We start from the raw sequence: 72,089 nt of genomic DNA on the forward strand, positions 1-72,089 counted from the left end.
GGAACTTTTATCACAACAGTTGAGTAACCATGAGAATACCTGCTGTCAGAAAACAATATAAACAGGGCAATCACATTAGAAAGACCCACACCTTCTGTAAAAGAGCTTTGGCGACGCTTTTGTGCTTTTCTCATATTCTACCAAGGTTTACTCTTCCCCCTTTCTGGGGCTTAGTATTAGGGGTTTTTGAGACATGCAAATGTTGATGAATGAGCAAGGCTGGCTCTGCGCACATGAGTGAGCCTGCATCCTCATGTCCCCTCTGTCCAGATCCATCAGAGTTTTGTCTTGTCTCAGACTGGTGACTTTTCTAGGGAACACGCGTGAGTGTCATTCTTTCAAGCAAGGGGGGAATAGATGTGCAGATGATATCCCACAGTGTTTTGATTCAAAGGATGGTGAAGGGAAGAAGGAGTATGCTTTACCAATCAGGAGGATATCCTCCTCCTGAAAGCCATCAATAATGACTTGTCATATATTCACATGTCAAAACATTTTCAGAAATTTGCCCTCCAAGGTCTTGGAAAATAGCATTTGGGGTCCTAGTTCACTCAGGTGATGGTGAACATTTTACTCCATGCCTATGTGCCTCTCACCCTAGTAAAGGTTGTCTTGTCTATGTCCAAATGGCGTGTTAAGCTTGGAGCCGAGAGCGTCCTCAGGGAAGAATTTGTTTATTTCCCACATTTCAAGCCTGCAAACAAGGCTGTTAGAGCGACTGGGGACTTCTGAAAGCTCTGTATGTGACAACACACCATGTTCTGGGCACTGAGCACACCAGCAGGCTCTGATTGCCCCAACAAGCCCCATCCACATTCTCCAGCCATGCTGCCTCCACCTATTGGCCCAGCAGCTGTATATAAACCCAAGCCCCTGCCCTACCTGGGTTGTGGGTATGCTGTGCCTGGTTTTGAACCTGGTATTATCTTATTGACTTGATATTTGAGCATGATCTTGGACCTGCCTCCTCAGTGGACATCTGTCACTGCATGGTTGGCCAGCCTGGTTACAGTCACCAAACCAGCTCCACTCTTCTTCATTAAGTGCTGTGCAACTTGCTTATGAGGTTGCTGCGTTTGTGTAACCTTGTGTAACCTCTGGCTCCCAGCTTGCCTTTCCTTGCAGAGCTACCCTCTCTTGCTGAACCCCAAAAATAAGCTCAGGGAAAGGGCAAGGACCTGAGTTTAAATATATCTCCTGGGTCAATGAGCAGTAGATGTCTAGGTAGGCAGAGGCTCTGGAAGACTATGGTCATGGCAGCAAGAGCCTCCTGGTGTACTCAGGGGTCTGGTACTGCATATGGTATCACAGAATGGTTTCGTTTGGAAGGGACCTTTAAAGATCATCTAATCCAATCCCCCTGCCATAAGCAGGGACATCTTTCATGAGATCAGGTTGCTCAAAGCCAAGTCCAACCTGGTCTTGAACACTTCCAGTGATGCATCCAATAGGCATCCGCAACTTCTCTGGGCAACAGGTTCCAGTGCATCACCACCCTTAATGTAAAGAATGTCTTCCTGATATCTGATATCCAACCTAAAACTACACTCTTTCAGTTTAAAACTCTTTCCCCTTGTCCTTTCAGTACAGGCCCTAGTAAAAAGTCTCTCTCCCTCTCTCTTATAAGCCCCCTTTATATACTGAAAGGCTGCAATAAGGTCTCCCTGGAGCCTTCTCTTCTCTAGACTGAACAACCACAATTGTCTCAGCCTTTCCTTGTAGGGGAGGTGTCCCAGCCTTTGATCATTTGTGTGGCCCTCCTCTGGACCCACTCTAACAGGTCCATGTCTTTCCTGCGCTGGGGATCCCAGAACTGGACTCAGTACTCCAGGTGAGGGTCTCATAAGAGCTGAGTAGAGGGGCAGAATCACTTCCCTCAACCTGCTGGACACGCTTCTTTTTATGCAGCCCAGGATGTGATTGGTTTTCTGGGTTACAAACACACATTGTCATCTCATATCCAATTATTCATCCACCCATATACCAAAGTCATTCTCTGCAGGGCTATTCTCAATCCTTTCATCACCCAGTCTGTACTGATAGTGGGATTGGCTCAGCCTTCATGAGGTTCTCATATGTTTATGTGCTACTGCACATGCTCTCATACCAGCCCAGATGCCTGTGAGGTAGCCAAGTGGCTGTAAAGCTCTTTTACCTCCTTTGTCTCACTTGAACTGTGAGTGAGGGTGGAGGGGGTTGGGAGACATCCTCAGCTTCCTCCTCGGTAGAGCAGAGCTTTGGTAAATGGGACGTGTCTTCTCCAATTCCTATTCCTGCTATCTTTTTTCTTTTTCAGCCCTGAAGAATAATCTAAAATGATTGTGCAGTTGTATTTTTCCATAGTGTGAGCACATTTCCACATTGTAGGGGACACAGTTCTGTGGGTCAGAATTCTGACAAGGACGTTCAAAGGAAATATTACCATTTCAGAGTAATTTAGTCCTTTGACAGCAGTAAGGAGCCTATCTACTTAACTTCTTCCATAACAATCCAATTATCTGCATCTGCTGAACAGAAATTTACACAATCTTCTCTGTCTCCCTGTTACCTACACATGCAGTGGCTCCTACTATGTATCAAAAATGATTGGCATGTCATTAAAGAACTTGGTGCTGGAAATGTGCAGTAAGGGATAGAAGGGAAAAAATTACCCAGAAGGTTAACCTTTTTGTTTCATTTTGGGATGGCATGACGAAATATTAATTCACCTGGGGTTTAGGATCTCTCAATCACTTTCTGTTAGCCAACACTTCAAAGACAGTGCTTTAAGACTTCATTGCAACATACCCACTTTCTCCTTCCACATGAGAATGATGTGGATGGAAAAACCTCTGAAGGATTATCCTCAGAAGTGAATAAGCCTTTTGAAGTGTTTCAGTTGTCTAGAGTTTCTAGCACAGACAAGCAATATTTAGAATGGTTCTGTCTTTCATGTAAAGATTATTTTATGCATTTTGAAATTCTTTTTTTTTTTTCTGCACTCTGGAATTTAGTTTATTCTCTATAATCTTTTGATTCCTGCAAAGAGTCAATACCTTGAAATTAAAAGATGAAAGGATTCATCAGCAGAATACTACATGATTAGCTTAACTGGTTCTGAATTTTCCTGTTGAAAGTAATTTCTACCATGCATTTAGTAGCAGGCACATGGACCCTATTTTCCATGCCTTTATATTAGGATTTAAACACTCAGAAAGTTGCTCCATGGAGAAGCACTAGCCTAATTCATCTCAATTAAAGTCTTCATCTGGAAGAAATAATGTAACTTTTCCAAACCTGAAGTTTGCAAAAATAGTAACAAAATTCTTAAGCTTTTTCATTCAAGTATAATATGGAGTTTTATGCATTAGTTGAAAATGAACAGAAGGTGTAAGTATGATTTATCATAAATTATATACTTCAAGGTGTTGAGTCAATAACAGAAAAGGTGGGGAAAAAAACTGGAATTTTGCTTGATTTCATGCAGATATGAAAATAGAAAGATTTGTAAATTGTAACCATTTATATAGAATAAAGCAGTACATATTCTACTATCCATTCTGCCAAATGCTAGGAGAAAGAAAAACTACCAAATTAATATTTGTGCATATAAGAAAAATATCATGCCATTTATCACCAGCAATCATAATTTGCAAGTATTCATCTTCACTCCATCTGTGTGTGAGCCAAAGACAGTACCTGGGACAATTCTTTGGTTGAAACTTTTCTGGATGGAGGGGGTTTGGATAGGTTTTTTTGTCTTTTTGTTTACAAACTGCCTTTTGTACTTAGACAGTGGATGGCATCATTTGTTTAATTCCCTTTCAAAATTGAGTGCCCCTCTGTAGCTTTCAGCTCCTCTGACTGAAAACGTTGGAACTATTCCCATGTGTCAAGGTTGGTAGATACAAGGTCTACAATATTTGTTATTTTCCGAAAACTTCTTCACTGTGTTGCTTGCTGCAGCTGTACACGTGGATTCAGACATGACGATCACTGCTTCTCATCACGCTGCAGATTCCCTGATTTTGTTATTAGTTCCCTTTATTTCTTTTTTTTTTAATATTATGCTATAATCTAAAAAATGTGTGCACATATACATGTATGATTAGAGCAATACCGTTTTTTCATAGTTTGTTCATTCTTTTTCTCACAGATGTAAGTTAAGTCAAGTCCCAGTTTAAGCAGGCAATAAGAGAGCATTAACATTCTTCTGGTCTGCTGATTTAAGACACCCACATAGAGGTAATCTCCCAAGCTTTCAAGCGGCGTAATGTACACACTGAGTAAGAGAACAGCCTGACAAAGCAATTTGGAAGAAACCACAGCTTTGTATCTCAGAAAGATTTTAACAGGCAGGGCAAGCATCCCTCTGTAGTGCCTGCGTCCAGACACATCCTCAGGCACTTCTGGTACGTGAACAGCCCTGAACTTCCAGAGCAGGAAGCAGGGCAGGAGACCAAAGGCTGTTTTATGTCACTTTTAATGTATCCATTGATGAGCCTAGCTGATTGAGTGTTTGTGTTGAGTTCGATTCAAACACTAAAACAGTTTTTGTGCCTTTTCAGGAGATGCACAGATACTTTGTTCTATTGCAGCTGGAGTTCCTGGAGCACTGCTCAGGTAATGATGTTTTACGCTAAAATTTATCAACTATTTTTAGTTCCACTATTTCAGTTTGAAGTCGATGCACTTAATATTGAACATCTCACAGCTCATGTTTCCCTTTCAGTGCTGTGCAAACTTGCCTCTAACATGATCCTTAATTTCTTTTTCTTTTTATTGAATAAACATTTTCCAACTAAATTTCCACTGGCTAAAGCCTTTTGCTGGTTTAAAATTTGGAATGGAAAAAACCCAACCACCTAGCAATAGCTTGGTAATGACCATGGAAAATAAGGCCACTTCTTTTGAAAAAAAAAAAATTACATAGATGTAGAGACCAGTTTCTGTAGTAAAACTGACTTCAGAGCAATGTGTACATTCATAGAGGATGAGCAAAATAACATCCATGTGCAAAGCAAGAATATTTGACTCTGGATGTACAAAAAGGCTATTGATGTTACAACTATGCACTCTGATTATTTAAACAAAAAAAAATAAAGGAAAGTGAATCAGCAGATTAAGAATGCAAATTTACATAGTCTCCTTTCATAAAGTCTCATAAACCTCTTTCCTCCTGGTTTTCACAATTAGTGAACAGTAATTTTGTTACTGTCCCTCCATGACACTAGATGGCACTTCAGAGTAGTGGTGGGATCAGAAAGCCTTTTGTAATCTTTTCAATATTTTGCGTATGATATTATAGAGGCATTAAATTAATGCTAGCATCAAACAAAAACAATTTATCAGATTTATGCTAAATTGTATATATGAGTATGAAGTAGATAATAGTATCTGTTTAAAAGAAGTAGCAAACACAAACAGAAAGAGATTATAACAAAGTAGTTAACTGATAGGTCAAAAAAGTCAGGTTCCGGGCCAAAGAGATGTTTCTAGAGGATTTGAGAAGCAGCCTGAGAAGGGAACTGAAAAAAATGTATAGACTTGGAAATCAGAGCAACATGTTGTTGCCAGAGATTTAAGAGATGATTCTTTCCTGGAAGTTAATAGAGATTTATTGTATTTATGATACACCAATCAGGTATATGACAACTGTTCATAACCTGGTGCACTTTAGGAAAAACCATACAGCTCCCTTCTGGCCTTAAAAGACAAGCATATATGAAAGGACTAATTGATTTGTAGTCAAGTTTTGAAAAATAACATTCTTAAGCAATACATGGTTTTCCTAAGAAAAAGTTGTGTATGCACTTTTCGGAAAGCCTAAACCTGAGGGATATCACATTAATTTAAAAAAAAAGGGGGGGGGGGGGCGGGAATATACTACAAAAGCAAAAAGATAAGTTTATAGCAATGCCATCAAATTGCAATAAAATCTTAAAGAAGCATCACCTCTTCAAGGCATCATTTTTGTTTCTAACTCATTTAGTTAATTCAGCAGAAGATAGGAGGGGCTATTTTCTTTAGTTAAAAACCCCTTACATGGATTTTAACTAACACTCTAAGAAGATTCATGAATAGGGGAAAAAGGGTACGTTTAGATATCAAAAAAAATAGCAGAAAATATTGGCCATAATTCTGCAAAGCTCTTTAAATAAGAAAAAGGAAAGTTCATTTACTCAGTGATATTCCTAAGCAGTGTGATGGATAGTAGGTATTATTAATTTAAGATGGCAGAAAATATATTTTTGTCTCCAATTTTATTATTCTGTCTTCTTTATCATAAAAAGATAGACTTTTTAAAATATTATTAGAAAATTGGTTTTAAAAGCAAGCAAGTGCTATTATTGTGGTTTGGATTTGTTATAATTTTATATTCAGTGGAAGAAATGATAAGCCTCTGTACACCAGTTAAATCATTCTTGCAGTTGAGGATCTGTAGCTGCACTTTTTTTATTCTCGTATCTCGTTTTCATCAGCCCAAATTTTCAGATTATTGGCGTATGTTTTGTTTTAGGCTCCCTAGGAGAGTCTTCATACCTTATGGAGGGATTGGAGATGCACTGTTGGGCCTAAAGGCTTTCAGCTTTAGCTCTCTTATTTCTTTCCACCCAACTATTATAGTTTGTTTGTGTTTGTTCTTTTTTTCTTTCTTTCATAAAACCATAGAATCATAGAATAGTTTTGTTTGGAAGAGGACCTTAAAGATCATCTAGTTCCAAATCCCCTGCCATGGGCAGGGACACCTCCCACTAGACCAGGCTGCTCAAAGCCCCATCCAGCCTGGCCTGGAACGTCACCAGGCATGGGGCATCTACAACTTCTCTGGGCAAGCTGGTCTGGTGTCTCACCACCTCAGAGTTAAAAATTTCTTCCTAATGTCTAATCTAAATCCACCCTCTTTCAGTTTAAAATCGTTACTCCTCATCCTATGGCTACACTCCCTGTTAAAGGGTCCCTCCCCATGTTTCTTGTAGGCCCTCTTTCTTTCCTTTATTTTTGTTTTGGTTTGGTTTGGTTTTAAGTGGAAGAGCCATCTGTTCTGTATTTATATGAAAAGCAGTTTTAAAAGTATTGGGTTTCCTGCTGCTTTGAAGTCTTTGCAGATGCTGTGCGTCTGTATTGGACTTAGGACAGAGTCCTATCAGTCAGAAACTGTAGGTATGGTTGCACAATTTATGGAAAACCAACAGCCTGTTTACCTTTTGAATTTGTCGTAGTCTTGCTGAGGATGTTATAGGGTTTGCTTATTCTTTTTTATTGCGCAGGACTGGGAATCAGGAAAGTCCTGTTATCTTTGTAGCCCTTGGTTGTTAGCAGGGAATGTATTTTATGAGGAATAGCTTGTGCTTTAGCACAGAGGGCAGCAAGCTTGGTATGGGACATAACATAGGTATTACAGAGGCGGACCAGGCTCAGGTATTTTCTTCTGAACTTAAACTGCTTCTGGTTTGTAAGGAAAGCCTTAGCATGGAGAGATTTTAAAGCCAAATTTTAAAGGAGGGACAAATATGAACCCTGTGTATACATTTATATGAAGTTTTATGTAATAAGTAATTGTTATTGTTTATTGTATAAATCTCTTCCTGTGAGTTGTATCTGTATCTGCTAATTTGAACCAGGTACATAAAAACCCTGTGGAGTTCTCCAAGCTAAGACAATGCCTTTGTTCTCGATTGAAATGCCAGTGCTTAGCTTTCTGCACAAAGTCTATCTCTGAATTATAGCAGATATTCAACCAAGAACCAAAAGGAAAAAATCTAACTGCTCATTTTCTGGAAGGATATAAGGTACTGTTATTTTTATTTAAAAATAACACTCAGAAAATGTGAAACCCAGAAGTAAGAACAGATGCAAATGGGGGTAATCATTGGCTACTATATGAAGAAGATTGCTAACAAGAGTGCACATACACTCTTTCTGTGTAATGGCTTTAGAGGTTCATAATAATTTCCAATTATTTGCTACCTGAATAAATTACAAATATAAAGAGAACATATTCATTTCCTAGAAAAAATACCTATGAGTGTTAGGCATGAAAAAGTTTCTCGAGGCAAGAGAATTTCACACAACTTACTCTTACTTTAGCTGTCACCATGCCTAAGATGTTCAATTTTCAAGACTTAATCATAATTAAAGTTCTGACACACTATGTAATGCCATCAAAACAGAAAATAAAGACAAACACCTTGGAGTTTGCCTGTATTACATTATTCTTTAATATAAATGACATATAAGTTTTACAAATTAGAGAGATTGACCTTGGAGTATTAAGAGGCTGCAGAAGATTCTTTTAAGGTGACATTTTTATCGAGTATATGTTTAGCTTTGTAGATTGACAGTAGAAATGTGCAGCCTACCTTTGATGTGCTTGCTACCCACTGGTATGGGTTGAAGAATCCAATTTGCATAGGGCTTCAAATCACTCTAAGAAGGTACTTCTACAAATGATGTCCCAGCAATGTCCAGCTAGGCCTTGCAGTTATTTCACTTCATATTTTGCTATACTTCTAATTTTGCTTATAACCTAAATGCCACAAATTCATCAGATGGGGAGCCTGCATATCTCTACTTAACGATTAAAAACTTTGTTTAAAAAACAAAAACAGTAAAGGATGCTGACAAATGTACAATGCAGAACAAGTGAACAGTGAACTGCTATTATTTTTGGTTTAGATATATACATGGATTGATACCAATGACTAAACCCTAATACCATACTCTGCAAGGCAGTCTCACTGAAGTTATTAAAACTGCTCTTCTGACTAAGGTGAGAGAGATTTGCCCTAGAGAAATTTAGCCATTGAGCTCCAGACATAGGTTACAGGTTTCGTACTGCAGACTACTCATTATTTTGTTCAATAGGATTATGTTAGGCTAATCCTGAATAGCATTGCTCTAGAAGAATGGCAAACTTAAAAGAACTATGTGTACAATATGAAATTCTTTTATTTTTCCCAAAATAATGACATTAGCAACAACTTTATTTGCCTCTGCTAAATAGATACATTCAGAATTAGCTTAGTGTTATAGTGGATATTTTTAAACCTCCAGGGCTTGAAATAAATTTAAAGGAGGTAACTCTCACCTTCTCAAGTCTTAAGATGATTTGAGAGTCCTTTTTCCCTCTACTATTTTTTCGTGTGTGTGTGGCTATAAAAATAACCTCAATCACTATCTTTTTTTTTTTTTTATATCATAGCTTGACAAATATTTACTCCGAATCTCATATACAGTGGAATCTTAAAACCTGTAGCATTCAGAAAACTGAAAAATACCACAGAAAGCATGCTGGAAAAGAAGGCTGAAATAAGTCAGTTAAAAGCACAGTTGGCAATTCTTTTCATGGTATGCTTGATCTTGTACATCTGTAATCATTCATTTATTCTACATCAATGGACCATCTCCACTTTAAAGTGAAGTTTCTGGTATTTGGCATTAATTGTTAGCAACAATTTTTTGAACAGGCCTATTACAACAGGTACTTTAGCTGAAACACAACCGAACCCCTTCTTTAGACATCTATTTGTAATTTCCAATCTGTACTGCAGAGCGTTCATGGATACATCGGAAAGCAGAGGGCTGGATTTCCCAGTACTGCACGGGGTTGCTGAAGAGGCTCACACCAGAATAGCTAGCCTTTTTGGTGTTGTAGCCAAGAGGGCAAAAGTCGTTGATACCAATTGAAGCAATTTTGTTGTTATGAAGATAGACCACCTGAAAAGCATAGAAGTACAAAAGTGAGAAATAGAGCTACCGTGGCAAATAAGATTAATGATTTGATGTCAAATACTTGGTGTGTACCGTGCAATGTTATACAGGGTAACAATATATCCTTTCTTCCAAACAAATGCTTGATTCTGCTTACCTTTTGAAACACCTAGAATATATCCAATTAGAAATAATTTCTAAAGAAAGAGCAGAAACTATGCAAGGCAATCTAATAACATTGCTATCATTTGATAATAGTAACAAAAAAAGGATTCAAAGATGTGGAATTATTCAGTGCTGTGGTTCAGAGGCATGTGCTGAATATAAAGAATATATTTGGTGCTAACTGGTTTCTCTCCAGCTCTAACGCTTTCACTCTCATGAGTGCAACTGTGCAGGACTCAGAGCCAAAGTAATCACTAATGATGATTTAAAATAGCTGATGAATATTACTTTGCTCCAAAGTTACCATTTCTGATTATTTTTCCCAAGCTACACGCAAGTGGTGATTTACATTTGGGAGTCTTCATTCTTTGGGAGCTTTCATTCCTGTAAAATCTTAGTCCAAGTGAAGACAGATTTTAATTGGCTCGAAGAGGCCATGTTTCTAGATATCCAGCCGCACAAACCTCAAAAATACTGCTGATGTGAAATGCATATTGCCTCTCTTTGCCCTCCTGAAGGTACAGCTTTGCAAGATACCACAGGGAAGGTTCTTGTGGAAGGCTGCAAAATGTCACTGAGTAGAATTGAAAAAATTCAACAGAAGACATGTTCTTTGAAAGCATTTTTTTAGTAAAAAGGAAATCAAAGTACACAAATAATCCCATATTTGTTGTAAACCCTCAGACACACAGCGATACGAATGCACACTGCCAGATCTACACACTTCCATAGCCACACCCACACAAAAATCAGAGTACGTCTTCTGTTTGCAACTTTTCCATGCCTATTCAACAGTTTACGAAACTTTCATTGCGTTACCTTCTGCACAAATACTGTCTATGTTTCTGTTCAAGACTGAATAACCACACAAATACCACTCAGAATCTTTCAACAGTTGCTCTCTGAGGCAGCGTGATAAACTTTACCTGAATATATTTGTGTTCACCCAGCCCACCAGGTACTCTGACAAGTTCATTGTTGTTCAAATGGAGCTCTCTCAGATGAGGTACATTGTTAAGAGACCCATTTTCAACTGAAGAAATACTGTTGAAGCTGAGACCCAATCTGAAAAAAAAAAACAAGCAACAACAAACAAACCCAAAAATATGTTAAATTTGTTCCCACAACCGTCTTTCTTAGGTTGGTTACTTCCACATACTACTGTTGTAGAACAGACCACAGTAATTTTCAGAATTATGCATGAGGTACAAAGCCACTATGGAGAAACAGTTTAGATAAACATATTTAAATAAGTTTGACATCTGATGTCATCATGGTAGCATTTAACTTGTGTCCATGGTACTGTATACTTCTATTATATGACTAATCCCACTGTAGATAGGTACTGTGTACCTCCATAGGCACCAGTCTTTCTTCAAAAGCCGAATAAGAGTTTCTTGAATGACTTTAGGAGTACTGACTGCAACTTTCTTTGTCAAACTACATAACGCAGGGTGACCAGAACTCTAAGTTTAAATCTTCACCACATCCTTCTAAGATACTTATGTAGTTAGAGCCATGTTACAGACTGGAAACAGGAGCTGAGTCATACATAATGATCTGTTCAGGAGGACACAGAAGTGGGACATACACATTTCTTCTGGGTTTACTAGAACAATTTATGTTCAATTTGGAAAAATTCTGGTCCTATCTGTGTGTTTCTGTGTTAATACTATTTCGGTTTGCACCTACCAAACTACAGAATTTTTTCAAGAGACTCTCATAAGTTACAATGCTCTGTGTTGAGGCAGGGAATTCAGTGGTAATTCTGCAGGAGTTGTCATCAACAGTGTTGTCCTTTGAGAAAATTATTTCTATAAAGGCTAAACCTACTTCATCTAGTTTGCTTTATCTTTTTTCTTTAAGCGATCTTTTTTTTTTTAATTTTGAGGGAAAAAATGCTCTGAGATTTATTAACTGACTCAATTTAGAATTTAATACAGGTAATCAGAATCCTTGTGACAAAATAATTTGCTATGGATGAGTATTTTTAAAGAAAGTCTCATTCACAGTAATCTACTTCTGTAATTCTTTGTGGCTTGTGCCAGCTTCAAAAGTCAAAATCTGCACCTGGTGTAAAATAACAGAACTAAAAATTCTTGTTTGATCTTTATGGCAGAGATTTTTCCCGAAATAATGCTGTCCAAGAATGGAAGGACATTTTAGAATTTTCATTTTAAAAAATAAACAGTCAAAGAAAGGTCTTGCTAACTAGTATTATATATATTACAAATAGCCACAATCATATTCATTTAAACATTGCAAGGTTGTCAAAGTATTAAATGACAAAGGAGAGTCCAATGAGATCTCCCACTGACATCAACAGGGATTTATTTCACTCAGAAATCAGTTCACAGTATCGCGTATCTTTGCTAGGATTTGATCAGGAAGAATTTTCATTTAAAAGTTATTAGAACAAAATTCCTTCTGAGTAGAGTATATCAAGATTTAGTTAAACTTGGGGGATTTGATCCTACAGAGCAATTTGGTCTGAAGATCTACAGAATGTCTATTAAGGACTTCAGTAAAGGGTGCTTATAGTGAATGTCTTTAAAAGGATTGGGGAAAAGAAACACATTTTGGCAGAAGGCTATAAATTCTTGGTTGACATATATCTAAATATATGCTACTACATAAGCAGGTCTATAAGCAGATGTGTCACACGTAGGGAGACCAGCATGAAAAAAGCAATTAAGACTTTCATATTGGTCTGTTGAAGCAAAAGTAACCCCTTTACACACCATAAGGATGGACAAGATCCAACTCAGGATTAGCTCATGAAGCTAATGTTTTAGGGAAAGTAAAATTGGAGGAGTCTGTAGAAAAGTGGATCTAACTCCCACAGGCAGTGAAATTATATGTAATTACATCTCATCTAAATGTGCTACAAACAAACTCCTAGTCACTTAGGGCTGTGTTTACAAATGAAATAAGACAATATTAGTGTGTAAAACACAGGGTGATTAAGAGTGTTAGGGAAGAATATGGTCTTCATCTCTCTTCTTTTTCCCATGAGAACAAAAAGGGAAGAATTTGAAAAATCACTCTTTCTTACTATATTGACGTACTATTTCCTTTTATGTTAGTGAAGATGTAACATATTTCCAGTGTTTTAGCTGACCTAGTCACAGTGTTCTAAATCATTGAAGAGCAACATCAAAGACATATCTAAACACTTAAGAAATTCTCAAATGTTTTTTCACCTTCTGTTGCCCTCAACATCCCTGCTTGCCCATTCCCACTTTTTTGTTATGTGCACTTTAACAGGCTTCAAGCTGCTCAACATCATTATTCAGGGCTTGATGCAACTTCCACTGTATGGAGCTAGACCTTTTCAGTAAACTTTAACAGGCTATAGACTTTAGTAACATCAGCTGTATTTCCTCCTGTGGATTTCATTCCTGCATGAAACCAGCAAAGTCTTTGCTGGGTTTACATTACGGAGATTATTTTTTTTTCCCAACTGTAGCACTATATGAAGACTTTTGGAATACTTAAGAGTAATTTTACAAGGAAAACAAACAAACAAACAAAAAGGATAAATACTGGTGATCTGCTAGAACTCAAGAATTCAAAAAAAAATGAACACTAGATCTACACTGAGCTCTTTTACAGTTCAAAACACCTTAACACAGTCAGAAAAGTGACCTGCTTCTCAAAGCCCAACTGTACTTTAGGGCAACTATTAGACTGTTGAGCATGCGTTGACGTGATCCAGGAGAGTGGTCTGGCCCCATACTAATGTTCTCGAAGTCTTAGATGTATAAATAAAAGCTATTTTTGGTAGCTTGTTTCTGCCCCATAATGGGCATGTTGCCCCTTAGATTTATCCCATATGCTGTCCTAGAGCTCTCCTGTAGCTCACTCCATTCTTCATCTGTCTGCTCTGTTATGTTCAATGCCCTCCCTTTTCATCAAATCTGTATTCTGCCTTACTTTTCAACTTTGCAAAAGAGGATTTCTGACTACGCTTAAGTTGCCTGCTCAAGCACAGGCCAGAGAGCAGTTAGGACTTGGTTCCTGCTCTGAGCAGCTCCACATTTCCACACCACAATCAACAGAGTATCTGGTTTCTCCGCACAGTAGAGCCACCATGGAAGCAGCCCAAGGTTAGATATTTTTAGCAGTCCATCAGCACTTGCTGCTTAAAACTTCATGTCTTAAGAAGGGCTTCCAACAATATTGTTCATGTGATGTTGCCTGTATTGTTTTCCAAGTGTGAATGTGAAAATTGGCTCATCTGCAGGACAACTGACTCATCCACACCTCCCTCCTCCAGTAAAGTGAATTACTCTCTACCTGAGCAGTTACAATTTTATTTTGGTTTTGGAAGTTTTCTTCATCATTTCTCTGGAGGATGTTACATTTTATACTAAGCTTCTATCATTAACAAGAACTTCTTCGTAGTCCCCTAGCCTATAATTATGGTATATATAATTTTTCATTAAAATCCACGAGCAGACTTTTTTTGAGTGGTGATCAATCTGTGATCAAATATGAACATTAAACATGAATTGAAATGCCTTATTTTACAAGCTCTAGAAAGCTGTTCTAAGCCTGTCCTGGTTCCGGTGGGGATAGGGTTAACTTTTCCTGGTATTCCATGCCATGTGAGCCATGCCCACCCTGAGCTGCCGGGGGAGGGGGCAGGAAGTTGCTGCGGGGAGCGGCGGTTCCGTAATCACGTTTGTATATTCCCCTGTCCGTGTTGTTGTTGTTGTTTGCCTGTTCCCTTTGCTGTTCTGTTAAACTGCCTTTGTCCCAACCCAAGAGTCTTGCCTTTTCTTACGATCCTTCCTGTATTAGGAAGGCACGTGCGAGCGGCACGTGGTTCTTTGTTGCCATCTGAGGCTAAACCACGACAAAGCCTTACCACCTGGAATTGACAGATTTAAAATACACGTTAAATTACTACATACTTCATTGCACTGAATTGCTATCCAATCTACTATAAGTAGTGGTAAATTTAACTCCTGTTGCTCAGTGAAGTTTCTTTTATTTCTGTTTTCTTCCTTGATTGTGACAAGAAGAATGATTAAGATTATTAAACTGAATGATTAAGGTGAAGACCCAGGAATTAGATACAATAATCTGATTAATGGTCTTATAGATCAATTACACTTCTATTTTCATAGAACAATCTTAAAATAGTATAGCATAGTATTAAAATACCCTGTATTAAAAGGCCCATTTTACTATTTTAGCACGTTATCTAATATGAACTAATTCACCAATAATTCTGTATGTCTATAACTGTTCTTTGGGAATTTTTCTTACATTTTCCTACAGTTAGATAAACATATTCAACAATATATTCACAGATTAGCAAGGTACAATCACCCTGAAAAAAATGATACTTTTTTATTTATATAGTGTGATTAATTTTTTGTCACTTTCTTGGACTCATTGCAGATTTGCTTTTCTTAAGAAACAAAAGAAACTGTTTCAAGCAGGTTTGGTTCCCATGTGTTTTTTTCCTCAGTTTGCAGAGGAAATTGCATGAGCAATGCAGTGTTCCAATAAAACTGCATAAACCAAAGATGGAAATACAATGAGAGAAGCATGACATAGTTAAAAAATCTAATTGCTTTCTTTATCCTTTTTTTCTTTTTTTTTTTTAAATCAAAGAAACAATTGTCCTGGGCATACTTCACTCATAATTAAAAACAACTGGAAAGTGATGTTAGAAAAAAACAATTGTTTTGTTCTCTTAAGTCAGTACACAAGTCCTTAGAAGCTTTCCCTGATACGTTATGTGCTGCTTCAATGATGATAACACTCATGAAGCCCAGAATGATGTTTTTTGTGGTTACAATTTCAACTAATATTTTATGTGAAAAGAAGAAATGAATTCTTACTTTGCCAAGTTGGTCAGTCCAGACAGACTTTCAGCATCAATTTTGCTGATTTTGTTGCCATCAAGGTGAAGTTCAGTAAGGGATGGGGGAAGGCCTGAAAGAGAAAACACCATCAAAGCACTTTTAATAAAACTGGATAATCTTTTTGTAAAGGACTCGTGTTACACTGAGACTCTTTTACAGTAAGAAAAAAGATTTTTACTAGACATGGCCAAGAACAATTCATTGAATGAAACAAGGAACTTTCACAATGAGGGAAACTGAAAACAGCTAGTAACAGTTCTAGTAAACATTTATTTGGCATGAAATAAGATCATGCTCGTAAGGTCATCATAGAACAGTTAAAAACTAACAATTCTTCTCAGATATGAATTCTAGCCTTCATTATTATGTAAATGGGACATATATGATAGTGTAAGAGAAAGAGCCTTCTTTTTATCCACACTATGCACATACATAAATCTACAAACATTTGGCACCTAGATATTTAACAAATAACAGCAGCAGAAAATGAGATTATAAAGTTTAAGTAAAATAATTTTAATGTTATTTTAGGTAGGGCACATACTAGTTTGCAAATTCTGTTTATCAGGAAAAAAAAATTGGAACCAAATATATTAACTATGTGAGGTCCCTCAAAGGAACATCCAAAACAGGAAATGTGGTAAGAAAGAAAAAACAACTTGCATTAACTTTCAAAAATTTTTCAGCTATTTCAAAACAATCTGCTGGCTAAAGTATGAATAAATTCAATATAATTTCCTCTGGATTGGAACCATTCTGGTTTGTTTTGTTTTGTGTGTGTGTTTGTGTTTTTTTAATAGGTTATATTGATGTTGTTCTTATTTTTTAGCAATTTGCAATTAATTACTTTTAAAACCATCAAATCTTTCTGTTTTGTATAGGAATAGTATTTTTGGCTTCAAACCCGCAGATTTGTGGAGGGCTGATTTTATGCTTATAGAACTTCTGTTAATTCTACATGAGTTTACATCTGTATAACGTTGATCAGGCTCACAAAACAGGGCTGGAGGATGAAAACACTCTTCCTCTTTGTATTTAAGCTATGAGATAAGGAAAGAAAAATAATATAAAATGTCTTGGTTTTGACAGTGAACCTCTTGTGGAGCTTCTCATAATAGAAAAACAAAATTTTCCAAACCAATAAAGGACAACAGAACAAAAATTGAAGTAGTCAAGTAATGGATACTCTAAGGACTGACTTAAAAGACTTCCATAATTTTTTTTTTTTTCCAGCTGACTAAAAGTCACTATATTATACCTGTGAAAATCTCTGAAATATTCATTGAATTTCTTACCTTTTGGGATGCTAGTAATGTTGGTGTCTGCAATACGGATGTAGGAGAGCCTCTTCATCCCCTGAAAAGCTCCATTTTCAATGCCTGAACTCTTGATAGGATTGGTGCCTAGTTCTGCCAACAAAACATGGTCATGAGCTGTGCTGCAATGTAGGTACCTATTCCTTCAGGTCAAAGCTAATTTGGAGGTACAATTTATTGGAACATTTCTTGGCTTTTTACATAAAATCACTGATTGAACTAAAAACATCTTGAAAAAACACTGAGATGATTTTGTTATAATTTCTCATGCTCGTACCTAAGACAATCACTTGATTCAGTCCGTTAAAGACGGCTTTCCTCAACTTGGAGATATCATTCTCATGAGCCCGGATCTCCTGAAGAGACTTCGGCATGTTTTCTGGGAGTTCCTTCAGGTTGTTCTTGGACAGGTAAAGTCTTTCCAGTTTCTTCAGAGGAGCAAAAGCTAATGGGCTTATTTTGCTGATTTTGTTGTTAACAAGGATCAATGCCTGTGGAGTAATAATGTAGAAGATCTCAGGTGACCACTAGAGAAGTTATTTTAAGGAATGAAACATTAAAAAGTTATTATTCTTTTCTAGTGTCTTTTGATATCTTTTGACGGCCAATCTAGCAAGCTGAATAAAATGCAATGCAGTACTAAAACAAATAGATTAAGAACTTCTGAAAGCAGTGAAAGATAAACAAGGCCTACATAACACATAAAAGTATTATTTCATTGCTGAGGTATATGCAGCTTCTGTTAACATACATAATTTATATCCAAGTCCAACCCTTCCACTTGAAAGCTGTGAAGAACAAGTAATTCACATAAATCCAACATTATCAGGTTTATTTGCACTTGTTGTTTTTCTGGTTTCATTTATTCTGAGGATACTTTTATACCTTACACATCATCACACAATCATCCTAACCAGTTTTTCCTGAACAGAAAATTCTATGACTCAATACAGTGAAGGCACAGCCTAACTTAATAAAAATATGTATATCATCACCTCTTTGCTGTTAGTCTTACAGACTGCACTTACTAGATTTCTGACTGATAATACCCTCATTTTTTGCAGAGATATAAGCTGAGTTTTTTTGGTAAGTATAACTTGGTATGGAAGGGGAGCAATTTGAAGCATCATACTGTAAGTCCTGCAGTTAGGGATCATGGACCATATTCATTCTGCCTCCTATGTAGGTACCTAATCTAGTTCTCACAATTGTGATATCTAGACTCAGGGTAACTCTAAGCAAATTAGCTTTCTACACTGTCAGGAAAGAAAGGCCTCCATAAAATCTCTGTTACCTGTTATAGGTGGTCTCTGTATTCCTCTGAAATTTTACATTATTGCTAACTCTCTTTTAGATTAACCAACCATGACATAAAAAGGGAGAATAAAGTCCCATTACTGTCAGAAGAGTAATGCAGCTAACAGAAAAGATTTTAGATATGATACATATGAGAATGAATCTTATCATTCCTTCTGTTTGCTACCTACTCATCAGACTTACAGCGCTGCATGTTTGTGCAGTGAACTAGGTAGAATGGGTTGCATCAATAGCTATTCATATTTATTACTAGAGAATAGCTATAGAATATCTTTGTTCACTAACTCCGCTATGCTATTTTCAGAAACAGAAGACAAAGTTGCTGCTAAACCACATTTTCTGTATTGCATATACCATAGTTAACATTCACTGCTTTTTAATACACTTTAAGTATTTTCAGAATTACACTTCAGCCTGTTTCTTGGAGGAAAATTGAGCATTCAGCTCTTTCCACAATCAGTTCAGTATTAAAACAGTGCCAAGAAGTGTACCACTATCAATGACAACACCTCTCTATCATGAAAACTAAAAAAGAGGTGAGAATATAGTTTAAAATGGTATTGGATGTGTGGTTTTGTCCTTAATAGACTCCTGTTGCAGATCATCCTGAGCAAAGCAAGCAGTGTGTTCTTTACATGGTTTCAATGAGTACTCATAAAGCTGAACATATCTGGTTTTAATTTTGTATGCTAGCTAGCAATAACACATTTGCAAGAGGAGGTAGAAAAGGTCACTCACAGTTCAGCAGAGTATTTCTCTAACAATAAGCCTCTCCCAAAATAAATATATTGGTCAGTGGAAGCCATGGCCTCAACTCTCTTTTATTTGAGCCTGAGCTATAAGAACTGCCATGAGAACACATGGGGTACACACAGGGTACACACGGGGTGGGGTTTCCTGAGTCATCATTGCCAGAGTTGTGGTACTGATGTAGATTCTGCCCGTAGTGCAATACAACTGGCTGCACAATATTAGGACATGGGAAACAAGCCATTTATTCTGAGGGGAACAGCTTGAATTATGCAGATGAGTCTCTTTCATTGTTTTTATCATAATAACTCAATAACTGAATGTACTATTGCTAATTACATGATTTCATTTTCTTTCTTTTTTCTTTATTTTACCATGGATTTCTTTTCCATAGATCTTTAAGTCAACATTCAATGAGTTTAGACTCATTTTATCAGCCCTTGACATTTTTATCCTGCATCCTGCTTTGAACTCCTTGGTCATTTATCTTGGTCTGCCTTATCTTTTTTTTCTATTTTATTTGGGGTTTTTTTTAACTTTGTTGCCTTTTTGATAAAAAATGTTCGGGCTATGATTATCACAGTTGATGATCTGATGTGAAATATTTCCTGCTGGAAATATATAGGTATACATCAGCTAGGCTCTGCAATGTAAATATTCTCTGAATAGTTGATGTTAAGAGGGTTGTTACAGCTCTTGAGAGCAGAACTGATAGTCCAAAAATTATCTAGATATCTAGGATTAATCTGTTCTGCTTCGCCCTTGCATATCATCCTGAATATGATCATGTCATCTTAGGAAAACACACAAAACTGTTGTTTTATTCAAACATTCAGAAAGTCTCTCAGTTAGAATCAATGGTATCTATCAAAGGTAGGCTTAAAAATACCGATTTCACAGTGGGAATGTATGTATGGTGGTATAAAGTGGGAAGGTATTACAACCCCATAGTTTTCAACTGTTTTGTACCAGAGTATGATTTCCCACTCACATCTCACTCTGCAAGTCCCTGCTCCCGGTTTTTTAAACCTGGACTATTTTTCCACACTGTTGTGCAGCTGTAAAGAAATAAAAATAAACCTACACATCAGAATTTGCAAGATAAGTTTTACTGTCTCCCAGAGCAACAGCAAATGATGAGGATAACACACCAGCATAGCACCTGGCAAGCCATACCCCTGGGTTCCTTTCCCGCTTCACAATAACTCTATTATATGCAAGACTTAAAGAACGAAGTTATTAGCCTTGGAGCACTGCTGTTTACTTTCCTCAGAATGTGCCCCGTATGGTTTGCATGTAACGAAAGTTAAAACAAGACAAAACAAAATAAAATGAAATACACAGGGGGATTTAGAGGTCAGTGAAAACAGGAACTGGAGGAGAAAAACCTAGGGAAAACATCTGCAGGCAGTGCTATTGAGGAAGGGATGTTAGGCAAAAACATGCCACATGGACTAACTATCCTGAATAAAGCCCAGATGGCATGATGGGGCATTATATTCACCTTGTCAAAGGACATATAAAAATTGTGTACAGAGAGTACTTGGAGGGGAAAATAAGGGTCGACCTCAAAGTGCTGGAAGTGGTGGGGCCCCTTGGCTACAGACAGCACTTGAGATGCTGCTAGTATGAAATGATTTGGCAGATTGAAGAAACGTGACAGCCTAGAACAGAGCTAGAGGAATCGGCACTTTTATTCAAAAATCTATCTTCTTCCACACTCCCATTTTTGGTGGAGAAAAGGATATTTCTCTTAAAATAAATGTACCCCCAAAGAAAAAAAAAAAAAAGCGAAACGTGTCACCAAGTCCTGATACAAAATGCTGAGCACACCAATGCACAACTTTCAGCATGACTTGGTATGGGTGCTAAGATATTTAGCCATAGGTAAGAAAAGAGGCAAGAAAGCAAGGGAAAACAAACAGGCACAAATACATCGAGCATTAGTCATCGCTTAGTCAGGCTTCGAGGGCTCATAGCAATTTTCTATGGATAAGAGAAAATTTAGCTTCTATCCTCATTTGCTTGAGATAAAGTCATTTTACCTTGTCATATATAGCATGTGAACATTGCACTGTAAACCTTGACTCTGTTATAATATGTCACTGTGGTAATACCTATAGACCACCTTATCATGACCAGCAGTTTAAGCAGTGCTCAGAGAAGAAAAAAAATCCAGGTTTTGCTCCGAAGATTGTTTACTTTTTACTGAAACACCTCTGATATTAGAGTAGTAAGAAAAAAAAATAAAAGTCACTGTATGACAGGAATAGATGTTGGCTCAGTTGAAGTCAGTGGGAGTCTGGCCATTTAGCTCCCTCTGGCCTGGTTTCTACCTCAAATATTTATTCCCAAAACAAAAAGGAGGATTCACAATTCAGGAAAATTTTGGAACACTTGTTGGCAGGCTTTTGTCAAAATACACCCTGACAAACTGCAGAGGGAGCGTGTGGCAATCATGTAGGAACTAACGTAGGGTTGTTCTTCTTGGGGGTTAGCAAAACTTACAGTTTTTGCCCTGTCTGGGGGTGGGCAGCAGGGGATTGCATTTTTTTGTGTAAAACTCCATTATGTGAGAATGTCAGGGGATTGTTCTGAGTGGTTTTCATCCCTACTTCTGGTCTTCTTAGTTTAGAATATGTTGAAGGGAGAGCCTTGCCAAAATCAGAATTGAACTGTAAAATGATCAGCAAATTGTTGTCAGACGTAATACATGGTGATACATCTGTTTTGCCAGCTGGGGATGGTACTCTTACCTAACATCAAATCTTTAATGATGCATGTGTCCTTCAGGGTTTAAACTGAAAAGTCAATCTGCTGACCCGATGGAATTTCTTTAATTTCCTGGGTTATGTATTGCATTATTACCTGTTTTTTATTACAGTTCTGCTAGGAACGGTAATGCCTGAAGAACTGTAAGCTCAGGAGTCAGGCTTCCAAATAAAAATAATAATAAATTTGGCTTTTCTTGTTTGCCTTATGGTTTTAGTTGTTAAGTCATACTCATAACCTGGACATATAGTCCAGCTTTTCTGCCAAATTATTAGGAGTGGATGTACACTTAGGAAAAGGGAAAAAAAAACAAAACAAAACAAAACAAAGAACACCAAAAATATAAAAGAGAACTTGACATTCTTCACTAATTGCGTCATACCAGGAGACAGAATTCTACAAAATAAGCATTAATTTTTAAATTAATTTAAAACATCATAAACATTCATAAACTTGAAGGCACCAAGAGCCCCTGAATCCAAGGAGGTCTCTGAACAGAATTTCAGATGTTATGTCTCTTGAAGGTCCCCTGATCTACAGTTATGGCAGGAAAAGGGTAAAGGTATAAAAAAACAGGATGGTGCAATTATTCTTTATTTGTTGTTACTTAAAGTCTTTGGTAGGGTTTGGTAGTAACCCTACCAGACCTAGGATCAAGTGGACATAGCTAAGAAGGGCAAGGAAAAAGGGATGACATAGAAACAAGAGGGAAGAGATGAATGAACTGTGAGGGAAGGAGGTGTCAAGGCATTGAAACAACAGCCCCCAGTATAAATGAAAGACGACTGTGGAAAGCTGTTTGATCACATCGACAGCACCTTGTTGAATAATCTCGCAAAGCCAAGAAGCCTGATGCAGATCCAGTTCGCGTGAGTTTGAGCTCTCACTGATAAGTATTGTGTTACATGACTTGCACACGTGACCAGGGAACAGCTGGCTCTGCTTTTTCCTGCTCCAACAAAAAATAGTCCTAATGCTCTAGACTTCTACAGAATCTTTCAACCCTGTCCTTGTCTACCGAGGCAAGCATTTTAGTTATTCATTATTCATTTTATCACAATTTGCTTGTGTACTTTATTGTTGTACTCTTTAAAATTTCCTTTTTTCATTAGCTTAGTACGCTGATTCCAGAATTTTAAGGACCTAAAAGCATTTTCTTCTGTTGTTTTCCTTGCATGAAAAGATCTTTACCCTCTGCACAATAAAAATATTTTGCACGTGTGTTGTGTATTGCACTTCGCTTGTTTCAGTGGAAAATTTCATTGTGTGTTGAGCACAATGTAAAAGAGAGTCTGAGGAAATGAGAGCTCTCTAAGGGAGTGCTGCATTTCAGAAAGGTTATTTTTTTTCTTCTCAGAATATTTGTTAGAAACCTACAGCTGCACCAAGTGGAAACAAAAAATTTAAAAAATGGTATTCCCCAGTCCTGTTAAGAATGTCTGCCATTGATGATAGTGGGAGTTGAGTTCAGAGTTAAAAACTGGAGAGATATCTGTCTTTGGTTTTTTACAGTATCTTGATGGTTACTGACTCTTCATTCTGCAATTTGCACAGCATTATGTTTACTTAACATCTCTTTTAATTATGCCTGGGAAAAGGGAGCTGAAGCTGTAATGAGTCATCAGAAGACTGTGTTCTTTCATTGATATTGTTTGATCTGTTAGGAGCTTTTCTGTATCCCTGGAAGATGTTCTTAGACTTTTCTTCAGTTAATCTGGGCTCCTGTCCTTCCATAGGGAGCCTCCTTTTGATTTAAAAAAAAAAAAAAGAGTGCACGAAACTTTTCGAATGTAATACATTATTTTTCCAGTGTTTCAGTTTATTTGCCCGTACATTTAGTGTTGATAATCCCTTAGTGTGGATATATCATAACCTTAGGTCCCAAGTTTAAATATTTTATCTCTTTCGTGCAGGGCTTTTCTTTCGGTATAAATACAACTGGTTTTAGCACTGTTGTATGCACCATCATGGCTTTGCATAGTTCTGCCAGCTTAGATGAAGCAATGTTCCATTTGATTTCAGGCCAATAGTGCATTTGTCTTCTTTTGCTGCACTGACACTGTGCCATTGAAAAATTCCCGTTGGAAAAGCAGGCAGTTGCTATTTTGTTTGTGCTGTTCATATAGTGATCTAGTACACAGTAGTTTCTTTTACCTCTTTTTCCAAGTGCCAGGCGTTATGCTGGTTTGCTTTGGCTTTGCCACACAGCATGCAACTCCTTGTGCTGTTTTTGTAGACTCCTCCTTCACTCTGCATGAGGGCTTACTCATGTAGTATTTTGGATTCTTTATTGTGTCCATGGGGTCAAAGTACTGTACTCTATCCAGAAGTGTCAGTCTGCCTGGAAAATCCTCATGGTTTCATAGAAGATTTTTTTCCTGGCTTTTCCAACAGCACCTCGCTGATTGTTTTGCCACAGGTCTAAATCACAAGCAATTTTTTTACATAATAGCAGACAGTTCTCTGAAACCGCAAAACTCAGTCCTCAGCCCTAAAAAAAGCCTGTCTTGATTTTTTTCCCTATTTTCCCAAGTCCTCCAGTAAAAAAATATATCTTATCTTTCATTTTTAAATAGTGTGAAGTGTCACTGAGTTTTTATAGTACAACTTTAGACACTTTTTCCTGGATGAATTTAAAACTATAAAAATATCAAGTGCACCAAAACTGTTGACTCTGGTGTTTTCTGGCAGGCATCTATTATTTGCAGATAAATATTCCCTTAGTTGCGTCCTTTTCCAATTGCTTGCCATATTTCCACAGCTGCAAATTTTAACTTCTCTTTTACCTACTCAGGAAAATTTTCTGATACAAAGAATATTTTTTTTTAAGTACAAATTACTACCCTTTTGTTTCTTTTTCAGAGCATAAGCAGATACTTTTGTGCTGAAAGAGAAGCCGGGGGAAATTATAGGTAGATCCTTTCTTTTCTCCTTACTTCATCTGGTTTTCAGTACAAGTTGAAATTTAGGTTCAGCTCAACTTGTTCATGAAAATCCCTTCTAAAACTATTACTTATGGGGTTGGTGATGTCTATAGAAATTAGGAAGGAATTTAAAAGGCATATTCAAAAGGAATAAACTGAATATACTGTTCATTTTTTTCAAGAGCTATGAAAATTGGGATTTAAGGAATTTTTCCCTTAAGTGATAAATTCATGCAAGAGGTTAATTTTAGATTTTGAAACAGTAATTATTTATGTAAACCTTGCTGTTTTAGTAGAGTATAAGAAGGTTTAGTAAAGTCTAAGAAGCCTAGAAACTCTTGAACATCACACTGTCAAGTGTAACGCTAACACAAGCCATGTTTATCAGGGAATATGATTAAAAGCATATACATTATATATATATTTTTATACATATGTCTCACACACACACATATATCTCCTTAAAACAAAAGTGACAATGGAGCTCCGTCAACAACAAAGCGTTTGAGTTATATTTATCTAAAAACAATATTCCCCTTTCACTATGACTCTGAAGAATATTTAATTGCAAAGTTGGGAATGGGAATCATTCCCAGATATTACAAAAGAATAAGAATGATGCCTGCTGAGAGTAAAGATGGTGCCTAGTTACATAAATGTACTGCATGACTAAAATATTATTTTGGGGAGGAGATGAGAGGATGGGGGTTTGTTCCTGAGTAAATCCAGGAAAACTGTATTGTTTTGAAAGTAATTTGTTAAAACGGATGTTACTGTTGTCACTCTTCTGTATGATTTCCACTGGCCCCTAAGCATGTACTGGGTACTTCTGGGAGTTAGACAAACAAATTATCTCTTCCCTGAAGAGTTACCTATTTAATTCACTATTAAATTATATCTACTGCAATAAAAGAAATAAAGTAAATCCTAAGAGTTAACCTCAATGAGATAACATCGTTCACAGCAGCTTAATTCACAGCAGGATGTATAACAGAGACCCAGACTGAGTTCCAAGTATGCAGAAGTCCTTGAGGTCAGTGCTTTTCATCTGCAATACCATGGTCTGACTCATTTCATGCAGTGTCATGAAGAAGGATTGCAAAAAGATTAATTTCACTGACAAGTCTTTTCTCTTTTTTAGCACTTTGCAGATGATCTTCACTGAAGACACAGGACTTCTCTCCAAGGTGGAAGAAAACCAAAACAAGTGGGGCAGGAATAAGGGTGTCCAATCTGTTCAGCAGCCAAGCAGAGGAATTGAAAAAAAAAAATTCTGGGACACAAGTCATCCCATTCTGAAACAAGTCAGATGAAATGTGATGTAGAAATACCTACTTCTCTGAGTTGACTGTAGAGGTTATCTATGTAACTAGCTTAACTGTAGACATCTATGCTAAAATTAGATAACATGAACTTCATCATGATTTACTCATGCAGGTCCCTCTACTATGGACAGTCTGGCATTGTGCCTATTTCTAGAATTTTTTAAAAAATTTTCTTTTCAATGTTGCATTAAAAGAAAAATTTAAGAGGGAATTTGGAAGTAATTAAGGAAATAAATGTTTATAGGATTTTTTTTCCAACAATGAGTGGCTGAATGGAGATTATTTTTTGAAACAGTGCTTGTTTGGATGATGGCATTGGCATCATGAACGGATAAAAAGTGGGAGTTGGCTTCTTAGTTATGAATGAAAACAATAGAATAGAAAGAGGCTATAAGGACCCAGGAAAGCAAAGCCAAGTAGTTTATATTGGTTATAATCAAAAAGGAACAAATGGAATAATACACAGAATAAATTGAGTTGGTGAAACGCTAGAAAAATAATATTTCAGAAATATGCCTGAGTTGGGGTATTACTTTCAAAGGCAGAGAAGTAATAACCTTTTTCTGATCTGGAAAGAAAGAGATATTTCAACAAAATTGAGGCAAGGCTATGAGGTATAAATTTTAAGATGTTGATGAAAAGTATAGAAATAAGGGAGGAGGACCTCAGACAGAGAAACAAAAATTTGGAAACAGAGGAAGGTAGTTGTCTGATGGAAACTTGGAAAAGAAGAGGTGAACCAGAAAAAAGGGCAGTCACGGAAACCAGGGAAGGAAAATATTTCAGCAAAGAGGAAAACAGACAGCGGTGTTGGAAGAGACTGACAGGTAAAGGAGGATGAGAATGGAGTTTTGCTAGGAGAAGGTTACTGCAAGAACACAATTTCATTGTAGTGCAGGGGGCAGAAGATCGATTTGAAAAGATTTTTAAACTAAAATTACTACAGAAAAACTGCTAACAAACATGGTATATACAAAAATCTGTGAGCTCAGAGGTGGGAGGGGAAGGAATACAGTAATAAGTGAGTGAGGTGGCAGGGTTGAGATGGATCTGCTTTTTAAATAGAAATAACCTAGTCACTGTGCCAAAGGGACCAAAAACATACATAAATAGGTGAGAGAAGTTATAATGGAGATCAGGAGACCGAACGAACAGGAGACAGGTATGAAGAGCTGAAAAGAGATGAGAAACTTCTGTGGTATGAGAAGAGAGTTTGAAGGAGAGGAATGGGAAAGGAAATAAACACACTGGGCTGGTGGAGGAAGATCAGAGAGTATTTCATCAGTTTTCCTTAAAAAACTGAGTACTAGGCCAAAACCACATTTGTCCCCATTTATTTTTTTTGGGGGGAAATGGTAGTTCATTTATACACTTACATGAAGATTCTTCAAGTTCTTGAAATCTCCTTCTTTAATTTCAGTGATTTTGTTGTTCTGTAAATCCAGCAGAGTTGTGTCAGGAGGAAGGTCTTTTGGCACTTTTTCCAAACCTAGGGACAGTGAAAGGAATAAATAATTGGCTTTGAAAGAAACTTTAAATAGGAGTTAGTACTTTCCTTAGCAGCATTTACCTTTCAGTAAACACCATTTCTAGAACTCATTTCCTGAAGAAGCTTAAGAAGACTTATCTTAAAGTATTTCTGTCTCCAGCCAGTCAAAGGGAGTTTTATTTTGCTATGACAAATCAAAATTTATTTAGTCACATTTCCATTATGCCCTTTTCTGAGAATATATGTGAGTTATAGCTTGAAGCGAAGGATTGAGTTTGGGAAAATTATTTCCAACACATTTAATTCCACTGAATTGTGTGAATAAAAATTGCTTTCAGAAAGAGGTATGGTATTTATTAATTTCACTGTGTGTTAGCTTTTGTGGACAGAGAACATTTCCTGCTATTTAAAAGGTAGTGGGCTTTTTTGAAAGAAGTACGATAGTTAATTATAATCATTTCCAGAAAAAATACTGTTTGTTTGACAGTAACTGAATAACTTGCAGTAAAGTCCACCTTAAAAAAAACCAGTCCACCTCCCCCCTTTTCTTTCATCTGAAACTATGTCCAAGTTTTCTGGAGAACAAATCTCTTGGTTTCCCTACAACTGCCAAAAGAACATCAGACAGTTTAAATTAAAGACTCTCTTTGGGACTATTTTCTGAATAGCTGATATGTAAGTCCGATGAAGTCATGGAAATGAAATTATTTAGTGTTAAATAACACTTGCTTTACCCAGCTTTCCTTTCATACTGTGACTTGGAATAGAGCAAATCTTTTATAGTCATTCTGATTTACCACAAAATTAAAATGTTTTTTTCTAACTAGTCTTTTTTTTTTTTTTTTTTTTTTAACAGAATGTGAAATGCTAAATGAATGGTTGGTAGAAAAAAAATTATAGAAACTAATAAAGTCTCTATATGGGCATCTAACAGAAGTGGACTTCTCTTATTACCAGTAAAGTTTTTAACAAATATTTCTGAAGCTATATTTGAACTCTCCTGGGAAAGATCTCACTGCAACTATCACCAGTGTCTCCCCAGTATGATGGTGGACTGTGTGATACTGTTCTCAGGTGAAAGATATATACCTATATATATTAACTTTTTTAACCTATGTATTTTAATCTCAAGCATGGCACTGCAAACACATTGAGATATGCTTGCCCAGAGATCATATATGCTTTGTCCACAAAGGCTGTGGAGTCTCCATGCTTGGAGATATTCAAAAGTTAACTGGACGCAGCCCTACACAACCTGATCTAGCTGCCCTTGCTTCAGCAAGGGGGTGGAGTAGACAAACTCAAGAGGTGACCTTCAAACTCAACAATTCTGTGATTCTGTGATGTTTAACGTTCATCACAAATGTGTTTTCACACCTGAAATGTAGGTTTCTCTTTCAAAATCCAATGTTAAGTAGAACTCCTTCTCTTTCAGTCCTTTACAGAATATACGTGTGTGTGTATATATATATCTATATGTAGAGTAAAAAAAATTTGGAAGGATTATGGCAAACGATGAAAAGAAGTATATGTTTGGTACTATATTTAATCCTTTTACCCTACATAAAGAGCACTATTCTATAGTTATTACTATAAAACTTTACCATAAACTCTAGAGAGGCCACAGTGATGTATCCTGGAGCTTTTTACTACAATTAGTGATGCACTAAGAATTCATTATAGATTTGGTCATAGTCTTAAAAATATCTGCATGCAGATGAGGCCTCAAATTCATCTTTAGGTGCCTGGTCTGAATATTCCAAAGTGTTGAGCATCTCACAGATCCCACTGGTGTCTGTTACAGCTGTTTGGTGCTTGGCACATTCTGGAAACAAGATTGCTTTTTTAGTTATCTATATATGGGTGCAGGAGACCCAAACTTTTGAGAAGTGCTTGCTTCTTTTAATCTTACTTTTGAATTCATAACATTAGTCTGTATAGATCACACTCTGTTGTTCTACCATTAGAAAAGTTTCAGTTTTGAATTAAAAAACATCCTAGCTACTATTTCAAATTTATTTTCCGACCCTTAAGTTCTCTAACATTAGCTAAAAAATTATTAAAATATTTGGATCTGATATTTATTAAAACTGAGTACAATATAGATTAACCTGGTTGAGTTTTAATCCAGTCCAAAAGTATTAAAAAGCACAATCATCTAGCCTGGGATTAATTAGTAAAAGCTTCTACCATACATAAAATGACAAAAGCCAAATCTCACATTTCATCCTGTTTACCTTACAGATATTCGGTGCATGAATATATGATACAGATTAAGATTCTACATATTACTAAAATAACCTTTCCTCATTCAGGCGTGGACTTCATTTTTACTGAAGGCAGTTGCAAAACCCTCATTACCTTCAGAAGTTTAGGACTAGAGTTCCAAATATATAAAAATGTGATACCGTATAATTTGTACGTTGGTTGTCTTTGGACAGTTTTTGTCCTCAGCGGACAGGAATGATGTCAGCAACTAAAAATTCTCTCCCAAAAAGCACTACTTTTTCAAGATCATAATTTTGTTACAAGAAGTTCTTACAGTCTAGCAACTTTTACAGATTTTTTCACATATAAATACAAAAAAAAAAGGTTTAATTATTTGCACTCAAAGTAATAGTACTATGTTCTGGTTGTCAGTATATTTATATTAGTAGACTGGTAACTGTAAATAACTGCTTATGGCAGAAACTAGGGCACATGAGAGCTATACAGCTGTCCTTTATGTGATGTCCTTGGAACATACTTTGTAAGAACACTTGGATTGCCACTGAAGGGGTAATTTTCCAGAGACTAAACTTCAAACTAAATTTCCAACTGTACATTTCAAGCTTCATATGTCAGCTTCTAAAAGCTAAAGTGTTATCCCCGAATAAGGTAGAACTGACAATTTCTCAGTGCAATGAAGTTAACCTTTAAATGTTTCATATTATAAGGGTAAGACAAATTTAACAATCAGATATCCATTTGTGAAAAGTGATTTATAAAATCTTCCTATCTTGTACTAGAAACTAGAAGGATATACAATACAGTAATTAGTTTTGCATGCAAAGAATAAAGATTTGCCATCCCTGAAAGCGTTAAACTTGTTTTGTTACCTATCTCATGTATATTCTTTTATGCATTTCCTGAAGTTGTTTTTAAAAATGTTTCAGAAAACAGCTATAGAAATTATATTTGAATTTTTTCTTGCTTTGTCTGAGTTTGGGAGAGCAAAGCATGGTGGAGTACAGGATGCACCCCAGATGCTGAAGAGGCATTGCATTACCATTAAGCAGTTTAGTACATCCTCCAGCTGAAAGCTACAACTGGAACTCTCCAGCGGAGGAAAAGTTTATGAATGGGTGGATCTGGACACTGCCTTGTAAAATCAGCAGCTAAATAATTCAGGACTAAACCTGAATGTGTTTGAGGTGTGGACTGGATCCAAGTGTTTCACCACTTGTCACATCTACATTGGCTTCAAGGGCTGTGCTTCAGCTTGCAGGTCCATGTCTCTATACAGGTAGACGTATCTCCAGATAGACACATGTAGGAGGAGCACTGGTGTAGTGCAAACTAGCCCCTGTGCTGGAGATTCTCGGCCTGCAGAACAAACCTTCAAACCTTTCTGGTCAGGACAGGTCAATAGACAGCCAGTTCAGACGAATGGGGAAGCCTGAATGAACACAACAGCATGACAGAATTTAAACTGAATCAAGAAAATCATAATCCCACTGGAAGTTGAAATGCATCTTGGCTCCTGAGATAGAATTACTATTTCCTAGGAGGATTTTTTGATTCCTCTGTCTGGGAGACTGAGAAGTTCAGAGGGGAACTGTGGGCTGTCCTTACAACTTCTGAGAAACTCAAGTGATGCTCACATACTTCTGAAGCCATGTTGTACAGTATGACTGCGTGTCCACCTACAAATGCCTCCAGTGAAATTTATGTAATAGCAACTGAAAGGGGGAACTGGTGTTTTGAAATGTCAGTTGAGTCAACTCTCAATCTTTTTAAGAACAGTTCACACAAGTATTCCAGCTCTTGGCTGTTATTTTTTTATACATTAAAGCTTGCTTCTTAAAAAGCCGTATGAAAAATCTCTCATAGCAGGATGACTTTTTATGTGAATAATCAGTGCTACACAGATTATAATTCAGTTCCCTGGAAATATTTCAGGCCTCTTGTTCCTAACATTAACTGATAACTGATTAAAGATTTAGATTCTTCTGCCTTTCACACCGTATGTTAATTTGAAGATACATATGTCTTTATTTATTTTGGTTGAATAAAACTAAGTCAGTTATTATTTAAGTTGGTAAATACTTTTTTTAAAATTTCTACTTATTCACAAATAAGTAGAAATGGTATAGCTCCACCCTTCCAATATCCTTGTTTACACTGAAATTAAGAGCCTGAAGATTCTGGAAAGATAAGGGATTTAATAGACCCATTCACGTATCCTTAGTCATAAAGACCATTTCAATTTGCACTTAAGTATTTCTCTGGGAGGAGTCATGACTTCCTTACAGAAGCTGAACAGCCATCACTTCCTACAGCACAGGTAAAATTTGTATTATTCTCTGCAGATTTCTATAAGTAGAAATTTCCTTCTGTTCTACGTTATCAACCTGTAGCACTCAACAGTTCCCACCAGTGCACATGTATGTGTGTAAAAATGCCTGCATCTGAAAACACATAAAAGACAGAAGATGCAACAGAAGTGCAAAATGGAAAAAGTGTGTAAGTAAGCTTGATTTATTTCCTGTTGTTAGTCAGGATCAGCTGAACTTCTATTATCCCTGGCAGAAATTTTCCGAACTTTTTCTTACACTAGTCGCTAGACCACAGAATTTTGGAATAACAAACACAATCAAAATGTATTTATCAAAATCCAGCAGAGCTGGATCATCAACGGATTTCTTTCATGCAGACAACAAGGGCCCACACTCACTTTTGGAAGCACTGAAAGGCTCATCTACAGTCACCTAGAAGACGTTTGGTGGGGAGAGGTTAACAGGACCAGGAATCCCTCCTTAGTGGGAGGATGGAGGAGAAGGTAACTTTGCAGAAATCAGGCTTGTCCCTGTGGGATCCTATCCGTGTGGCGTGTAGATTTTTAAAAAAAAAATTCTTAAGCAAATTACAGTGTCTGGCTGTTTAGCTGTGATTGCCTCACCTCCTGGAGAGGACAGAAGGCTGATGGATCTGGAGATTTTATGAGACCAGAAATTAGGCAGAGAAAAGCCAAGACCAGTATAATTCAGCTATTACCCAGTCCCTGGGAGAGCAGCAATCAGTGGCTAGCCATCTCCTGTGTAGCACTGCACCAGCCCAACTAGCATATAGTGCCATTTAGACAGCCAAACAGGTGTAGGAGATGTAGCAAGGATTTGGGAACAGTGTGAGGACTAAGGGAGGTTAGGGGTTTTGGTATACAAGACGGGCTTTATTACTTTTGCAGCTGAGGGAATAACCTGCTCGGCTACAGGAGCTGTGATCAAGCAGCCGTGGAACTGTTGAACCCACAAAAGGAGGAGGGTGGCTTTTGAACCCTTCTCGCTATGGAGGGGTTTCAGTCCGCTGCTCCAGTTTCTCAGAAGTGAGAGCCACAAGTTAGTCTGCAACTTGGCACGGGGCCACATTTCTGCTGAAGCCGTACGACTATGCAGAAAAGGAATGTAAGATTTATGGGGCCAGCGAGGGAGACTAAGCAAATGGAAGTCTGAGTCTGTAGCCCAGAGATGAGGACACTTCCCTGAGAATTGCATCCTTGCAACATTGAGACCACATAGTCAAAATAACAAATATGTGAACAGTGCCAATTCTAAACAACTTTAACAACGCAACAGAGCTTGTGGTTTGATTTTTTTTGTTTTGTTTTGTTTGGGGTATTTTTATTTTTTTCCCTCCACCTATCTGTTTTACAAGCAGAGATGGGGCTTATTGCTCTGAATAAACCTTCCCTTCCCCAGCTGGAGAGAAGGGGCCAAAAGGCAGAGAGATATCTGAACGCTGTAGCTCAGATACATGTGTTATTACATTGCAACACTCACGATTATTATCACAGGGGCCATAAAATGGGGCTCTTTTCAAGACTCCTTCAGTTTCCACAAACAGCTGCTGCCAGCTGAGGAATTTGGGCTGAGCTACATGTAATTCCCAACCGTGATCTTCAGCGGCTGCTCTCCCGGCGGAGGCAGCCTTCTCCAGCAGCTGCCTGCGCTGCCTGTGCAGGCTGCTCTGGGCTCTCCCCTGCTCCCAGTACAGCCCTGCCGCATCCCACTGACGGGCAGCAACCCTCCACGGGGGGTCAATGCCCTTAGTAATGCCCTGAGTGGACTCTGGGGTGAATGAGGCAAACGGCACGTTTACAGGGTCAGGATACTTGGTCATGGAAAATAACAGGAGTCAAGGACTGCTTTCTGGAAGGATGGCAAGTTGCTTAACACAGCTTTGAATGCTTTGACTTAGAAAAGTTCACTGACGCTTTCCCAGGCTCTGTGCTTCAGTATTTACTGGAAATTTGTTCTCTATTGTGTGGGATTTGCAAATATGAGTAATTTCATTATTTGCGTCCTACCATCCATAAAATAAGAAACAATTGTCTCTCTTAACAGAGAAATATCTACAGCCTCCTTCTCTCTCCCACTTTCAAAGTAAAAGTTTGTTCTCCACCTTCCCCTTGCTTGCTATGAAATCAACAGCAATATTTTTTTTAAAAAAGACTGAAAAATTAAAGAGTTATTTATCTCAAGTGATCTTTCTAAGAGCTAAAAAAAAAAAACCAAACAGTGCCCATTGGAATGCATTAAGACTCTTAAAATACATCTCTTTGAAGGTAATTCACAACCATTTTTCAGACTTGTTTTCTTCTCTACAATCCATAAGAGTCATGTTCCATTAAGATCTATTTTGGACTTATTTTTATCACAGATTATTATTTTTGTATACCTCTTTCCCTTCCCATAGGAAAAAACAAGAAACTGAACATGAGGAGGAACTTCTTTACTTTGAGGGTGGCAGGGCACCGGGACAGGCTGCCCAGAGAGGTGGTGGAGTCTCCATCTCTGGAGACATTCAAAACCCGCCTGGATGCGTTCCTGTACAACCTGCTCTGGGTGACCCTGCTCTGGCAGGGTGGTTGGACTGGATGATCTCCAGAGGTCCCTTCCAACCCTATGATTCTATGATTCTATGAACTCCACCCCATGCTGAGGTGGCCTCTCACAATCACTGACATGTTACTACACTGGGGTTTTTCCCAAACATGTACAACATTGCTTCCCAGAACACAGCGAGTAGCACAGCAAAACAGAAACACATTCACACATTATGATTAAATGCATAATTCTCCATTCTGAAAGTAGTAAGAATTGTAAAGGCCCTAGCAAACGTTTAAAAATTAGTGCATTGCTATAACTCCTCTTTTCTATTTCCACCCACTCTGTGTAGTGAACACATATTTCAAAGTATAACGGATATTGCAAGCTACAGATGTTATAAATTATTTTTCAGTGCTAGTCACATTTTTGGTACAGACAGATTCAGCCTCCCGGCCCCAAAAGCTAATACCTAAGAGTAATGATACATTCTTGAAACTAAAAATCAAGCAAATTCCATTTCTGTGTTCTTTCTAACTTTCTGGGACTTGTCATTTCAAAGGTCTGGAAGGTATATCCCTTCTCAAGAAGTACAGAAGTATTTTAAAAGGCTTAAAAATATTTTGAAATAGTCATGAGACTTCAGGGATTAAGACATTAAGTAAAACAAAAAAAAATCAAATATGAGTTTTCAGAGCTCCTAAAATTGCCAGCTTTACATTTCCCACTGTCACGGTTACAGACATAAAACATCCCATCAGAGAACAGCAACCGTCGCGTGTGATTCATGCAATCTGCCAGCACCATGTGCATAATGGCTTCAGTTAAAGTGGATGCAGTGCAGATGCACTATCTATGAGTACTCATGCATTAAGGTGAAACATTTATTTCTTACGAGTATTTACAGTAGTCAGAAGAGAGCATTTCAGTGACTCAGAAAAGTGAGCATTATCTAACAAATTACATTTTGAATTAGCCTGTGGAGTAATATAATTTGAGGTTTGCCTGGTTCGTAGTTTAAGCAGCAGGCAACAGATACCAATTTAAGGGTAGCTCCCTCAGTCTTTACTTTGGGATTTACCAGAATTAGCACTAACATAATGGAGTAGCCATAAAGAGTCATTTGGGGGGGTGGATCTTCTCTGGTTTCAAGTAAACCTACCCCTTCCTGTTCTGACCACATGGCCACTGAACAGCCCTAGTTTTATTATGACCTGAGGGCAAAGATATGTTCCCGGTTATTTTGGGTACTTCTAAACATAACATGGCCATTTTTCATAAATGTTGTAGGATTGTTTTCAACCTACTTTCACACAAGCAAACAATGGAAGGAGCCGCTGTGACTGGACATAGCGAATAACATTTAAATAAATGTTGAGAGAGGATATCCTGACTGAATCAGGGAGTCTGCAGACCTGCTAGTTCCCTTTTTCTACTAGATGATGTTGTATATATCCTTGTAACTCTTAGATATTTTAGGTTTGTTACTTTTTTATTTTATTAGTCATTTAGTGACCTTCCCCAGGTCAGTTATCACTGTAATAGTCATCCCCTTCAGTACAGACGATGTAAACTCTCTGCCATAGAGAGAGAAAATAAAGAAAACAAATTTTGCCGCCTAACCCTGAAAACAGTAAAATTTCCATTCAATTATATCTGAAACTTTCTGTACATCCCCTTTTCTAACAATTTCTATTATAGCTTCCCTTGAAAAAGCATGGTTTTCCCTTCCACGTTCATATTGTCCCTTCTTTTCTTGAAAGGGTTCCTATCGTGTCTATCTTCCTATCCTGGTCTTCTTCCATTGGCTTTCTCCTCTTTCATTTTTCTTCTAGTATCTGTTCAGTATCTAGTATCTGCCTTTTTTTCTTTTCTGGACTGCTGCTAATATAAAAACTTTATTAGCACCGTTCGCCTTTCCTTTTCCATTCTTACTTCCCAGCAGTAAAGAATTAGTGTAATCTTCCCAATCTGAAGGTGTGGAAATCAATGCTGAAGAACTAATTGAACTTACAGAAAGACATGGCATCACAGCTGAATGAGATAACATAGCCTTTTAGTCCTGTTTGGCTAACTTGCTTATATCTTTGCTCCTACATCTCTTAGGTAGAGATATTCAGCAAAGAGTTTGTACCACGACAAACAACTCTTCCATGTCACCCTAAAATATGAATTCACCGAGAGCCTGTTTAGTTTCTGAGGCCCACACTGGAGCAATAGAAGGGAAAACCTGCAGTCCAGTGTAGAAACTGAGGTCGTCCTAGGCTTTCACATTTTACACAGTGCAGGCAGAAACTGGGGCTGGGATGACCTATTGCATGTTTCTGTTGTGCTGATGATGTATTACAGAACCAGATTGTAGCCCCATTTACATTTTCACATGTTTCAAATGCTTTAGTATTTCTGTAAATAATCTGTCCATTTGTTGCTTTTCCATTAAATCTAAAGTTGCCATGAAATTTGGTGGGAAGAAAAGGTTTCTTGTTTTCACTGCTTTTTAAAATATGAGTATATATTGCATTCCTTTTCTCATTGAAATTAAAACTGCAAGCATCCTCTCCTTAACAGATTTTTATAGCAACTCAAAGCACTCCAAATAGAACCCAGGAAACAAACACAAAGCTGGTATGGGATGCTCTCCTGGGTGCCCTCTCACTTAAGAGCACGTATGCAGAGAACAAACAAATTCTTTAAATACCGCTTATCACCTTTTTCATTCCCTATTGACTGCCTAAGAAGTCTGCAGTAGAGTTGCCTGTGTAGCAAATGTAACCCTGCTAACAACAGGGTCATTTGTACAGAGCTGTTCTAGTCCCATAATTGGTCCCATAAATTGAAAATTACAACTCAATCCCCCCCACTGCGGAAAAAAAACCCGGTCAGACACAGTCCTTCGTGTTAAGGCCCTCTGTGTCTGTGTTCATTGTTTCCATCTCTTTGCTTGCAGAGAAGCCAATGAGCGAGTTCTACTCCGTCTATCTACTTCGCTTTCATAGCAGACATAGTAGGACAAGAATGATCTGTGTGAATGAGACCTTAAATACAATACAACCAAAGAGACCTAGAATTCCAGCATTTGTCAATATTGTCTGTCAGGGCAGGCAGGTAAAGCAGGAAAAATAAGTTTAAAAAATGCAATATATTTTGAAGGATATATTCTTAGATTTTAAATTTAGGAAAAGATAAAAGTATATTCAGAAAACTACTCTTTGGTTTTTGTTTTTGTTTTTTTTTCTGTAACCTGATTATCTTCTTTTGGCTCACACATGACAGATATGGGTAAAGCAAAATACAGACCAGTGCATCCAAAGTTGATAAGAAGGGGACACTCTCAAGTCTGTGTTAGAAAGAGGTGTTTTGAAAATCTGCTTAAAACTAGAATCTTTTCTAAATACCACGGTAACTGGACTCTGTGAGCAGAGTTTTCCTGAGTAGCTGGAGGTTAGTATTGGCAGTTCCTTGCTGTTATCATTGGTGGCTTCACATAGAAGCCAAATTCCTAGGTCTCCTCCCTGTTGGCAGTGGATTCTCAGTGAACATTGGGAAGGAGCCTTTGGACTCTTTAGCTCTTCCTAAGACTTGGCTGGGAACCTTTCGCAGTTGAATAGCACAGGCTTTATGCTGTGAAAACACGGATAGTTTTTTAAATATTTATATGTCTTACCAAGTAATAAAAGTGTTAAGAAGATAATACACATACTAAAGATGTCCATAACGCTAGTAGGTGTCAGCAGTTATTACTTAGTATGTTTTAAGCACTGTAATCACCTGCTATGACTTATAATAATTGACACACATTTCACTAGCTATCTATCAGCTATTTATTTGTGCACTGGGACATTTTAAAAATAAACTCTTGTCACAGTGCAAACCAGAAAACAGTCGCTTCTTGTATCACTTGCACTTGGCAGTCAGGATTTCCATTCCTGCCATTAGGCTTTCTTAAAAAAAAAGAAAACTCACAGAGTTGGTAACTGTTACCTTGGAGTAAGCAGCTAGTAAAGAAGGGATGTATTTAGAGTGGATTAATTTTCACCTAGAATCATGTTTATCAACTGGAACTGGAACATCAGCAATCCAGGCTGCGATGCAACAAGGCCTGTCTTTTACTGTTACACTGGTGAAAGCTAATGACTTTTTGTTACTATAAAGCAGTCTACATCCAGGCCAATATATTTTTTTTTCTTGACAACTTTTCAAGAGTGTTTTCTAATTATTGGGTTCTTGAATTAATAATTTTTCAGGATGTACCGAGTACAGGGCTTTAACTGATGCTTTCTTTAACTTCCAAGGCATCCCAAAAATTGTATATAAGCAGAATACATACAAAAATTTTAAAAATCCATGGCAAATTTGTTAAAAAATAATGCTGGTAACCCGAGTTTATTTTTCCCATGTTTTAATTTTATCACACATAACTTCATCAATCTGAAAGTAAGTTGTATAGCCTTGAGTAGTCACTGGGGCCCTGTGTTGGCAGCTTAATTTCCCAAGAATCCTTTCTGTCACCTTAGACAGGATGAACTGCCCCATGGGGTGGCTGCCTGACTCTCCCCATGGCTGTGAAAGGAGCCAGATAACTCTTAGATAGCTAACATCACCCGAGATCACTCCTATGTTACGGATAATACCTGTAATAGTCCATATAGATCCTCCAGTCTGATCTCCAACGTGTTAGAGTATTACTGTTCAGCCAGTTAGCACGTGGAAAGGTTGATTACAGCATAACTTCTGTTTGTCTAAGTAATGTTGTCCAAAAAGGCATTTAGTCTTCAGTTTTAAGGCCATGGTATTGTGTTGCAGAGGCTACTCTCAGTATAAGTGACAATATACCTTCCCAGATTTCATGGTTGCATTTTTATTGATAATGTTTTTGTTAAATGATCAAGTTGCATGGAGTCAGGGGATTTCATGAGGGTCTCAGCTTTTATTAAACATAAAAGGAATAAGTCTCTAGTCCTTATTGTTAACAGGAAAAAGTGCATAAAACATGGAACAACTTGTCCTAAAGGCTCAGCAATTACAATGTAAATTAACAAAATCTTTTTTATTTAAAAATTATATTTGTTGATGTCTGGCCATTTAAGGATCCATGCTTTCTCTTATTACATCTTTAGAAACCTGTAAGATTTTGAGCTAAACATTTAGCTTTAAAAATTATAGTTTTGAAAGGTTGGTAAACATTTGAGTAATGACAGGGATTCTAAAGCCAAGTACACAATAGTAAGTAACCCTATCTGTTTTCTTGAACTCCTAAAATGACTGAGACTGATCACCAATGAGGCATGTATTATTTTTCTTCAAAAATATTTTATGTTGACAACAGAAATTCAAATCAAGGTATATCTCAAAGGAGATCATTTCCTTTATGATGAGAGATGGGGTTCCCAAATGGAGTCGTGATCAGAAAACGGGTGTTCAGATGTTTCTGAAAGATTTTATACAATGAGTTAAATCATCTTTTGTCAAGAATTAAATTAGCTGTTGTCAAATTACCACGGTTCACATGTTGATAGAGTTTAGACACTCTGTGTTCGGATAAACTGCCTCGTGTTACTGGATCCCTGGAATAATGCTTTACGTATCTATGAGATTTTCACCCACTGATCTCAAAGTGCTTTTCAAACGCACACTCCAGCACCCATGCTGAGCTTTAATATACCCTTCTTTACAGCTGGAGAAACCAGCATTTCTGAGCTGTGAGTAAAATTCCAATTTAAACTGTAACACTGCTTGAACTTTGATTACTGACATTCATCTCTTGCACACTTTTTGGAGACCACAAAACCTCCATGGATGCTCACAGCAAGAGGACTGGAGGGACCCCCCTACATCCCGTGAAGTCTCCAAGGAAGGCGATCTCATTCAATCCTGCAGAACACAGACGCTGCTCACTTAGTAAGGGGCTGACAGACTTATCTGAAGGTGAAATAAAGCTCTGACGACCACCTCTGAAAGCGCTTATGGAGCATTTTGCATGCTCTGCAGGGCTGAGTAATCACACATGTGTCCTCCTGCCTATCAAGGCACTCTGGGAGGAACTTTTTCCTGAGACTCCCTTTGGGAGGATGAGACTTTAAATGGAACGGTTAATCCTTGCTAGGGCTTTTACGAGGTGTGCTTGCCTGGCCAACTGACTGCATATCTTCCCTGTATTTATTACTTTAAAACATGAAGAGCTGCCTCTTACCAGCTATATCAGCTAGTCCTCATCTGTACTGTGTGCTAATAAGGAAGATGTTCGTGATTTCTATGGCAAGTCTGGCACAGTAATGCCTTATACTGAGGCATGATTATAAAGGGAACCTGTGGCTCCCTTTTAGCAACAGGAAGCAGATTCAGAAAAGGCAGGACTTTTACAGAGATACCACGGTGGCCTTCCTTGATGAGATACTTGAGCCTATTGCACAAAGGTAATACATCTCATATAAGGTAGGCACACGGGGCTCTGCTCTCGATCTGTCAGTAACCGCAGCTCGGAGAGAATTCTTCTTCAGGGTGTGAGAAGACGGCTTTCTCCTTCCTGCTAACTCAGCTCTTGGCTTGGAGGCAAAATAAATTAATTCGGAGGTATGTGCTTAGGAAGATGTGACTGAAGCTTAAAAGTTCAGGAATGCAAAACTTCAGCTGACAAGAGTGTAATTGGACCACTGGGCATTTTTTCCCTGTTTTTATTGAATTTGGATATTATTTTTTTTATTATTCCCATCCAGTGCTCATGAGACAAGGGGCAAACCTGATCTCTGGACCCTGGATGTGATAGTTCTCCTGTGGTTTGCTCACATAACTCTGTGTCAGGTAGTTGGCTTTTTCCTTAAGAAGCAAGAGTTTACAAATAGCAAATGCCCCTTTGGTAACAAAAAGAAGCACGCTGAGGAAGAGGAAACCTCTCCATAAGTAGCCCACGTTAGGGTCCCCCAGCTGCCTTGCTCTGACATGCCCTCTGCACCCAGGGGTTCATGGCTGCAAAGAGCCCTACCTCCACGCCAGAGACTGGGTGGAAGGAAGGATCCTGATCCAGATTTCAACTTTCCTTTGTGGGACTTAATTTAGTAAGCTCTTAATATATCCCTGGGAGGAGTCTTGTTATTGCCTGCAGTTTTTCTTCAATTAGTGCCCATGGGACTAGATGACTAAATTTGATAATTTTAGGGGAGGGAGATAGCTAATTTTTTTGGGTCGTAAAAGCCCGGAGCTGAAGGGCAAGTCGGGCCAGGAGAGATGATTTGCAGGGAGGTGGAAGTGGTTTCATGGCTCCTGCATGCACATTGCCTTCCTGATCGCCGTGCCCCAAGCACCCTTCATCCCACAGCCCAGGAGCATGCTCGGTCATCCCTGCGGGACCTCCACAGTTTGCAACAAAATTTTGAGATTTTAGAGCCAGCTCCCAGCTATCCTCAAGTCAGTAGGTAAACCTGACCTTGTCTGAGTCACATAGAAATGGATTCAAGGCTGGAAGAGAGGAGAGCGGAGGGCAGATTTACCTGTGAGCAGGCAGCACACACAGCTGCCCTGTCCCTACTGCAGGGGTGGCCACGGGACTTGCGCCCCGATGAGCCTCCCACTTGGGCCATGACCCAGGAGGGGCTGTCATAGCCACATCTGACAGGGATGGACTTAATGCCAAGGCTGGGGAACTCTGCATGATTATTACTTCCTTGAGCTCTGCCAGGGAAATATTATTTATTTTTCAGGGCTGCATATTTTGAGCCCAGAGAGATCTCTCTTCCTTCGTGCCCAGAGGCCGGATGTTATCAGCTCAGCCGCTTCAAAAGCACAATCTTTTCATTGCAGTATCTGCATCATGCGGGTTTAAATCAAGCTCAAAATATATCTCTTTCTTATCACCCCTCTCAAAATTATCTCTGAAACACAGAACTGGGGCCTTAATTGCTGTATTTCTGAGTCTCCTTGTCAGTATGGGACTCTATTAACCTAGAAGCATCTGTAGGGAGTGGACTGTAGAGCAACCCTTCAGAAACCACGTGTGTGTGAAGGAGAACTGAACGAACATGGGAGCAAGTACAGCAACAAAGGGTCCCTGTGTGTATATATCTACTTTTTTACCAAGTGAAAGCTCCTTACGTTCTGTAGAATTGAAGCAGACTGGGTACAAGTTCCCAAAATAACTTAAATTCCATCAGCATTAGCCAGTGTAACAACAATAAAAGACCTTCATGGCATGTGGGGCAACCTCCTCTCCACTCCCCACGCCATGTTTGCTATTATCTGTCACCTAAATGGTAAAAAAAGAAAATATCTTTCAACAGGGACAGTACTGTGAAAGCTTTATGAATGCATGGCTAGGTTAGTCCGTGCTCATTTGTGCAACTTGGCTTGCATTATTCACTGGGTCTTTGCCAAACGTATCTGTTGCGTAATTATGTGGCTTGCTTTAATAAATTCACAGAAGTTTCTAGGGATGTAACTAATGTTTCCCTCTCCTTTTTGTAATTATATGACACCCACCACAATGAGACTCAGGTCCTAATTGGTGAATTTGTGCCATGGTTTACAGCAATTATCAAGCCAATGCTATAACACAGGAAAATAGAAACACCCAGCTATACATTTAAACAGCTGAAAGAAGACTTAAAAAAAAAAGTCTGTAAAATTATATGAGAAATTATTTGTCTGTCCACTGAATAAATTGCCTAATTTCCTTGTGAGCAAAACCGACTTTAATTGATTTTCTGCACTGCGCATTGACTTAGGCTGAATAATACAGGCTTAAACCAAGAGCAGTCTCACTGAAGTCAACTTCATTACTTGCATGGGGAAGTCAAATACAGTGATGTCAGACATGGCTTCACATCCTGCTGGTCTGACTGTGCAGACGAGCCCTGCTATGTGAGGGAGTAAGGGGAGTTTGTGAGAAAGTTTCTCAAGGTTTCAGCTTGAACAGTGTCTACGAAAGATATTTAATAAGGAGCTCCAAAACGTGTTTATTGCTTTGGAGTGTTTCCAAGTCCTTTCCTCCAAAGGACTGGTTCCAGCATATATGATTCAGGTTTGGTTATTCCATGCTCATGTATTCCAATGGAAATGGGATGATTTCTATGTTGAGGTACCAGACAGTATGATTAAGAGTGTTGGAGCTTGGACCATGCAATTTAGAACCTTTTAAAATGTTTCCATCCCCACATCTGACCTCGCCAAATTTATTTAATATGTATTTGAAGGAATAGCCTTGAAAAGTTATTTTGTCTGCAATAGAAATCTGTGGTCTTTGAAGAACAAGTGATACATACATACACAAAACACACATTAAAAAAATCAAACATTCTTCATGGTCTTAACAAATGCCCATCTTGTCGGGGCTTTATGGCCTACTTCATATAGTACATTCTACTTGACAATAGCTGTAGCATATTTCTTTGACAAAAACCCAGTTACAGCGTGGCAGTGCATAGCAGCCTCACCACCTCAGCTGCAAACCCGTGGCTAGAATGTTAGTATAGACTCTATGAAGATACTCTTGGGCTTACCTAGGTCAGAGCACTGCACCACGCGAAGATGGCACTGGCAGCGGAAGGGGCACACTGGTCCAAATCCAGATATGACGGGATCATCTGTTGGAGGCATATCGGCCGACCCTTCATCCTCCAGCATAAAGTCAAAGAGGCCCTGCTGGTGGAACGGCTTGGCCAAGCATGCTGGCAGCAGTAGGACGAAGAGAAGAGCCAGCTTCATGGCTTAGTTCATCGACTCCGGGCAGAACCTAGGGATCAAAGCAGGAGATTTACAACAAAAGTAGCAGTTTCCCATAGCTGCACAGTTCCTGCTGAAGGAGGTCCAGCATATCCACCAATTGCATAACTGTTCCTTTCGATAAATGAAAACTCAATTCTGAAAATAGGACAGTTATGTGATAGGAGTCTGGTAACTGCTTGTCAATAGGCTTTTCTTTTTTTTTTTTTTTACAGAGCAGTTTAAAGGCAACTGTAAACACATCTGTTTGCATATTTAGAGTAATATTTATTAGGAACAGGCAGCGCTGTCAACTTTGTTATGCAAAACAGTCAAAACAATAAGCCACATTTTCCATGTGTCTGTTTTCTGCCAACGTAACAGTCTATTTGATTTCATTAGCATTTGTTTCATAGCAATGAGTTTGTCTCCTGGGGACAAACCTGAGGTTCCCAAACTCACTGTAATGCAGTATTTCATGGCCTGAGAAATATTTTTTTTTTTTTCAAAGTGCCAGCTTGCTGTGTGTTTTAAATTATAGCCTAGTAAAACTGACTGAGAAAGAGTAAGATCTAGTGACGGGGTGGAGAGAGAGGGGAAGATCTTTAGTTCTTTAAATGAGCTATACTTCTTTTTTAAACAGCGCAATAAAATGGAATACAATGTTGTGTTATATTGGATGTTCTTGGCTTGCTTTCCAGATTTTTGGCTAGGGGATTTTATGATATAAACAATGCACCCTGAAAATCCTCTGCTTTGCACTGCATAAGCATTTGAATTGATGCTTGTAGTATTGTCAGCACACTTTCTAATGTGCCTTCAGGGCCTCATTTTGCAGATTTTCATGTTCAGGGGCAACTTTATGCAAGTATGTATTGCCATAGATATTAACAAGGAAAACTGCTTAAATACGTGTTCTCAGGACCTAGGCCTGAATGCATTTCAACACAACATTGTGCTACCTGTGTCACTGTGCGCTAAGGAGAAATTACAAAACAACTGTTTGCAGGTTTTGCATTAAGGCTGTATAGATCACCTAATTTTCCGAAATTTTTTTTTTTTTTTTTTTTTACAGTTCATTATACAAAAGAAAGCTTATCTTTTACAAACCTTCATGGATCTAAAAAAGAGCTCACAAAGAAAAAAATATGAAGAATCCTGCCTTCAAGTTGCCAAGTGACAGAAAGGCAAACTTGTCATTTATTTAGGAGCCTTTTCATAAAATGGATGGCATAGTCCTGAATACAGATATTGCTCTCCGTAATGAAAGCGAAAATGTTACTTGCTTCTTCAGGTCAGTAACTTCTGAAATGCCTTGTCTGGGCACTAGCTGTGATTGATTTTTTTCTAGCAGAAATTATCTAACAGTTAGGGGCGTGGTATGGCATTTCTCAGCTCCATATTGACTAATGGAAAGATAAAAAAATGGGGAAGAGGCAGAGGAGGAGGACCGCCTCTCTTTCTGCATTGACATGTGGAACCTACCAGGTAGATGACTAAAATGGTCAGCTGATGTGAGGTGAGAGTGGTATACTGAGGCCTCTCTTTCTAGAATAACACATCCAGGTACTCTAATAGGAGTGGTTAGTATAAAAAAAAACCCTAAATAAATAAAAAACAAAGGCCTGGAAATAGATACAATCTATATTGTGCCTGGGTTCAATTTCCTTTATGAATTTCTACCTACAGATGCCAATAATGCAATCCTGCAGAAACTTGTAGGACTGAGTCTTGAGAGGATGATAAGGTTACCTCATAAAACATGCTAGTATTTTAAAATCATAACTTGCAATTCTGTCATCTACGTAACAGTAAGACAGGTATCTACAACCTTCAGATGCCCCAAAGACTTCAAAGTGACTTCACATGGATAAAGTACCCTTTCTGTTGCCTTATAACGAGACATAGTTGGTTGCTTAGTTGGACCTGAAAGCACTTTCTATTCCTGGAGCAGACATATTACCTACTGCATACACTGAGGGGTTTTGCAGACCCCAATGTCAACTAGAGCATTTTAGCATGCCCTGTTGGCCCAACTCAGTGCTGTGCAAACTCGTGCCATGTAGCAGGGGCAGGCTGTGTCGCCATGTGGGCCATCCTCCTGCGCTCCCTCCTGCCCTGCCCCCCCCCCCCGACATTGGGGCTGGGTCCCTTTCCCAGCAACACCCCCAGGAGCACACAGGAACAAGGAAGGATGTCACAGCAAAGTGGTGTTAATACGTGGTGGTGAGTTCTTCCCATGGTTTAAACCAAAAGAAGATTTTTGAAATAATCATTATTATGTATGAATTATTGTAATACAACAATGCAATTTATTAATAGTCTGAAACAGGACGACAAATTTGCCAAATCATCACCATTCATTGTAATAAGCTGCCTTGTGAAAATGATCAATAAAACATTACCCCAGTACAAATTATTTTTCAGAATGTACATTAACATCAATAAACTTTGGGTATGCTGCACGCCAACCCTGGCATGGCACTGGCAGTCAGTAGTTTTTAAAGAGCTTCCCCTGTTCTTTTTAATGTATTCATGTATTTTTAAAATATTTTTAAATATTTAAAACTGCTTGTATTCCCCCCCAGGGTCACTGCTGAAGCACCGTCCGTCCCAAGAAAGCACAATCAGGATCTTATCCTGGAGTTAAATTACTACCCCTCAAAAAAAAAAACAAACACAAAAACAATGCAAAGCACTTTGGAAGTGTCTTCACACTTCTTGTTCACATTAATATTGATGACTTCACTTATCTCAGTTAAACCCTGTAGTAGGCCTTTTCCTTTGGTCTCTGTTTTGTCAAAATGATAATGAAATCAGTAAAAGCTGTGTATAAAGGAAAACTGTAGGACAACAAAGGATATCAAGGATCTAATTTGAGGACACAGCAGAGAAAATAGCACACACAAGCTACATATTAATCAGGAAACAGGAATAGATATGTGTCTGCATATCTTTATTCGTATATGTATTTGTACCACAGGCACACACATCTGTTCCTATTGTTTGCATGTGTAAATGAACATAAACAGTTAGAGAAAAAAAATATACACAAAACTGTACTAGTAAGAAATGTTTACATTTCACTTACAAAAAAAATAGAGGTGGGGGGAAAAGTCTGAATTCTTAAAGGGCTGTGAAACAATATTTATGTCTGCAGGACATAACTGTTTAAATTTGCTTTAATTATGTGTTTACAATGAGGAAGACTTTTCCACAAACAGAGGAAACTATACCATAGACTTGGCCACATTTCAGTTTAAAATACCACTGGAAATGTGCTTCATCAGTTCACGTCACCACTGTATTGGTGGTCTTCTTGTCAGTTTACCCTAATATTAAGTTTTAAATATTAGTTCACCTACTGTCAGAAATCTTTCAAAATGCCACAAAAAACACGTTAAACAATATCTGCAGTTTCAAAAAAAAAAAATCCCCTACATTACATGTTTTACCCATTTTGTGTAATAAAGTCTAGGTGTGCAAACATAGGAGCTGGAAGTTTTAAAGAGATTCAAACTCTGTTAATAGGAGTTTAAACTCCAGGAATTTTCTTTTCTACTATTTCATTCATAGGAACCTTCTTTAAACGTGAATCCCTGTTTGTACACTGTAACATAGCACATTCTAACATTACAAAGGCATACACTCAGCCCGTCTAACTGATTACTACGTATTTTTTTCTCTGAAAATTGAAATTATATTCATTAATATTTGGAATACATATGAAGAAACCCGAACGAAAAAGAAACCACAGAGTGCAGTTTAAAAGAGAAATGTAAGAACTCACGCATTTTTTACACTCACTCCATCACCGATTCTAAGCACTGGCTTGCAAACAGAGAATATACTGCTGCAAAAGTTTACAGTAAAGAAAAAGAAAGGACTATAGCTGTGCTTATACAAATCAAAACAAGAGACAGAGCAGTCAAATAAACAGTAGGAAATCTGCACAATCCTTGAGAATGCATTCTCATGTTCCCAAGAAACAAAAGTGCTGGATACAAAACTTAACATTGCTAGACATTTAGTAGGATTTTTTCCTTCCTTCTCTTAAAATTCAACTAGTTCTTGCCGTAGACTTGCCTGAAGTTTTATTAGTACAGCATAGTTCAGGAGAATTACTGAAAACCGTACCTTTTAATCCAGGGATTTGCAACAGGAGCTCTCAAAGCTGAGATGTAATTAAACTAAATATTCAACCCAGGCAAAAGGCTTTGCAGGTGTGGAAAGGAGGAGGGGGTAAGTTCAGCTCAGTGACTGTCACTTGGTGGAAAACCCTCCTGCTTCTATTCCATAGCACAGTTAAAAAATAAGGTTTCTCTCAATGAACACAATCCAGGCTGACACCCACATTAGATCATATGGTAATGATATGTCTCCTGTATTGTAGCCAGAAACTTTATCAGCTCTTTTGCTTTCTTTTCCTCCTTTTTCTTTTTCATTTGCTTTATTTCTTTTTCATATGTTTATAATCCCAAACTACTTGTACACTAGAAGACAGATGCTTAGCTGTAATTCATCTTACTTACTTTATTTATGTCCCTACAACATATATTTAGGAAAGTTTTCTTGGTTTTAACTATGTTTTTTTTTCTGACTCAATACTGAGAAAAATTTCTGGCTGTTCCTCTTGTTTATAGTATTTGTAATTCAAGGAAATGATATAAAATTAATCTTGGAGGTAGTCAAAGTGGAGATTTATATCAGAAAAAAAGGGTAGCTTTAGGTGAAACTATTTAAACAGATATCAACCTGCCTTTGCTTTTGCTGTAATCTCTGTCAAACCAAGCACTATATAGTGTAATATAATATTATCCTGTCTAATAATAGAGTTTTTATGTATTTCTTCAAACTAAAGCATGTTTTTGATATGTATGAAAATCATGTTTTCATTAGTAGAACAATTCTAACATTTGTGGTTAGAACTGCTTTATATAAACTTTGCTTTTTTTTACTGCTTTCTCACCAGGACAGCAAAGCAGAGGGGAAATTAGCTTTAAGTGGTTTTTTGGGGTGGTTTGGTTTTGGGGATTTTTTTGGGTTTTTTTAAGAGACAGTGGAGAATTTTTAAAGCATGAAAGGAAAAACACATCTGACTCATTTTATTCAGACTTATATTTTATTTTACTAATTTCTGTTTTGATGCAAATATCAATGGAAGCTAAAATGCAGTTTCTCTATTCCTGCGCAATTTTAAAAGTCTAGCAAACCGAAAGGGAGGGCAAATACAATAATTGCTATTTATTTAGCAATCCAAACACATTGTGAACATATGTAGCTTCCCTGTGCTGTTAGCTGTCCTATCTAAATACTGGAGGCTTGTGTCTCTGTGTTTTGACTTGTATCCTTTTATTTCTGCCCCTAGGCTAAGACCAGGTGCAAATCTGGAATTAAAGCCTGTAAAATGTGAAATGACGTTTAAAAGAAGTCTGAATTTTTAGAAACACAATAAACTCTTGACATTTTAGCTATTCTCTTCATTTAATTTCAAGAAGAGCCAATAAAACAGCTCTTATAATTGCTCTTCTTTGGTGGAAGAAAACATGGTAGAATAATTAACTGCTAGCTTTGGTCAGTGTAGCACAAAGGTGTAATCAGACATCTTACATTACAGCTTCTTCATACAGTTCACTCTAAAAGTTAAGGATCGTTTATTCACCCCTAGTCCTTGAGCTAACTTCTTTCCCCTGCCTCTCCACTGGATGCAAGATTGTTAATGATTTTTGTTGTGACATTTTTCTACATATGATTAGTGGTGTTCCAAGCTTTCATGCTTACAACAAAGCCTTATCTTTGTCCAGAAGTGTCGCCATGAGGCTTGCTGAAATCTTGGCTGCATCTTAGTAATGTCAGTTATTTGAACCTTGGTCACCAGCTGCATCTGGTGTTTAAAAACATTTCAAAGCAAGATTTTGATGAGGAACAGGTCGGGGTGAACTTGTTGTCAGTTTGCTTCACAAAACCCATTCATATCCTTTCCCAGTGAAATCCTAATACATTTGTTCTGATATCTGTTATGGGGTTGAAAGGTGCTATAATTTAATAGCTTAGTCATCTCTTTAGAGGCACAGGAGGGGATGGACAGCCACCTCTCCTTCTTTTTTGTCTTAGGCATTAGGGAAAGTCAAACAAAAACATGAAGATCAAGGTGGGAATAGGTGGAGCACAGGGTGCCTGCCGGGTGGACTGAGGGCTTCCAGTCTACCTCCAGAGGAACTGCTGCCCATAGAGGGAGAATTTTCCTACTTTTTCCGTATTAAAGTCCATCTCACGAAACTCAAAGGGGGAAAAGATGTTACCACCTTTAGAAACCATGAAAACACTTATGCTGCCTGTTGATACCCAGGGGCAGAAGAAGTGTTAGGCATCCAAGCCCTCCTGAAATGTAAAGCGGAGAATGCAGAGGACTGAGCACCTGAATGGGAAAGGTCCTACGACATTGAATATTGGTGATGTACCCCATTAATTGTTTTCAGTCATTTGTGTGCATTTATGGGAATGTGGGATCCTTTCTGATACAAGCATTCCTTTAACCCCACTCTTTGCCCCCTGCTATGTCACTCAGAAGATAAACAAATTTTTAAGAAAATAAACCATAAACAGTATTGTCATTATGTAATTTTAAGGCCCATGGCCATACACAGGGACTAACATCGATAAACTCTCCTTCTCAGTCTGACCTACTTTGACTACAGCTAAATCAATATTAAAAAATCATTATTAGAACAATCTTGTTTTCTATATGATTTTATTATTCCAATTTAACAAACTACAGGGCTACATGCTGCTCCAAATACTGACTCCCAGAAAGTTACAGGCAACTGCATGTTAATGTTATTTATATAACAGTCTTTTTATTAAATTTTGATGGATAGCATCTGCTTCATTTGCTCACAGCTTATTTTGTGGACCTTTCAAAGGGCAGTGGTGGGAGAGAAGACAGGAAGCCTGCCTGCTGTTGACTTCTCTGCCTGGGTCCAGGGGCAGTCTCTGCAGGAAGGAGATGAGCAGCTGCCTTGCAAGGAGCAAACATGCCCTGGGGGAAGAGCTCCTGGAGCACGGGGCTGGGCTGGTAGAGAGGAACGTCCAGCAGGTGCCCAGCACTGCCAGCACAGGTTGCAGACTCCTCAGAAGAACAGGGAGCCAACACAATCTACCCCTGGGGGGTAGAAAGAAAGGCTTTTTTTTAGGGAGCCTGGTTAAAAAAAAAAGAAGTAGCATTTATTGCAATCCAGAATGGTACTGGAATAAAACTGAAGCAGGAGGACAGGATCTGTCCTGCAGGAACATGGTGGCCCAGAGATTCAGGTTCTTACTCATTCTAAGTTTCCACTACAGAAAAAGGCGTTATTCTTGGGCTGCCTTCTAATAGTTCCCAGCTTTGATGATCAAAGACTGGTTAGCATTATTGTGGTTGTTGTGGTAAGGAAGAGGGGCAGGCAAATCTGCCTCAAAGTCCTCATGAATCAGCTACGTAACTGCCAATCACCATCAGGAAGGGATGAAACCAGATCCACTGTTTGGCTGCCTCTCAGAGGCCTTCTCCACCTCCTCTATCTTTATATCTCACGCCCAGGCTTTAGTAGCTCCCTAGCATGGCATCCTCCACGTTCTCGAATATACTACTACCTGTGTCTCCTCCCCTTTCTACAATAAGTATAATAGTTTCTTCCAATCACCTGTAGTAAACTGTTATTTACCATAGCAATGGAGTTCCTCTACTAAAAATGTGAGTAAATATTGACCGAAGCTTAGTAAATATTGATTCAGGTAAATATTGATTCAGGCATAGCCTGACACGGTAGCTAAAGAGACAGAAATGTAATTTCTGGATATTCTGAGTATCAAAGTTTCCTTCAGTGCTCTTTGACCTCAGAAATTACAGTCCTGAACTTCTTGACATTTCTACAGATCAAAAGGACCAATTTATCAGATTTTGGACATGTGCTACCAGTAGCATTATTTTTATATGGCTGTGAAAGCACTTCTTGTATAACTGTTTGAACAAAATGCAACCCAGCTTCAAAAGACAGAGCCCTCTCTTTGTAGGAATAGTCTCTTCCGCCACTCTCTGTCTTCCCTTCTCTACCTTTCCCACTCTGCAAGAGCACGTACTTTGTACCCCTCACAGTCATCTCCCTGCTCTCTTCTGAAGGGAGTCTGGGGGATCTACAGGTCACTCTAGTAAACAAATTCAAATTGTCCTCCGCAGAAGTATCCGACATGTGATCATGTCCTTTACTTTGGTCTCTTTTCTTTGGAAAGGCCAATCTGTTCCTGTGCTCAAAATTGGCTTTCCTTTCCACTGGCGTTTCTGTTCTCTCCTGAGAACATTTTGTCCAGGTGTATCCAGCAGCTGCAGGAGCTAACTACATATCCATGTAGCCTTACTACTCACTATGGTTTCAAGGTGGTGTTCCCCAGGGCTCAAGACTGGGGCCAATTCTGCTCAGTATCTTTATCAATGATCTGGACAAGGGGATCGAGTGCACCCTCAGTAAGTTTGATGATATCAAGTTGGGTGGGAATGTTGATCTGCTTGAGCGTAGAAGGCTCTACGGAGGGATCTGGACAGGCTGGATCAATGGGCTGAGGCCAGAGGTATGAGGTTCAACAAGGCCACGTGCCGAGTTCTGCACTTGGGTCACAACAACCCCATGCAACATTACAGGCTTGGGCAAGAACAGCTGAAAAGCTGCCCCACAGAAAAGTACGTGGTGGTGTTGGTCGCAAGCTGGCTGACTATGAGCCAGCAGTGTACCCAGGTGGTCAAAAAGACCAGATAGTGTGGCCAGCAGGACTAGGGAAGTGATTGTCCCCCTGTACTCAGCACTGGTGAGGCTGCGCTTTGAATACTGTGTTCAGTTTTGGGCCCCTCACTGCAAGAAAGACATTGGAGAAGAGAAGGTTGAGGGGGGACCTGATTAATGTTTACAAGTATCTAAAGGGTGGGTTTAAGGAGGACGGAGCCAGGCTCTTTTCAATGGTTCCCAGTGACAGGACAAGGGGCAATGGGCACAAGCTAGAACATAGGAAGTTCTGTTCAAATACATGGAAAAACTTCTTTACAGTGAGGGTGACAGAGCACTGGAACAGGCTGCCCAGGGAGGTTGTGGAGTCCCCTTCTCTGGAGATTTTCAAGACCCGCCTGGATGCAGCCCTGAGGGATGTGCTTTAGGCAATCCTGCTCTAGCAGGGGAGTTGGACTGGATGATCTCTAGAGGTCCCTTCCAACTCTGAAGATTCCATGATTCCGTGATTCCGTGATTCCGTGAGGTGCTGGTGCCTAAGGAAGGGCAATGAAGCTGGTGAAGGTTCTCGAGCACAAGTCTTATGAGGAGTGGCTGAGGGAGCTGGGGTTGTTTAGCCTAGAGAAAAGGAGGCTGAGGGGAGACCTTATGGCTCTCTACAACTACCTGAAAGGAGATTGTAGCAAGGTGGGTGTTGGTCTCTTCTCCCAAGTAACAGGCAATAGGACAAGAGGAAATGGCCTCAAGTTGCACTAGGGGAGGTTTAGGTTGGATAATAAGAAAAATTTCTTCAACAAAAGAGTTGTCAAGCATTGCAACGGGCTGCCCAGGGAAGTGGTTAAGTCACCATCCCTGGAGGTATTTAAAAGACTGGTAGAATCATAGACTCATAGAACCGTTTTGGTTGGAAGAGACCTTTAAGATCATTGAGTCCAACCATTAACCTAACACTGTCAAGTTACCACTAAACTATGTCCCTCAGCACTACATCTACATGTCATTTTTGTAGATGTAGTGCTGAGGGACATAGTTTAGTGGTAACTTGGCAGTGCTTGGTTAACGGTTGGACTCGATGATCCTTAGGGTCTTTTCCAACCTAAACAATCTGTGGTTCTATGATTCTATGAAATGCTCTGAACTTAACTTCCGCCCTTGAGGAAGCATGTCCTAAATATTTCTCACACTTTTGTAATGTAGACGTACATTTTGAGTTCACTGTTACCTCTCTCGCTCAAAAATGCAGCAAATAGGTAAAACTAGACTTTGTATGAGTCCTCCTACCTCCTAGCCATCCTAAACACGAAGTGAGAGAAAAGTAAATGTGATCGTGGACCAAAGACCCCAGAACCTCCCTTTGACTTTACCTCTTCACCTTTACTTAATGGTGAAGAAAACATACGCGAAAACATTTGCTATCGTACACACTGGTATACCTCTGTATTAGTACTCAGGTGCTCCATTTGCTGTGTGTCAGTGATAGACAGCGTTACATTTTCTCCTGCCTGGCTTCTATGCAAGTGTCAGCAGTCTTCTGCCCTCCAGAAAATTTCTTACATGAAGGAATGCACTGGCAGATGCCCCTCACCAAAAGTACCAGGAGGCCACAACTCCCTATGGAAAAGACCTTCCCAGGAAAGAGTGTCACTCTGGGAGTGTGGGCCACAAAAGAGGGAGTGATGGCTGGAGAAGAGAGAGGATTAGTTTAGGTAAGAGGCAATGAAATTTCAAGTGAGCAGCTGTTTCATCAGATTTTGGCCTTTCTTTATATTTTGCAGTATCTTGAGTTGCAGTCCAACCATTTTCAAGGTTCAGATGAAAAATCCAAACCTTAGTTCTCATTTTGATGGCCCTTAGGTCATGCTCTGGACAAGAGTCATCATCCCAGCTGGATTACACAATGCCCTAGAAAAGGATGACAGTAATTCATGCAAATGTTGGAACTATACTCCTTGCATGTCCTCTGTTAGTCAGGGGTTATGAACCAGCATTCAAACTGAGACACATCCTGTGCAGCTCTGAACAGCCTATTCCCAGATTATGAAAAACATGTGAATAGCCAGGTCATCCTTGATTTCCAGTTTAGTCATCACAGACAGTAAAGTTTTTCAGGGGGAGCTAATGACAGTGTTACTGAGGAAAGTCCTGAAAAAAAGGTGTGGAATAGGAAAAAAGGACCTTTACAGTAGGATTTGTGTCTGTCTGTCTGTATTAAAATGCTCATTTTTCTATGTTGGCAATCTGCTGAGGAAATAAATAATTTCTAACTTCAGCTAAACATACAAAACAGTGACTTTGAAGATATAAGCAATGACATCACAAAACTTAACAGTTTTGTTTGGATTGTGTGACCTCACTATAGAAAGGAACTGTTGAGATTCTTAAGGTGGATGGCGATGAGTTGCATGAGAACCAACCCTGTCTAAACAGGGTGTGCCCAGTGGGGTTCAAATGAAAAAGACGTGCTTTTCATAACTCTTGAACCTTAGAAGTAACTCACTGCATTTGACTCAATTTAAAAACATAATAAAGAAAAATAATGATGTGGGAGCAGAGTCCAAATAGCACAGATGATATCTAGCATTCAGGATGGAGAAGTCATCATGAGAACACTGTACACTGTACTTGAATTTTACCTGATTTGAAGACATGGAAAGGTAAAATATAAGTCTCTTCAAGAAAAGCAAAATGGATGTTCATAAAAAAGGGCAGTAGGAAGCTTTTAAATTCATTTTCACACTATCATGGCTCAGAATGAAAAAAAAAAAGTCTGGAATATTTTTAAATGTTTTTCTACCAGTATAGAATCAGATTTCTTCCACTTCCAAGATCACTTGGAATTAGGGTTATCAGCCACTAAATACTTCCAGGTTACGGTATTGTTCAGGGAACAGTCTTCAAAATATCCATTGCATTTCATTAAGTATTTGAAGAGTCATTCACTTTAACTTGCCATTAACCAGATACAGACTTCCTTTTGACTACTATTTAAAGCATATTCTACTTGTATTCTTATAAATAGGCTCTTCAAAGGATTCCTCTGATGAAGTAATTGCACTGAGGTTCTTCAACAGTAATTTTCCATAGTCAACCTGGATAAAACGTAGTGAGGTTTTCTAAACAAAACAGGGTTTCATTCTACATATAAAAACTTTTAATGTGATGGCAATTCCTTCAGCTATTGAATTACAGTGGAATGTTTACTCTATCAGTAATTAGAAAAAATGAAGGCTATCCTTTTTCTGCATTATTCATTGTTGTATTTCCTTCTTTAGAACATGTTTTTCAGTTACTTCTTTGTTCCATACTGTGTTCCTGGAGCAACTTTCTGTTCCAAAAAGACCAGTTATATTTAAATTTAGAGGATAACACACATGTCCATTGTGTTTCAACTGAAGAAAAGTTAAACTATACTTTGAGTATGAATATTCTCAGTTTGCAGTTATTTGTGTCACTTTTGGATTTTTGATTGGTTTCTTTTTTTAGATCTGCATATGTAATAGATGAATTTATGTGCATGCTGGGACACATCTCCAGGAGACATAAATCATACCATCTTATTGAAATTGCAGCATCCTGTGATTTATGCCATTTCAAAATCTATCCACTGATTTTCTTGACTCATCTTCATGTATCATAATATACCAGGAACACAAACCCTTAGAGATCTAAGTCAACATTGGGAAAAGTGACTAACAGTTTTCCAAAATATCTCTAATAGATCTGATTTTCAAAGAGACTTTCAAAGAGCAATTTTTGAAAATCAGGTATTGCATAACGCACTGGAGGATGGACACAGAAAACAGCCAGGGGACCACACCAACTAATTAGTTTTGAAAATCTCAGTACATTGAACTAGTTTGAATCTACTAACTAAATTTAAGGATGGAATTATTTTGCCTTACATGTGAAAATTAAACAGGATGTTTCAAAATTAATGTATCGGCTTTTTATAACAAGATGGAAAGCTTGCCTCTGAAGAAGCCACACATATGCTCGCAAGCAAAAATAGAGTCAGAGACTGTTCTTCATTTATAAAACCAAAACCAGTGCAAATTGGACCTTCAGACTTGGACAGGTTGGAACAGTCATTTGTCATGTTTTTAAGGATCTTCCACTGTGTTCTTGCAGTCGGTGTCTCATCCAAATTGTTTGAATCAGCCTCACAGAGCAATTACCTATCTTTCAGTCACACTTAGAAAATTCAGCTCTCGAAGGAGGAGTTCACACTGTATGTAACCCATTCACAGCCTGCAATGCCATTTTTGTGTCAATTTAAAATGAGAAACTTTTGGCAAAAGAAGCAATGGAATTAAGTCACAAAAATAAACAATTATTCTTCAAATTATAGGATAGATGAAAGAAAAGCAAGTTTTAAAAACACATCCAACAAAATTCTAGTAATTTAGAGGACCCTGTAGAATCTTTCAGGCCTCACAAAAGCCTTACTTTTTTGGCTTTATTGTGGGGTTTTTTTCCCACCTATCCAACTATGGCTACAATTTAGGTTGTATTTCACCCTAAAGGACCGTAGTCTGAAGTGCCTATCTAATAATCACAATATATTTGTCAAGGGCACATCCAGGATAAAAACCTATATGGTTTACAAATAGTCCATTTTGCAACCTCGCTTCTCCTTCTGGGTCCCAAAGATGTTGCATTCCCCCAGCTCCAACAGAATAAACCTCTGGATTATGTATTATAGCAGGCTTGTAGGGGCAAATTAGGGTTGCTTAGGGTTAAGATTACTTTGACACATTTTTATTTTATTCTGTGGCCTTGAAGCACTAAACTTGATGTCACTTGAAGTCACTGTGATATCTTCTACCCTTTGTTATAAGCATTACCAGGACATGCAGGAGATGGCATTGCCAGGCTGAGAGGCTCAATGGTCTGACCAGTCTGACGAGCTCAAGTATTCAACTATAATGACAACAAAACATGTCATTCTGGGGGTAGATCACTTTTTCATCCCTTGCCACCACCTTACATAGGCTCATTTCCCAGTATGTCCTGACTCCTCTCCACAAACATTACTGGCCAACCATTTTATATGAATTTAGTACGGAGTTATGGAGCTCCCACCATCTACTGAAATTCCCCCTCCTGTCTGCAAGTCTCCCCACAACCTCTCAGATTTTGTATTCATTGAGACAGTTTGGTGCTATTTTCCAAAGCAAGCAGCTTCTTTGTATAGTTTCTTTTTCAAAGAGTGAATTGATAATTTATTATGGTATGTTTCAGATTAAAGGAGAACAAAATTGGTGACACTAAAAAAGTACCAAGTGTATGAAATGTAACTGCCAAATATGCTGGAGACAGCAAAACATTTTTTGTAGTTTTTAAAAGTATTCTTTGAATCTTGAAAGAAGGTTCAGCCTGTCTGGCAGTATTATTTTTTTATGGTTTCCCTTACAAGATTATTCCTTGGGATATTTTATTTTTAAAAAATGAAACCATAATATGACCTTCTGTTTATAATAAAAGATTGGTGTCTGTGGAAAATGAAAATTCACATTCTTGTATTTCAGGTTTGAAGCTTTTAAAAATAATGTCGGCTATCTTTCATCAAGGAAAAACAGAGTCAAGTTACTGCTTTATAATGAAAATTTGTACAATATTTATTGTAGCTTGAATTAGTTTCATTAACAGTCTGAGAATTGCTTGGGCTGTTCTGAAAAAAATGTTAATTTTGCCTTTCACGTATTCCCTTTTTTCACCAAAACAAATGTTTACGAGTGTATTTTCATCCTGTCCAATTAAAAAGTGATGTGCACTTAGGGATTTGCCATTTTGTATTCTAAAGGAGATGGAATTGCCGTTTGATACTGAGGAGAGATAAGCTTTGTGCTGGGTGCTAAGTGGGACTATTAAAAATATTGTGATGACCCTATGATTCTTATGACTACAAGCTCTTGAGTCAGGGCAGCTGGCAATTGTACAGAGCAAATTAGTACAAAATGTGACTTAATTTAATATGACGTTTCTAGACATCCAGAGTACCTTACCCTCTTTCTTTTTCATAGTTTCATTTTGTTTGTATAAAGCTGGTGAACAGAAGTGACTGATTGACATATGCAACAGCTCAGCTTTACCAGTCTCTGACCTACAGCGTGCCCTTTGCCCAGACTTCCCAGGCTTGTCGTAAGTGTAAAAGCTTGATTTCAGTTTAGATCTAGTGCTTACTGAATTTTTGATTTCTGTGTTAGCTTTTCTGCAGTCCAACAGACAATCCAAGACCCATCAACTCCTGATTACATAAGGCACAGAAAACTGCATCAGTTTTTAACTCTTCCAGTCTCTTTGCTTTTGGAGAACAGTGTACTCAATATAGGCAGTAACCGGATACAAGGATATTCTCTATCACCATGAGCAATCACTTTATACCCACATGTATTTTTATTTAGAAGCTTAAGAATTAAATTATTTTATCAGAATATCCTTTTGCTTGTCTTTATAATCATACAGCTCTTTGAAGAGAAAAAGACCCAAAATCATCAGATAGGAAATCCGATTGTCTGAATTGTGTGTATGAAAAAGTTCATAAGTATTTAACAGGAAACAAAATTGGTTTTGCATGGTATTTTTAAAACAGCCAACACAATCAAATGGAAAATTAACGGAGAGTTATATTCTTACTACAGAGCTCTGTTCTATATCTTGTTCCATGTAAAAATTCTGTTGAAAGAATCTCATTCATTATTTGGTTCTCTTGGGTTTTGAGTCATTTCTGTAAAAGCACATTTATTTTATTCCTATTTAACTCAATAAGATTTTTCAATAAGAGTGACTGTAAACTGGAGTCCCACGTCTCTTTTATTTCAATGTACATTAGTCGTTAACCAGCTATATATTACACAGTATATACGACATAGTGTTTACAGGGTTGCCAAGCATAATGGAGTGGTTTCCTTCAGTGTTCATTAATTTCCAGAAAAAAAAAGTGTATTATATCTAAGGTAAATTAACACAATTAATTTCACACAGGTGTCATGGGTCACGAGTCTGTAAAAATGGTCACAAGTGTGACCTTTTGACTCTGTCTTTTGACCCTGATATGCTTTTGAGCTGATAACCCAACAGCACTTTATAGTACATAAACTGTGTGCTACATCTGTGAATCTCCAGCACACATTTTCTCAGCAGTGGTATTCCAGTTGTGACAAAGTGCAGCATGAAAATCACACTAATAGTAGCAATGTAGGAGGGAGAACAAAGGAGACCATTTAGTCCATCCTCCTGCTGTGAGGCAGCATCAAGTAAAACACCTCTCAGAGATGCTGGTTCTCCCCCTGTGTCTGTTTCTGTTCCCTGTGCCCAGGCAGATCCAGGAGATCTCCACTCCCCAGTACTGGATCCTGTTACTCAGCTCTGCTGATGGTTATTAAAGCTTTCCTGACATCAATCATGAGTTTCTGCTGCAAATAATGCCAATTACTCTATATTCTACTTCTTGTGCGACAACTCATCACGGTCTTCTTCATAGCAACCTTTTGCATACTTGAAGAGTGTCATCATTTCCTTCCTAAAACTTCTCTAAACAACTGCTGATCCTCTAACCATCACTCTTGTCGCAGTTTTTTTCCCAATCTTCTGATGAATCATTTATTCTCCCACAGATTCTCTTAATTTAATCTTAAAACAGGGTACCTAACACTATATGAGTTTCACCAGAGCCTAGAACAGTGGAGCAGTCATTGTCTGTGCCATGTCTGCTACACTAGAAAGTCTTGCGCTTTTATCTCTGTGAAGATATTTATTGACAGTAAAGAATTTTCAAAAGGATTGCCTCTTGGTCTAGTTACCTTTTCTGTCAAAGTGATTAAATCTCTTCTTACTTTTAGCCTTAACAAATTGAAAAGAAAACCCGGTTTTGGATGAACAGCCCTTTTTTTAACAAATCTTTGCCACTGTGTAATGTGACTCTTACATGTCTTCAAAATATAGGAAAAAGAGCAAACCACCTTCATATCCAATACAAAGGCACTGCACCATCTACCATGTGAAGATTACAAATTATCTCAGATGACTTTATCACATCCTGTTGCTTGGTTTCCCTTTTTGCAGAAGAATGACAACACTGTCTTTCTATGTGAAGTATTCTTAAGCTTTCCAAGGACTTCTACATCTTGGTGGCATTGCGATTCACATTTTAAAGAATTGTGAGGTGGATTATTTGAATGCCTGGCCTTCCCTCACAGTCTTTAACGACATTACTTACAGTAATGAAGCAAGATCTACATCCAGTGGATAATTCTTCAGGATCCAACAAAATAGTTCATAAATCAAAAAGAGCAGCTTCTTTAAAAACAAAGGTGACTACATATTATGAAATGAGAATAAACAGTTGATACATCATCTTCTGGTTAAAACAGTAGTAAAAATTGCCCATCTTTAATTCCTGGCTTTTCTGTAGACTTTAGGATTGGCTGAATCAACAAACGTGAGTTCAGCCGTTGAAAGGCCAATCTCTAAATACCCTTTTCAGGGTTGACAGTGAATATCAGCACCAAACCTCTGAAAACTATCCTAAAACTAGGGGTAGTAACATTTTATTTTGGTTGATCTCGTCTATTTTTGTATACCGAATTTGTGGGTACATCAATGAACACAAGCAGAACCCAGCAAAAGCAGCTCTGATCAGATTGGAGCCAAACTCCATTGTGTCTCGGAGGCAGAGTAAGAGATCAGCAACAAAAACATATGTATAATCTGAATGTTATTTCTGAACACTGTCCTGCATTTAACAGAGAATGAATGAAACTGGACATCTACTTCAAATGTCTGGAGTAGCAGATCTTTCTGAGACTATGAAAAAAGGAGTCATGCCCCAAAATTACTGTTTTCCTTGAAGGATCGCAACTTGGATTTCATCAGTTTGTCTGGTGTAAATATTGCAGATTAAAATGTAATACAAAGTTATGTTCAACCTACTATAACTGGCTTTACAGCAGTCGTTTAAATTGGACTGATTTACCCTTGCAGAGATCATTTGTAAATATTTCATGGGAAGTACAAATTATTTCAGAGAAATCTTGCGGTTTGTTTAATTTGGTTCAAACAAAAGATTCCTATCTTTTACCGTGTCTGAAGCAAAAAATTATGGAGTAAATTTGCATTGCCATTGAGCCTGGGTTTTCCTCTTCACTGGTAAAATAAAAACGGGGATGCAAACTTTATAGCAACCCAATTCACATGAACCAGTTACTGAGGGAACATATTAACACTGGGACACACAATGATGTGATTTGTAGACATGAAAGAATAGCCAGGCAACTTTAAAATTGCTGTTCAACAGGACTGTAGAGTTGTATAGAGACAGCAGAGTTTTTTCTGGCACTGAAGAGACTGTTTGCAGTCCAGACATTTTCTTATGAAAGCCATTCTTGGAGGCTGGATATGGAAAAGGCAAAGTAGTTATATTCATTATATTTTGTATTAAATGCCACAAAATGTAAGACATTCCAGTATGTAAAAATGTGTATCCCTTGAATATCTGAAAATATGCTCTACAGCTCATAGTGCTATAAATAATGAGTGTTATCTGGGAATGAGCATCTCTTGTGAAAAAAATACGTCACTCTGATATGACTGAATATGAATGAATAAAAATACTAAATAAATTAAAGGGGAAAATCATAAACATAAGACAGAAAAAGGGGGAAGGAGAGTGCTAGATGGAGAAAGATTAAAATCCAGGCTACACCTACTGCTCGCCAGACTGAATCACTTAGAGTTTTCCTCCCCTAACCGATATATTTTTCTGACATCTTTTCCCATTATTCACCAACGAGACTTAAGAAATATGTACGCTTGAACACTCCCACAGGGTTATACTTCTCTCTGCTTTCTCTCACACTGAGAAATTTCTTCAGTCGCTTCTAGAAAAAGGAACCTGTATTGTCACAAGGCAAATTCTATGTTCAAAGTTTCTTAATTTAAAAAGTGGTCTTTTTAAAAATTTTTAAATGATAGGTAGAGTGGATTGAACACTGGAATAATACCATTAAGCACTGGATCCCTTTCAAGCTTGTATGTCACACAGAGGCCACTGAAAGCAATCTGGCTGCTCACTGACTGCTGCCCGGCAGCGCTTTTACCTGAATATTTCAGCTGGGCCGACCTGGAATAGTTCTAGGGTGATGCAAAGTATGATAAGAGCAGAAGAGTAAAGGCTGTCACAGGCATGTCGGAAAGCTTGAGTAGCTTATCTAGGACGGGCCCAGAGAAAAGCACAAGGCTCATGGGCATTCATAAATTAGCAGGCAAATCTGTTGATTAGATATGCACTTTGTAGTTTTTTTCCCTAATTATTGTTACTCAAATATTTATTTCCCTTATCTAACAATTTTTTGTTTCCTTTATTTAACAAATAACGCTGCTCTTTGGAACAAGTTATTCACTAAGTGAGGTGGGTTTTTGTCCTCCAAATTCATTCAGCTTTTCACATAATTTAAAAGAAAACTTCTTTTTTTTCACAAGAAGCAGGAAGTTCTGAATGCTTATTTAACAGAGGGCAATGAACGCTTCCCAGTATGATGCAAAAGTAAAATAAATACCATTCTCAGTCACATATTGTTCAGACAGACACAGTATAAATAGATTATATGAGAGGCCGTGAGAAAACTGCCTGCATTAATAGGCTGAGATATGAAAATAGTTTGAATAGTATTATAGCAGTGCATTTACTCAAGGGTATTTTCGTTATTCTCCAGATACACCTCTTTTGCCTTATGGTAGAACATTGAAAAATAAGAATCTTTTTTTTCTCCCAAATAGTTTGGAAGAAAAATTCCATGTGATATTCTGAATAAGAAATATTGTAACACAGAGATTTTTTTGATGCTGTTCTTCATCAACAGCTGTTATGGCAGAAAAGACTTAGAAACATGTTTTCCAAAATAAGTGTCAATGATCAGAAGTAAACATTTTCCTCTAAACCAAACTTTTTTACCAAATTCTGCTTTTTTCATTTTAAAGGTTCTTTTGACAAACTTTTGTCTGAGTGGGTGCTTAAAGATAAAGGACTTCGCAAACTCCTTCATCTTAATTTCAGTGTATGTTGGATGTGACCATAAATAAATGGGTCAATTTTGTGCATCAACTCAGTTGTGTTTGCTCAGTGGGAGATGTGGGAATTCAGCACTTCTAAAATGAGACCGCATATCTGGATACAAGTATGCATTTGGGGAACTGTATTAGAAAATTTAAGCCACTGTGAAATCATGTATGAATAAAACATTACGGGAAGAGTAACCAGATATTTCATGTACTGAAAAAGAAAAGTGTTGGCTCACGTACACTTTAATAAAGATTTGTATTTTACTTCTGCAGAACACATTTAGAAGAACCACTAATTTCACTAATATGGACTTTGTCCAGACTGCATTTTTCTCCACTAATGGTAAGGAACCATTTAGCCTTTCCCAACTCCAGTATCTAATACTTTATCTTTCCTTGGCATGGGATTGGTCTGACATTCTTCATGGAGGGAATATTTGGGAAATAGTATGTAATATACTGCTGTGAGTTAGTTGTTGCTGAGTTTTATTTTATTAGCACACATGCAGAGTAACAGAGTAGGCAGAGTACCAGGCACTGCTAGTGAACTGATGTTCAGTGTTTTAGCCAGACAGAATGCACAGGCTTCTTGGCAGCATTCCTCTTTGTTAATAATATCACTTACAGCTTTTTAATGTACTAGGAATATTTCTAAATATCAAGTAGAATAGATTTATATGCCAGAAAACATATTTCTGACATCTGAAAAGCTGAAACGATAAAAAGCTTGAGGTTATATAGCTTTTGATTCTTTGACTAGAAGTGTTTCTTATCAGGTATTTATCTAGTAACAAGAAAATAAGGCTTGGCTGTTATTTCGGGTCTCTAGAAGCTATGCTATAAATCTTAATATTAAAATGATAGGTGTTTAAGTGACATTTGAAAGATTGACTTTTATGTTCCATCCACGTGATCTTTTTGAAATATGCTGTCAGTTTGCACTTAGCAGCAGTCATGGAAGTATAGGGATGTTGATGACAGCAGCAACCAGAAAACAACAAAAATCACTGGACTCAAATAACTTGTCTTTCAAAAATGGATCATTTCTGCCTTTGAATCATTCACTGACAGTGATTTTAAAATATATCAATATTTGTTGTAATTTCTGCTGAGCAAAGGGATGAGAAATTATTGAAGGTAACATTCAGATATTCATTTGAACCAACTTCCACATGTACGTAAGTTCAATAAAACCAAATACAGAAACTAAATGGAAAATAATTTACAACTTACTTGAATACTTGAAAATATTTTGCCCTCATATACACCCAAATGTAGTGGTAACTCAGAACTCAACCCAGTTCCAATACTTCTTATTTTCAGTAGGTGTGTGAAATTTCCAACTCACATGTTTTCATACAGAGATTTCTACAGACTGACTCTTTCCTTAAGAAGAACTTTACTTTTCCTAAATATGCTTACAGCTGTTTGAGATTTTGGATATGATTCATGAAGACAAGTAATCTCTAGGATCCTACAGATAAATTATTGCTTGCATTATTCTGGGTTAAAATTATACCTTATAAAATGGTCATAAATATTAGTCAGCCCACTAACTGTAAATATTAGGTAACATACTGGTCTTGACATGCACGTTCATATTTCTTGATACACCTTGTAGATACATCCAAGAAGTGTCGATGTAATATGGAATTGAAATTGTTAGCAGGGAATAATTTTCTTCTCCAATAAGAGACATGGCTAAAATGTAAACTATCTATTACTAGATATATTGTCTGAACTCTTAACTCAGTACTGTTTCGCTCATTACTAAAAAAACTGCTGGACCAAACTCTTGAAGTTCTTGAGCTCAATAGCCAACAGTAAATAATGAGAAGAGGCCAAGAAATTACAGGGCCTGTAACAACTTCATAAAACCTTTCTGTTCCAGGCATCAAAACATATCTCAGAACTCCCAGTTATGAAAAAAATAGGAAAATCTTCTTTATACTTGACTCCCTGATGTTACTTCCTAAACAAATCAGCATCATCACTTACTCACCATCCATGTCTTTTGTGCAATGATTCCTGGCTTATAGGTAAGAACCACAGTTTCTTCTTTTATGAAGAAACCTGCAGCTGGGAGGGATGTGAAGACACCTGTTCCCACCTGGAGCTGGAGGACAGGATGAGCTGTAGCCACATCCCACCTGAGACACCCTCGCCCAGCCCAGGGCACTCAGCGACAGAGGTCCTACAGCTCTCTAGGCAGCTGCCTCCAGCAGCAGTGAGGTGATCTTTCCCAGGCAGTTGGAAAGGACAGTCTACCCCAAAGCTTTCTTGCTGCGGCAAAGCCCATCACTTTCTCTTCTACCACCACTGAAAAGGAGACAAGATAGTCCATTTGGTAATCTCAGTAGTTTGTAGGCCTTTATCTGTACAGCTTTTTCTTCTCTAGCCCCAGTTCCCTTTCCTCACAGACCATGATTTCTCATCTTCTGATCTTTCTCAGCATTGTCTTCTGGATTTTTCCATGGATCCACATCACTACTAAAATGCAGTGTCCAAAACTTGACTCCAGTTGATGCCTTCCCAATGCTGACTATATCTGTAGGTTATAAAAATTATTTTGTATATCTCACAGGTAGTATCCCTGTATATGTATCACAGACTTTTTTCTTTTTTTTTTATTTTTATTTTTACCTTTTCTGCTATAGCATAACATAGCTGACTCATGCCAAGATTATTTTCTGCCGAATTAATACCAAGCCATTCGCCCTCTATCCTGTGTTTGTGCTGTTGTTAGTTCTGTGTAAATCTAGACTACTTCACACAATGGAATCCTGTTTGAATCTGATAATTAGGCCATTTTCCTGGTGATTTCCTAACAGCTGAGTAGACCATTGAATAGATGGTTTCTCTTTATTTTACCTAAGAGTTAGTGAATCGTTGTTCTTCAGACTACTGTGAGCACATCACTGTTGGTTTAAAAAAGGTGCTCTGAGTTAAAAATGGGATTTACAACATCCAGGTCTTTAATTTATAAATATTCCATCTCTTTGCTGATGGTACAGATATGAACTGTCAAAGTGTATCTTACTCCTAGAGGCATTTTATTTTTGACAAAATTTGGCCACATTTTTTTTCCCCAGTTTCTTTCAAAGTCTTGGTAAAATGATGAAAGTTGATAAGGTAAGAGCCAGGTGTCTCCCAAAAACACTTGATCTCCTGGCTGTGCAAAGCATGAAGGAGTCTGGTCCAAGGCTCTGCTGGGTGCTGCTCCTGGGGGCATCCCCTCGGCAGCCCATGGAGGGGGTGCATTGCCCTGCAGGGCGAGTGAGGTGGGCTGCCTGGGGATGCCTGGGGATGCCCACCTGCATCTGCAGAAGGTGGAAGAAGTGAAGCCGTTGCACCCAGAGTTGCGACGGTGGGTCACCACTTGCCGCACTGGGCACAGCCAAGGGTCCCCAGGCCACCATCCCAGCCACCGTCCCAGCCACCATCCCCCGCTCTCTGGGGTCCCTTAACGTGTGCAGTAAAGCGCAAGCTAAGTACCCAAAGGATCAGAGCCTAATTCACGCTTTCTGGGCAATTAGGAACAGGCAATTTGGAAGTTTTTGTATTCATTTTTATTAGGTGCCAACTGCTGTTTTTTACAGCTATTTGGGAATGCTAGCTTACTTCCATGGGCCATCCAAAAAAATTAAAATGTGAAAAGACAGATGGAAGGCTGCAAAGCATTCATGATTTCATGAAATATATGATACACCTAGATAAATTCTGCTGATAAGAAGATAGCTGGTTTAACACTTTAACATTGCAAATATGCTGTCTCTATAGCCTTCCTTCGTAAATGTTTTGCTGCTAATCCTGCTGAACCTGTATGAACATCATTTGTAAACAGACACAAAAGGAAAGTGAGTTTACTAAACAGTGTTTGGGTTTACTAACTAAAATTATGTTAGCATTCAGTATGCTCCCTTAAAACTAATTAGAGAACAAACAGCTGACAAGCTGAAAGTAAAGTTAAAAAATTGGGAGCTATTAAACAGAAGGCAAATGAAAGGCAGTTTTACTCCTCTCTACTATCAAGAGTCATAAAATACAACCAGTACTATGACAATTGCTTAAATATTTATCAGAATTATGCAATTTATGCATGAGAGTATAAATGTAACTGCAGTAAGAAAATTGTACACGAAGAAAAAACCTGAATTTAAATTTAAGACAGAAGTATGAGGATGTTCCTTTGTCCTCTTTTCCAGTGGGGAGGGTTGTTTTGCATATGCAGATATCAGCAGGGGACCTTGGCCTCTCCATGGGTGTAGGGATCTGCCCCATTTTGTCATTTTTAGGCCTGGTGCCATAGGAAATGAGCTATTTCATCATTTGTGCCAAACACTTTTGATACTGATTAGTGATTCAGAGTTCTCTGTCACTAAATGCAAAATTTTATCATTTCACCTTTTCCATTGTATACACAGACAGCTTTCCATTGTTTTGTGTTGCTATGGGAAATGGGATCATTTTGTTTTTCAACTACAGGAAAAGAAAAACAAGAAATTAAAAACTGCAAAACTAACAAAAATGGAAGAGGACTGAAACTTCCCTTGACTTCTTGAAGATGAGTAGACTTCAAATTAATATTGCCCCTTTAAGGCCAATTTTTTTTTCCTTATGTCCAGTAAGGAGGGGCATTATTAGTGGTTAATGTAATGAAACAGTTCTTGGGTTTGTGCAATGTTGCAAGTGAGTACAATGATCAGAGGTTCAATTTCTTCCTTATCGAGAAAAGAGTCAAGATAATAGCACTACTACCCAAACCTGAGAGACTGACTTTGCTGCTCAAAAGGAGACTGAAGTTGCATTCCTGTGGCGAAAAAAAAAATAATAATTATTAAAAAAAACTTTTGTCACAGCAAAACTGCTTCTTTCAGAGTAAGGCCAAGGGCATTTTTGAGTGTGTGGGAGGAGGGGAACGTCAACAGCAGTGACAACCCCTGTATAAATCCCCTAGCCACCGTTCCAGAAGAGTCAACTTCAGTTTCCCGTGTGGCTATCTCAGGCTTCCCACCTAATTGCACAACCTTTTCTTTTTCTTTCAGAAAAACAACATAGTATTTTGTTTAAAAAATATGTGAACTGAGGACAAATTGGCAGCCTTAATTATGAATGTTCTGCTTGTCTGTTTATTGGTTTAAAATATTTCCTGATGAAATAGAAAGACATTTTGTGCCTCAATAGCATGAGTACAATATTCATTGTTTTGAAGGACTTAGATGTCAGAGGATTGTCTGAGCAGCTGTAATTTGAAGAACATATGGGAAAGCACTCTCTAAGGAGTAACATGATAACTTTAGACAAAAAGGTTGTTTCGAATGAAACTTTCAGCTGATTCCTGCATATTAGTAGTCAGATCTCAAGCCAGTCAGTAGACATGAAGGCAGAAAGTCCAGTAAAGACAGCAGCATAGGCACGAGTTCTTTATAAACCCTGTATTGTCCAAAACCAAATGGAAAATGTAATGTTCTGACTACTTATACAACATTTCAACTCTTAAAAATGTAATAGTACTGTGGTTCAGATGCTGCACTATCATCAGACAGCTGGGTTTGCAGGGGTTTTTATACTGAAGACGAAAAAAGGAGGTGTCTGCTGCTGTTTTTATGAATTCCCTCTCATCTACTTGCTTACATGCAGTTGCTGAACTACAAGTTCTGCAAGGAGGTTTTTGATTGAAAACCATTTAAAAATAAAGGTAAGGTTAAAATATCAAAAGAGAATGAGAAAAAAACCCTTGTTGTAAAAGGCTTATGCAAGAAACTGATAACTGAGGAATTCCTATTTACTTGGTCTCAAACTAGCAAAATTTATTCTTCTCAGGCCTGAATTTGGACTCACTCACTATATTAAAGCCCTTGGTCTAAGTAAGAAAGGATAACGGTGGCAGAAGGGAGCAAACCACTGACACAGAAATAGATTGTTGATCCTTGAGCCAATCCAGGAACCTGTTGCTGAGACATGAAGAGGAAGAGGAGAAGGAGGAGGAGGCAGGTGTGAAGAAATGGGGAGAGTTGCTAGTGGAGAATTGTGTACTCTAAAGGCACCAGAAACCTTAGTTTATGCTGAGCCTTACAGCCTCATACTCAAAACTCCTATTAAATGTGGATAGGTGTTAGATACTCAAAGACAAGAATTTCCAAGGTGCTAAGCTCTTACTGCTACCAGCTGATTTCACAAGGCTAGTGGATGCTACATGGCTGAGAAGGAGTATCAAATTAAGTAAAAGAATCTACAAATAATAAAACATAAATAATCCCCTCTGAAATTGCAGTCTTTACCTCTCTTGCCTTGTTTCTCCAGAAGCGTAAGAGGAATCACATCTACTGCCCTCTTTCAGACATACTGGTATGAAAACAATTACCAAAGGTGTGCTTGAAAAAAACATTTGTCACGTGAAGAAAGTTGCATCCCAGTGTCAGAAATCTTTATTCTGTCTTTAAAATCCCATTAAAAAGTTTCCAAACAATGGTGCTGGGGAGTGTAGAGGAACCGGGAAAAACAGAGGAGAGAAAATGAGAAAAAGATTCATAAACAGGCAGACAATCATACGTTCATTACTAATGTATAATTCTTATACTTTTAATCCATTTACAACTTATTAAACCACCAAGTACCATTCCCTCTCCTGTCAGCTGGAATTGCCATTTTTGATAAATGGATTGAAGGAGTGGGGTACTAGTTTGCTCAACAGTATTCAGTCTTCTTGCATTTACTAACCTCTTTAATTACTTTCTTAACATATTTTTACCAAAACCAGTTCTCTAAAATCACTAGTTTAGGCTTCAAATATTGCTTTAAAATGTCAAAGTCTGAAAAAACTGTCCAGTCTATTTATACTGCCTTTCTATGCGAGAGTAATTTTGAAATTTATTTCCAAGTATCCGAAAATGAACTTTTCTACGAGGATTAAGTGAAGCAAATATGAGGACATTATTCTTATTGTAACTAATAAAATACTAGATTTTTTCTTTTCTTTTTTTAGAGCCACTTGCAAAAGAGTTTTGATAGTCATAAAGATAGTAACTACACATATCTGCACAGATTTGGGCAAAGCTGCCTGCTGGCAGATAGTATACTAGCCTATCTGTAAATTTCATAATTTCTGCAATATTCTTCCATCCAAAATGATCATTCCAATCTGTGTTATTTCTCAGTAACATTGTTACCATGGTTTCTTTTTTTTTCCCCCCTTGTGTAGCTGCGTGGCTACATAGCCACAGGTATCCAGGCACACTGCTTACACTGTGAATGACATTTAAACAATTGCATTTTAAAATGTACTTCAAGCTATCCTTGCAAGCAGTAGGGTAGAGGAAAAAATGCCAAGCCAAAAGTCTTCTCAAGTCTTTCAAAACTATATGGAGAAGTAAAATTTTTTGTAAAAAATCGCTGACATAAGAATTCCTACAAATAAGTTTGCCAAAGAATCCCTCTTATAAAACTGAAATACTTAAGCTGCTTAGTTCAGATAGAAGAAATTATTAGACATACAGAATTCTAATTAATCTATTACTGTAGCTTATAGTACGCATCTTAAATAATAGCAGATTGATATTTGTTCCTGGGACGTTACCAAATTCCCCAACTCAGCCTAGCATGATGACCTATGGAGGTAGTAATGTGGCCCCTCCCAGTTCTTTGAGGGAGGCAGTGAGGACGCTAACCTAGATGTGGAGCAGATATTGGTTTCTATTTAGCATCCAGAAGCTGACTGTACACTTTTAACATAGACATGCTCAAGACGGACCCCATGTCTCCAAGATGAGTGATCTGCTCAGTGGTACTTGCACTCACTGAGATCTCAGATCCCTCATAGCTTCCCCATTACACTTAAAATGGTTTACTGCAGAGCAAGAGTAGTTCCAAC

The 72,089-nt window shown here is 38.1% G+C and overlaps 1 protein-coding gene across 1 annotated transcript; it reads right to left on the bottom strand.

Annotated features, from left to right (window-relative positions):
* Positions 1–8,177: 8,177 nt before the first annotated feature.
* On the bottom strand, positions 8,178–48,949 carry DCN (decorin). The gene is made up of 8 exons (XM_074574858.1): positions 48,546–48,949; positions 44,207–44,439; positions 27,521–27,633; positions 17,334–17,547; positions 17,036–17,149; positions 15,717–15,810; positions 10,785–10,923; positions 8,178–9,699 (listed from the first exon to the last, which is right to left on the bottom strand). The coding sequence occupies exons 2-8, from the start codon at positions 44,409–44,411 to the stop codon at positions 9,505–9,507; spliced, it is 1,074 nt and encodes a 357-aa protein (XP_074430959.1). The 5' UTR covers positions 44,412–44,439; positions 48,546–48,949; the 3' UTR covers positions 8,178–9,504.
* Between the last annotated feature and the right edge of the window lie 23,140 nt (positions 48,950–72,089).

This window comes from Larus michahellis, chromosome 1 (assembly GCF_964199755.1).
Source record: "Larus michahellis chromosome 1, bLarMic1.1, whole genome shotgun sequence".
In the NCBI taxonomy this organism is placed as follows: Eukaryota; Metazoa; Chordata; class Aves; order Charadriiformes; family Laridae; genus Larus; species Larus michahellis.

What these genes read in the sequence shown, in the direction of transcription:
- DCN (XM_074574858.1), bottom strand. Translation starts at nt 44,411, where the DNA reads ATGAAGCTGGCTCTTCTCTTCGTCCTACTGCTGCCAGCATGCTTGGCC. An exon ending in GGTGCAGTGCTCTGACCTAG is followed by an intron (nt 27,634 to 44,206) that starts GTAAGCCCAAGA and finishes CACTGTCCCTAG; the next exon opens with GTTTGGAAAAAGTGCCAAAA. An exon ending in CATTACTAGCATCCCAAAAG is followed by an intron (nt 15,811 to 17,035) that starts GTAAGAAATTCA and finishes TTTCTCTTTCAG; the next exon opens with GCCTTCCCCCATCCCTTACT.